Below are 72089 nucleotides of genomic sequence, written 5' to 3' on the forward strand. Positions count from 1 at the left end.
CCATTTTCAGAATAGTCTCTTGCTGAGCCTGGCTACCACACTATATTAATTAACAATCTACCATTTCCAATGAACCGAGCTAATTTCACTTCACCTACCTCTTTCTCTACGGCATTAGTTAGTCAGATAGGGCCTAACTTACACCCTGTGGTCTCATCAAACACCATCACCGCTTTCCACTCCAACACATCACTACTCTTGTTTCATACCTTGGCCCTCTTTATGCTTTCTTCACTAGACGCCTCGCTGCTTTCTGTATCATGATCTCTCTTCTTCCTACGTGTTTCCACTACCGACCATTCCCGTCATCCTCCCGCTCCATACCGTCAGAACTGACACCCATATTGTTCGCATTCCAGCACAGCTGTTAATTTCAAGCTTTAAACCACTCCGTCGGTTTCATGACTTTTTGACGCGGACCAATGCCGTTTTCACGTCCTAGTCAGAACTAGGAACCTCGGAAATGTCCGACTTTCTAACTTGTTGTTGTCAATCACCTGCCGCGTTCAACTAATTAGCAAGTCGAAATGTCTGAGTTTCCTAGCTCCGACTTGCACCTGAACCCGGCATAAACTATAAACAAGGCGACTGACACATGTCAAGTCATGAAATGGCAACAAAGTCAACTGAAAATGAACTTCAGTCTACAAGTGCTTGACGACAAACAAGAACAATCAACATGCTAGGACTAGCTAATAACAAGACAAACAAGGGAAACATATTGTATCATGATTAACTTTTTGTGGGTCGCTTTTATCAATATTGTTATATATAAAAGAGTGGTTCTAAGTTTGTTTATAAAAAAAACACACCCACCCTCTCTCAGTAGTCACAGCTTGGTCAGCCATTCTTCACACAGACAAATCACATGATCCACAAAACATGACATCACCTGGCGTGTATTCATTAGGCGATTTCCGTTGCAAAACTTTTGCAATGGAAAACTTTTACCATACTTAAGGATCTAAACGGAAGCAAACCAAATAGTGTCTATTGTATTGATAAGATTGTTAGAGCGGTCACTTGACTATCAAAACACATGTCCTCAAATATGGAAGGCAGGCAGGAGGTGAGATCAGGTGGGACCATTTAAAAAAATGTAACCTTTATTTAACTAGGCAAGTCAGTTAAGAACAAATTCTTATTTAAAAGGACGGCCTACCCCGGCCAAACCCTAACCCGGCCGGACGATGCTGGGCCAATTCTGTGCCGCCCTATGGGACTCCCAATCGCGGACGGTTGTGATACAGCCTGGAAACGAACCAGGGTCTGTAGTGACGCCTCTAGCACTGAGATGCAGTGCCTTAGACCACTGTGCCACTCAGGAGCCCATTCTAGCCAATGAGAGGGCAGATACGTGTGTGAACAACAGGCCATAGAGATGGAGGACTCATCTTTGTATCTGTGCCATTATAACGTCTGTGACAGTTTGGGCAGTCCCATTAAAGCTATCTCCATTTTAAAGTAGTAAATGTTTTTCTTCATTGGCTGATTGCTACCAACTCATAGAAATCCCCATCCAGTTGAATACTTATAAATGGTGGAAGCCCTCAATGGCAATGTCCATGCCAAATTGGGTAATATCCATGATGAGTCCTCTATCAATTCAAATCAAATGGCTTTATTGGCATGGGAAACATATGTTTACATTGCCAAAGCAAGTAAAATAGATAAACAAAAGTGAAATAAACAATCAGAAATGAACAGTAAACATTACACTGACAACATATTATGGCTATATACAGTGTTCTAATGATGTGCAAATAGTTAAAGTACAAAAGGGAAAATAAATAAACATAAATATGGGTTGTATTTACAATAGTGTTTGTTCTTCACTGGTTGCCCTTCTTTTATGGCAACAGGTCACATCTTGCTGCTGTGATACCACAGTGTGCCATTTCACCTAATAGATATGGGAGTTTATCAAAATTGGATTTGTTTTTAAATTCTTTGTGGGTCTGTGTAATCTGAGGGAAATATGTTTATCAAACATGATCATACATTTGGCAGGAGGTTAGGAAGTGCAGCTCAATTTCCACCTCATTTAATGGGCAGTGTGCACATAGCCTATCTTCTCTTGAGAGCCAGGTCTGCCTTCGGCAGCCTTTCTCAATAGCAATGCTATGCTCACTGAGTCTGTACATAGTCAAAGCTTTCCTTCATTTTGGGTCAGTCATGGTAGCCAAGTATTCTGCCACTGTGTACTCTCTGTTTAAGGCCAAATAGCATTCCAGTTTACTCTGTTTTTTAGTTAATTCTTTCCAATGTGTCAAGAAATTATATTTTTGTTTTCTCATGATTTGGTTAGATCTTGTGGTTTTGGGAATCACTTCCTTTTAGGGTGTTGTAGAATTTAACGGCTGTTTTCTTGATTTTGATAATTAGCGTGGTATCATCTAATTTGCTCTGCATGCATTATTTGGTGTTTTACGTTGTACACAGAGGATGTTTTTTTCAGAATTCTGCATGCAGAGTCTCAATTTTGTTTTTCCCCATTTTGTGAATTCTAGGTTGGTGAGCGCACCCCAGACCTCAACCATAAAGGCCAATTGGTTCTATAACTGATTCAAAGTATTTTTTAGCCAGATCCTAATTGGGATGTCAAATTGTATGTTTATTTTGATGGCGTAGAAGGCCCTTCTTGCCTCGTCTCTCAGATCGTTCAGAGCTTTTCGTAAGTTACCTTTGGTGCTGATGTTTAGGCCGTGGTAGGTATAGTTGTGTGTGCTCTAGGGCAACGGTGTCTAGAAGGAATTTGTATTCATGGTCCTGAAACAGGACCTTTTATAGAACCATTATTTTTGTCTTACTGAGATTCACTGTCAAGGCCCAGGTCTGACAGAATCTGCGGAGAATATCTAGGTGTTGCTGTATGCCCTCCTTGGCTGGGGACAGAAGCTCTGACAACAGGCACAACTAAGATATAAAGTAATTTTTTTCCGAAATGCCACGTGCGTCCACTTTTATATATTCATAACACCTAAGATTTACGAAACGTCTAAATCAAATAAGCGTCAAGTAGAAAATTAGAAAGTATCATTTTTGTTTACCAAATGCGACACTCATTGACCTCCATACAAAAATGGTTTATTTTGGGACGATTAAAACTTCGTCTCTTCCTCTGAGCGAACGAGACAGGGAGGGACCTACCTACATAACCTCCCAAATTTTGATAAACTTCTCCAATAAAGTCTCGTTTTCGTTGCAAAATGTTTTCCATTTGAAGTAAACGGTTTCAGTAATACACCCCTGAAGAAGAACGCGACTTTTTACTGACGCTGTGGGACGTGATATTGCGGAAGATACACACCTCTCTGCCACAAATTAACTCTGGTATGGTCAAATACAATTATTTACACAAGTCGTATTCGATAGACTCTAATGAGAGACAATGCAATGCTATGGATTCTGTGTTTTTAATATGACAACCGCAATAGTAATAATAACCTAGCCAACCAAACTAACAAGAACCAATACTTGTATCCTTGGAGCAAGACCATAATAACCCTCACCTGATTGTCTGGTGAGGTTTAGTCTAACCACTAGGCAGGTAACCACTAGAGCGTTGGACCAGTAACCGAAAGGTTGCTGGGTCGAATCCCGAGCTGACAAGGTAAAAATCTGTCGTTCTGCCCCTGAACAAGGCAGTTAACCCACTGTTCCCCGATAGGCAGTCATTGTATATAAGAGTTTGTTCTTTACTGACTTTCCTTGTTAAATAAAGGTTAAAATAAAATTGTCAACATTATAACTACTGTATTTTCTCCTCCATAATAAGACGTATGCCTGTCCTACTAGAAAAACGTGTTACAATCCTATTCAAATGAGGAAGCTCCATAGAAAGTGTTCTTGTCGTGATTTACTTGCCTATGTTCCATAGAGATAGATACAGGACTCTAGAGCTTGTCTAAGCATGGGCAGCGCATTTGAAGACTTTCACTATTTTTAAGTAGTCATTGGGGTGGGACTTGTTATGGGTTAAGGAATTAACACATAATCCCATCCAGGTCATCAGGAGGGATCAGCCAATGAATTATACTTGTGAGCAAACATTCCATAACTGCAGGTGGCATTCAATCACCAACCTTGGCTTTGTACCTTTTCAAACAACACACTCCAGGTGGCAGTATGCACACTTTCAGTTTGTTTACTATCTCATAGAAGTAGTAGAAGAACAAAAGTGACAACACTGCCCATGCTCTCAGACGACATAATAAGACAGATACAATGTTGCGTCCTCTAACTATCTCTATGCTATGTAGGCCTACACACACAGCATAGCACGTTGGTGGGTGTGAAAACTGCGGGCTGAAGTCTACAGCGGCGCTTGCCTGTCAGTGCCAGTGACGTGGAAAGGCAGAAGTCAAGCAACTTCTGATTTCTCAAGACAATAGACGATTCGAAATAGGTTTTTATTGTCGACTTGGCTTCGCGGGCAACCTTTAAAAGTGGACCTTATTGCGCCAGCGAACGAAGGACGTGGTGAGTAGCCTTGTTTATAGAGATTTGATGTAAAAGGTCTACCGGTATCTACTGTTCCGATTTGTGTCAAATGTTTCCCAGTTGTACATGACAATGTTACGTCGAAGCTCAACACATTTCTTCAGAGTAACGCAATCGTGAGTATACCTTGTAACAGTGTTTATAACCACCCATCGATACTGCCCCGCCCGCCCTCTCACACCAAAACACTCAGCTGTCACTGTCAGTAGACAGCTTTAGCTGATATTCACAATCAGATTTCGGAGCAAATTAAACTTGAACCTCTTTAATACATGGGAAATCTGTTTTTAAGCCGTTGTGATTCAACGGCTAAAGTAAACAGTCGAATGACATCAATCAGTTGGGCTGAACCCAAGCCATAATAATGACTAAAAGAGAATGCGTTTTAGAATATGAAGGCAACTTCAGAAGTTAACGACTTCAGACTGTAAAACGCTAGCCTGGGAAAGGTATAGGGGGATACCTAGTTAGTTGTGCAACTGAATCCAGTTAACTGAAATGTGTCTTCCGCATTTAACCCAACCCGTCTGAATCAGACCAGTCTCTTTAGCCCAAAAAACCCTACAAAACTTCATTCATTTTCCCATAAGCTTTGTCCAACGAACTATGGCGAACTAAGACGCCATTACTATTTCTCTCTGTTGAACGTTGAGATTGCTGAAAGGCCAGCCTCTTTGGCAATGACAAGGAGTGGAATGTTAGCTAAAGAGACTGGTATTCAGACTAGTAAAACGCCTCAAGGCTGCACCCCTGAACATACCACACCTTGTTAGGTAATATAAGATTGTTTTAGGCCAGGTGAAGGTGCTGCAACTCACATTTGCACGAGGAGCAATAAGCAATTTGGTTACCTAGAGCAACATTTGAATGTGCAATAACTTATCATTGTCATTTTGGTCCTTGTAGGCAGTCATGTGTAATTCATTTGTTTCCTATCTTGTCTCTCTCCAGGCTTCACAGGGAGAGGGGAAAATGCAAAAAAGCTTGCCAGTTTATGACAGTGATGGCTCAACATTTGCCCCTCTGGTGGTCATCGAGTTGGTTTCGGAAACCAAAGAGGAAGCCATCACATGGTTACTAAACAGGGTCAGAGACAAGCAGCAAGATGGAGGTACAGTACATTGAGCTTAGTTTACCTACTGTATATTGGGAACAGAGATTTGAAGCTTCCCAACATTTGAAACAGTCTTCTCTCCATCGCTTTTCAATTTGCCTCTGCTTCCTCTCTTTTATACAAATGTTAAAGATTTGGCTTTCACTCTATCGTGCTCTCTGAAAGTGAGTGAAACTGATCCGATAACATATCTGGGCCCTTTTCCACAAAGCGTCTCAGAGTAGGAGTGCTGATGTAGGATCTGTTTCTAAAATATTATTATGATCTAAATAGCAAAACTGACCCTAGATCAGCACTCCTACTGTGAGATGCTTTATGAATACGGGCCCTGATGCCACCTGCGATAAGCTATGTGAAAACAAAGCAGGGTGACCTTATCGCTTATATCGTGAAATACTCACTGAAAAGAGCACGGTTCGGTACAATAGTGTGAAAGTCCCTTTTAGTTACTGTATCTATTAACCAGTCAGTCTGGCTCTGTTGATACAATATGGTTGTCCTAGGCTACATCCTAAAATGGCACCCTATTCCCTACATGGTGCACTACTTTTGACCAGAGTCCTATGAGCCCTGGTCAAATGTAGTGCACTATAAAGGGAATAGGATGTAATTTGGGACCAACACCTAGTCTATTGACACCTTCATACCTGTCCTGATTCCTCTGCTGTGTTAGGGGCTGAGCTGCTGGTGGAGCAGCTGACTCCAGGGGCCCAGGGCACAGAGAAGGACAACCCCAATGTGTATGTGGTGGGGGCCTCCTGGCAAAGGCTCCTATACGGAGCTGAGGACGTGGGCCTCTTCAAGGAGTTCAAGGACGGCTCCATGAGAGGCTTCACGTATGCCAACAAGCACAACTTCAAAGAGTTCCAAGGTAATCTAGGGTACAGTATGTCACAAATGGCGCCCTATTCCTTATCGCATAGGGTGCCATTAGTGATGCATACACAGTAAACTGTGAATGTACTATAGATGATGAATAGTATTTTAAATGTTCTGTATTATATTATTACAACTATATTACTATACAATGCAATAACTAGATTGATATGTAAATGCAACGTGTTGTTTAAGTAAACAAAGTGACTGTAACTGTGTTAATTGTCTGTCTCTATACTACAGGTGATGGGGACGGTTTTCTGAGCATGGCAGAGTGTCAATACATCATAAAACATGGACTGGACAACCTGAGGGCTAAGGATGAGGTCCACGTGCCTGGATATCCAAAGATGAAACTGTATCCAGGGAAGTCAGTCAGTAAGTACAGCACTGACCCTATGACCTCAGCCACACTGAAACACTGGGTGCACAGTCATCAAACCTGGGTTCAAATGGTATACATTTTCTTTCAAATACTCTGAGCCTGCTGCCTGGATTGGAATGTCAGATGGGCAGGGTTTGCACTTTTGGGACTATTCCATTGGTTCCATTGTGCTAGGGAAGCTCAGAGCCATTAACACTGTTGGCAGTTTATTAGGTACACCACTCCGTTCACCAAAATAGTGCACTCCTACAGACAGTGTGTCATGTGGCTTGCTATATAAAGCAGGCATCAAGGTATTCAGTTACTGATCGATTGAACGTTAGAATGGGCAAAGCGACTGAGCGTGGTATGATCGTCGGTGCCAGGTGTGCCGGTTCCAGTATATTTTCATACATGACAGTGTCAAGGGTTTACTGAGAATAGTACGACAAACAAAAAACATCCAGTCAGCGTCAGTCCTGTGGGCAAAAACGGCTTGTTGACGAGAGGTCGAAGGAGAATAGCAAGAATCATACAAGCTAACAGGCGGGCCACAAACAGGCAAATAACGGCACAGAACTTCATCTCTGAACGCACAACTCGTCGGTCCTTGTCACGGATAGGCTATTGCAGCAGACAACCACACTGGGTTCCACTCCTATCAGCTAAAGACAAGAAGCAGCTCCAGTGGGGATGCAATCACCAATACTGGACAGTTGAGAACTGTAAAAACATCACCTGGCCCAACGAATCCCTGTTGCATCATGCTGATGTCAGGTGTATAGATCTTATGCATGGCTCAGTCAAGTTCAGCACAAATGAAAACCAATACTACTTGAACCCAGGTCTGAAGCCAATACCATATTTGAAACATAACATACATAATCCTCATATTGTCTCCCCATCAGAGTTAGCAATAAGGACAATAAATATGCAAGTGTCAGTGGATTATTCAAATACGAGATAAGGAGTCAATGCTCTTGCTGAGCAGATAGACTGCTATTCAGCTTAACCAATTGTTTAGAAAAATAATGCAACGTTTTGGAAATAATTTTGTCAAGAAATGGCATGAAATTAAAGCTTTTTATTTTGATACAAATATACTAGTACATTATGTGGGTCCCCACCATTGTCTGTATGTTATTGTTTTAGAAAACTAAGCTTTCTCTCATTATGAGGAAAGTTAACAGTTCAAACTCAACTGTTTTCATTGCTCTCAAGTAGCCAATGTTCTCAGTCATTTTTAGCACTTCAGCAACTTAACAAGGGAATTATCGCTCACCAAAAGAGCATAGGCCTGCATAGGCCAGCGTTTCCCAACTCCAGTGCTCCAGTATCCCCAACAGTACACATTTTTACTGTAGCTCTGGACAAGCACATCTGATTCAACTTGTCAACTAATCATCAAGCCCTCAATGAGTTGAATCAGGTGAGTTTGTCCGAGGCTGTAACAACATGTTCTGTTGGAGGTACTGGAGTTGGGGAAACACTAGCATGGGCCACTAGTTCAAGTTTCGTTATGCTTATCTAATAAAGATGGCTAGAATCACATGACAAATAGCGTCAGGAGACTGGGGGGGAAATGTGAATGGTCTGACTCTTCTGTTTTTAATCTAATCTCAGTACGCAGAATGCAATCAAAGGGGGTCCTTGTCCAAGTTTTCCCTCTGCATGAGAAGGAGGAACTCAAGAGGCTTTCCTTTTCCTGGTTCAAAAAGATCAAGTTGTCCTTCCAGCCTCTTGGTAAGTTACAGTTGCCATGGCTTGATCATTATGCCCTTTGAATCCTAAGGCTACACTTGTCAAATGTATTATCTTAGTGTTATCCATCTCTTTCAATATGAACTTCACTGGAGTATATCAAATGATTAGCCTATCACCATGTACAAGACATGGAACATTCTAAGAACCTCCGAATAGCTTGTTTGTGACTAAATCCTCCCCATGATTCCCCATGGTCCATCCAGATGACATCAGGCACTACTTTGGTGAGGGTATGGCACTCTACTTTGGTTTCCTGGAGTACTTCACCTTGGCCCTGATCCCCATGGCCCTCATAGGGATACCATACTACCTCTTCGACTGGGAGGACTACGACAAGTTCACGGTGTTCGCCGGCTTCAACCTGGTGTGGTGCACAGTGATCCTGGAGTTGTGGAAGCGCCTCAGCGCTTCGCTGGCGTACGGCTGGGGCACCCTGAGCAGGAAGAAAGCCTTCGAAGAGCCGAGGCCGGGCTTCCACGGCGTCTTGGGCGTCAACCCCGTCACGGGGCGGGCGGAGCCACTCTACTCAAACGCCAAGCGTCAGCTGAGGATCTACCTGGTGTCTGTTCCCTTTGTGCTGCTGTGCCTCTACCTGTCTCTCTACGTCATGATGATCTACTTTGACATGGAGGGCTGGGCCTTGATGATCCATGATGAGGAGCCTACCTTCTGGACGGGACTGCTACTTTTTATCCCCAGTATTATCTACGCTGTAGTTATAGAGATCATGAACCTCATATACCGCTATGCTGCAGAGTTCCTCACTGGCTGGGGTGAGTGGGATTGGATGGGTGGGTGGGTGGATGAATGCATTTTAGCTCATATTTTATAATACATACAATGTTGTTTTCACAATGCAGAAAACAACAGAACACACACATCATTGAGGCTAAAAATACATTGTCTTAACGCTACAGTGGTGATTCCTGTGTTCTTGTTCTTTTGCTGACTGTAGAGAGTTGTTGACTTGATAGAAGACAAACTGTTTCTGAAGTCAATGCTATTTTTGCTTTAGAAAACCACAGGCTTGAGTCAACATTTCAAAATCACCTGGTCCTTAAAGTATTGGTGGTGAGTCTTACAGGAAATTGGTTTGTTTCCATGATCATTTCAACTTACCATTGATTTTGAAAATCCTTTTGTTAACAGTTTACTTGTCATCTTCTCTCCCCAGTTCAACTTCTTCAACTGTTTTGCCTCCCTATTCTACATTGCCTTTGTGATGCAGGATATGGTGCTTCTCAGACAGGTGGGTCACTACCAATGATGTGTATATATACCCTGGATGACTAACAGGGGGCGCTGTATTGAAGCCACCGCGCAGCCATCTTGGTAATCCTCCTTCATTGTAAACAAGATTTTGGAAGCTATAGAAATGCATGTGTTAATGTCTACATTTTGTTTTTGACATGTGTATTCTATTACAGACACCTTAATGCATACTTTTATATTATATGTTAGCAAAACATAAAACAAAAGAAATATATAAATACAAAATGTATTTCTTTTGTTTTATGTTTTGCTAACATATAATATAAAAGTATGCATTAAGGTGTCTGTAATAGAATACACATATATATATATATTAGTTCTATTGTTACTGTTTCCACTACTACTACAACAAAACATCTTAAATACATCTAATTTTGTCCTAATTTTAATTGAAATACTGTAGAATTCCATTCATTCCTATGGAGGACTGCTCCCACTGGGGAGAGCCAATATGGCCGACCGGTGGCTTCAAAGCCTCTCAAATGGACAATATATAGCATCAGCAATCCAGAGTTTATACACATCATTGGTCACTACTAGCTTTTGGCCTTAGACGTTCCGATTCAAGTGATCCATCATTCCAGACATGGACGCTAGAGGCACTAGCAACAGAGACAGAGATACATATATAAGGCTCTCACTACTAGCAATATCCCCAATGCTGTTATTGTGTTTCATTTTCTGTCTAAATGGCACCCTATTCCCTATATAGTGCACTACCTTTGACCACAGCCCTTGGGGCCCTGGTGAAAGTAGTGCATTATAAAGGGAAAAGTGTACCATTTGGGATGCAACCAGTGTCGTTTGCTGTTGCTGCTACTTCTGTTGCTTCTGCTGCTACTGCAATCAATCAAATGTATTTATAAAGCCCTTCTTACATCAGCTGATGTCACAAAGTGCTGTACAGAAACCCAGCCTTAAACCCCAAACAGCAAGCACTGCAGATGTAGAAGCACGGTGGCTAGGAAACACTCCCTAGAAAGGCCAGAACCTAGGAAGAAACCCAGAGAGGAACCAGGCTCTGAAGGGTGGCCAGTCCACTTCTGGCTGTGCCGGGTGGAGATTATAACAGTACATGGCCAAGATTTTCAAACGTTCATAGATGACCAGCAGGGTCAAATAATAATAATAATAATAATAATAATAATAATTATTATTATTATTATTATCATCACAGTGGTTGTCGAGGGTGCAACAGGTCAGCACCTCAGGAGTAAATGTCAGTTGGCTTTTCATAGCCGATCATTGAGTATCTCTACCGCTCCTGCTGTCTCTAGAGAGTTGAAAAAAAAAAAGCGGGTCTGGGAGAGGTAGCACGTCCGGTGAACAGGTCAGGGTTCCGCAGCAGCACGGCCAGGTGGACTGGGGACAGCAATGAATCATCAGGCCAGGTTGACGAGGGAGGGAGGGAGGGAGGGAGGGGGAGAGACTGCTGCTTCTACTCATACTACTTCTGCAGCTACTGCTGCTACTACAGCTACTGCTGCTACTCATACTACTGCTGCTACTAATGCTACTGCTACTACTCATACTACTGCTACTACTCATACTACTACTCATACTACTGCTGCTACTACTATCTACTATCATATCCTATTTTATTTCCTTTCAGAGTCTGGCCACGCTGCTGATAACGTCTCAGATCCTGAACCAGATCATGGAGGCCTTCCTGCCCTACTGGCTCCAGAGGAGGAGGAACAAGAAGGCCCATAAGAGGATGATAAAAACCATGGAAGACAAGGAGCTGCCCCTCTCTGAGCAGGTCAAGCTGGAGGCAGACATGAGCACCTACCTGGTGAGTTGGAGGACTCAAGTTATGGGAGAATGAATGTGTAACTAGGAAGGTTGTGATGAATGATACCTTCATGTGCGTTGCAGTATCTTTACATTACATTTGAGACATTTAGCAGACGCTCTCATCCAGAGCGACTTACAGGAGCAATTAGGGTTCATTCCTTGCTCAAGGGCACATCGACAGATTTTTCACCTAGTCAGATCGGGGATTTGAACCAGCCGACCTTTCGGTTTCTGGCCCAACGCTCTTAACCACTGTCTTGATTGGTTATGCTGTTATGCTTGCCTTATGCACAGAATACCCCCATCAAGTGAAATGTTACTGCAGTGTTTAGACAGACATAGATGAAGAGTCCAGTGGCTGAAGTGGGTATTGTAATGCTCTAGTGTAGTCTAACCTCCATGAATCTGTATAAACTCTGTTGTATTCTATTAAGGGAACATTTGATGACTACCTGGAGCTGTTCCTGCTGTTTGGCTATGTCAGTCTGTTCTCCTGTGTCTACCCTCTGGCCGCGGTGCTGGTGGTGCTCAACAACGTCACAGAGGTCTACTCGGATGCCTTCAAGATGTGCAAGGTGTTCAAAAGACCCTTTTCTGAGCCTGCAGCCAATATAGGGGTGTGGCAGGTAAGGCTGACCTAAGAGCTCTTTCTACTCTGTTTAGTTCTCTATAGTACATTTAGTGTGGTTGGTTGGTTTGATTGACTTTATTTGATAATTAAAGGAGATAAGATTTTCAAGGATAAAAAGGTTACTGTCTAACTGTGATGATTGTTTTGAACGGTGGTGGATAGGAAGGAAAGGTTTAAGGATAAAAAGGTTACTGTCTAACTGTGATGATTGTTTTGAACGGTGGTGGATAGGAAGGAAAGGTTTAAGGATAAAAAGGTTACTGTCTAACTGTGATGATTGTTTTGAACGGTGGTGGATAGGAAGGAAAGGTTTAAGGATAAAAAGGTTACTGTCTAACTGTGATGATTGTTTTGAACGGTGGTGGATAGGAAGGAAAGGGAGACCAGTCAGGGGGGAAAGTTCCTGTGTTTTCTTTTCTTCCAGCTTGCCTTTGAGGCCATGAGTGTGATCGCCGTGGTGACCAACTGTGCCTTGATTGGCATGTCCCCCCAAGTCAAGTCCTATTTCCCGGAGTCAGAGACACAGCTCATACTGTGGGTGGTGGGCTTCGAGGTACTGTACCCTTTTCACACCTCACTCTTCACACACACACAATCTGACTAGACATGTATGCAATCATTTCCTACTCATTTTAAAATCTAATTCAACTTCTTGTTTCCAAGATTGTGTCTGTTTTGGTGCTTCTTGCGCCTAAATAGAGTTGAAGCAGGCTGGCCAGCAGAATAGAGTTGAAGCAGGCTGGCCAGCAGAATAGAGTTGAAGCAGGCTGGCCAGCAGAATAGAGTTGAAGCAGGCTGGCCAGCAGATGGTGCCAGAGTCATAGAATGAATGATCCATCATTGCTGCTTTGGTTTAGCATGTGTGAAGATGATGATGACAGGGTGTTTATGTCCTGGCTGTACTGTAGGTCTTGTCTCCACTGTGTCTTTGAGTGCAGCTGTAAGCAGGTAAGAGTACAGAGGCTAGGCCAATAGATAGGACCTGTGTTAGTGGGGGAGATATGTGTGGATAATGCACTGTTAGAGCTTCCAGACCCAGAATAACTCCAGTCAGTCCACGTCTGTTAGGATCACAATTGGGGGAGCTCGTTGTGCAACATCCTCCGCATGCACCTCCAGCCCTCGAGAGAAAATGCTTAAAATAACTAAGACAAAAAGAGCAGAGGGGGGGCCTGAAGCAGAGGAGAGGTAGTTCATTAGAATAGAATACACATTTATTGTATTAGTCCTTAAGAGGCCATTCTAGTGTGTTTTATCTATATGCTAAACCACACTGTATTTTTACGGATTTGAAACGAGGTCATGGGTGCATGTTTGGTTGAAAATAGTTTTTGTATTTGTCTACAGAACTGCCGCAGAGCAAGTAAACCAGTTCCCTTAATACTGTGTATGACAACCCCTTTGCTGCGGTTCAAACATTTCAGATTTGTGCATTTATTGATTTCCTGTCTTTGCACCAGCTAATACAGACCAGCACCAATACAGACAGAATCATGGACATCCAGATAGGCAGCAGTAAATACAACACACTTGCTCCTGCACATACTGTATGTCTCCAGCGCCCACGGAGTTGCCCTGACCACCCTGTGAGAATGAAGAGCATGTGTGGCCTGTATACTCTGTGCCTGGGCTCTGTGCTCGGCTGCTCAGGCCTTGATGCTGTGTGGTAATATAATGCCGTGACCTCTAACCTTGGTGGCTCAGAGGCTGAAGTTCTCACAAAGGTGAGCAGGGTGGATCAGGGCTTATTTTCTCTCTCTCGCGCTGTCTGTCTGCAATCCACCTCACTCTGTAGAACATGTGATGTCACACAAATCTACAGCACAGGGTTATCACACTGGATTACTGTCTGGTTGTCTGTGCACATGAGAAAGAGAGATCGTGAGGGAGGGATAAAGAAAAGGAGAGAAATAGGAGAGAGCACAAGGTTGCGAGAGAGGGAAAGTGAGAGGAGAAGTGAGGGTAGGAGCTGGGAGAGATGAACCTACCTCACTAGCTTATTGTACATCCAGGCACGTTTCGCACTGCTGCCAAGCAGCACATTTCCTGTAGATCTGTGGGTTGGCGTCTCCCTGCCAGATCATTCAGTCCATTACAGACTGGAGCAGCAGAACCAGCTCTGCTATTCAGCACGCAGGGACAGGGTACACACACACTGATCCTTTTCTGGATGCATTGTTTGTTTATGTATTCATTGAACGTTGTCAATACATAATCACCGCAAAATATCTGCCAGAAACGATTTGAGAAATATTCATGAATCACTGATCCACATGATACGCTGTGGCAGAGGCTATGAATATCTAGATTCTATTCTATGAATATCTAGATTCTATTCTATGAATATCTAGATTCTATTCTATGAATATCTAGATTCTATTCTATGAATATCTAGATTCTATTCTATGAATATCTAGATTCGATTCTATGAATATCTAGATTATATTCTATGAATATCTAGATTCTATTCTATGAGTAGTGCTACAGAGGCAGTCAATGTTGCAGACATATAGCCTACATCCCAAATGGCACCCTATTCCATATACTCTCCTATGGGCCATGGTAAAATGTAGTGCACTATAGGGAAATAGGGTACCATTTAGAATGCTGACATAATAACCAAGCCAGTTACAGGAAGCAGAGCAGGATATGTCTATTAGGGCCTCTAGTGCCTTCTGTCAGGGATGTCAGTCCAGCTCTACGATACAGAGAACAGGTCTTTCTGAGTCAATCCAGCTCTACGATAGAGTGATATGTTGCTGCTGTACAATACCTCATTTCACCTTTGAGGTGCAGACAGTACTATAGTGCAGTGACTTATGTTGTTCCATCAATATGAACCTGTTAGTCTGATGTGGTGGGGAGGGAGGGCCCTGGCAGAATGGGGTCTGGGACCAGACCAGACGCCTGTGTCTCAACCCCACAGTGGGACCAGACCACCGGATCATATAGGAGGAGAGTGGGAAAAATACTGACCCCCCCCAAAAAAAATAAAAATAACATCTGTAGCATCAAATGGCATTTTGAAAAAAATTCGTGTGGAATTTGATTTCTTTACTACCATATAATGCTGCATTGATATCACATTTATGGAAGTTAGCCTATGTTGCGCAAGTTTGTTTTTTAAAGGCCATGGACTCAGTCTAGTCAATGTGAAATGTTACGAGGGCCCTTCGGCTCTGTCTCTCTCGCTCTCCTGGCTAGCTGTTATTCCTCTCTCCTGTCTGTGATTGGCTGGGACAGGGCTCATTGTTGAGCAGGTGATACCTGGGTAATTACTGTACGGCATGGCATACTTCACAGAGCAGTAACCAGGCAACAGGGTAGCCAAGCCACAGAGACGGTCGGAAGGGAGGGAGAGAGAAGAGAAGGCTAAGGATCAGGAGTAATTGAAACACTTGATGATGCATTGGCCTTGGCAGTCAGGGCAGCCAGGCCAGGCATTCTCTCCAAACTTGGCCTCTTTGATGCACTGATCCCAGTCTAAGCAGTCACCAGACATTGGATTGATGGAACATTCCTAGATGTAATGATTAGCCTACATGTAAAGATTATTATTACACCAAGTTTGCACACACTAAAATGCTGTTGTCATTGTCAAGTTGAATGTGTTTGTACATTTGCACAGATTATGTAATAGAAGAGTTATAGTTCATGCATTTTGAGATGTTAACCTACCCTTTCATGCATTATCCGTTGACAAAAGCACAGACTATCTATACCTTTTTAAAATGAGATGGAATAAACATTCCACGGAACAAGGAGAAATCGGGAGGAAATATTTCTATTTTACCTTCCATCCTATTCCCAGATATAGCCTATACTATTTATGCTAGTAAAAACACATCAGTAGTCTTTGTTGTGACACTTTCTCCATGAGGGTTATTTTAGGCAGGGAATCGGAGAGCCAATCCCATTTTAAGGTGGTTTTCAGATAATCAGATTAGAATCCAGCAGCAGGTTTGCCATGCCCCAGGCCCTGGGCACTGACAGTTGGCATTCCCTGTACCAACCAATCTAATCCCTATATAGCTAGTGCACTAGGTTTGGCAAGGGCCCATAGTGCTCTGGTCAAAAAGTAATGCACTATGTAGGGAATAGGGTGACATTTGGGATGTGTCCTGTGTACCAACTTAATCCCTGAACACTGCATCTAGTGTGGCTTTTACTTTGCTGTTTGATTTAAATATGTAAATGTATTTTTCTCTATCAAACAATGACACATTTTTTGAAAATGTTACCTAAGCTCGCTGTGTGTGTGTGTCAGGATTTCCGTTATGAAAAATGTTACCTAAGCTCTCTCTCTGTCTCTCTCTCTCTGTCTCTCTCTGTCTCTCTCTCTCTGTGTCAGGGTTTCCTATGAAAATGTTACCTAAGCTCTGTCTCTGTCTCTCGGTCTCTGTCTCTCTCTCTGTGTCAGGGTTTCTGTTATGAAAATGTGGTGCCAGACATTTGACCTACAGCATTTTCATTTAATTAACGGACATTTGAGAAGTGTACTGGACCAATATGATTGGGGTGTCTGCCCACGGTGCTCAGAATGACAGCAATCACATGTTAGATTATGGTAATTCATTTTAACAGAACATGCAGGTCGAAGATCCAATGATCCTTACCGTACACTTTGAATACGTTAGAATAACTGTCCACATTTAACTTTTTCTCAGCCAACAAGACGGCTGACCAACAGCAACATCCCAGGTATATGTATAGGCGGGCGTGAGTTTCATGTTCTTAAATAACAAGCTGAGCTCCTCAGTCATGTTTTCTTCACCTCACATTGTCAACGAAGTCTGTTTTTTTTAACATCCATTGCGAAAGAGTTCCTCAGAATTTGAAAAATCTTTCCAACACTCCCGGCCTCGATAATCACCAAGCGTTGGTGTGAAAAAGCAAAATATCATGATCTGATGATCCCATATAGCTAGTGGAAACATTAAAAAAACATCTCTGTCTCGAGTTCACTGGCACAGAAACTCCAAGGGGCTGGAATAGGCTAGTTGATACAGTGTTGTAAGTTCGCTTGCAACAGCTTTTGGCCAGACCCAGTTGATGATTTGGTACAATGTTGCATTTGGTACAACTAGCAATAGCCTAAATCAAGACAGACAGAAAGGGAGGCAGACAGGCGGAGTAGAGATTAATGTGATTGAAAGAACCAGAATTTTAATCAGGATATTTATTAATGTTTTTATTTGTCAGCTTCAGGCATATGTATTGTACTTAGTTGATGATGGAAGATATAGGTCTACTGCTGCATTGCCTATAGGCTATCTCTGAGTTCAATGCGCTCTTCTTTAGCCGCCAATGGATCAGTGTGTCCATGTGGCGGAGGCTGGCACTCTCGCCTTTTTTACATTTTTATCATTTTACTTCAGATTTCTATGATTAACCACGTGACAATTATTTTGAGAAACTACAATTGTATTATTGAAATGAAAATGTGCATATAAAAATAACTATAACTGTCACGCAGGTCGGTAGAAATGGTAGGATAGATTGTTTGCTTCTCCAAACTTAACTCAGGAGCTGCCTGTGTGCTTTACTATAACACACATTAAACACATTTGTGAACGCGCAAGCGTGTGCAGACATAGGGGGGTCCCGTGCCCGCCTATGGCTGTCAAACGCCTTCCAACTGATTCGTTTTGGCGCCGGTGTTGTGCCGAAAATCTCCCCCCTGCCAGAACACCCCCTTCTCTTGAACGCGCACACACTCAATTCTTCATTGCTGCGACTTGCTTGCTAGTTGAGATCTCTGATCACGTTCGGCTGCGTTTCATTTTATTTTTCATGTCGGTTTGATCCCGGGGGAGGCTTTAGTAATGTCTGCAGTTTTCGGTTTGGCTATTTGTTTCAAGTGTATTAGTCTATAAATAAATCTCTTTGCCAAAATTCGTCATCTCTCCCATGTCTTATTCGACTAGTAGTTGTTCTGAAATGTTTATGGCTTGACTACATTTTACTCCCTCTTCTATGTTTAATATAACACACATACATTAATTATGCATTTTGGTTGCCTATCCTGAGGTGAAGTTTGTTCTATAGAAAGTATTTGACTCGGAAGTGTGCCACAGAAAGCTTTTGACTCTAGCCACAACATTAAGGAAATGATATGTGTGTTATATTAAACATAGAAGAGGGAGTAAAATGTAGTCAAGCAATAAACATTTCAGAACAACTACTAGTCGAATAAGACATGGGAGAGATGATGAATTTTGGCAAAGAGATTTATTTATAGACTAATACACTTGAAACAAATAGCCAAACCGAAAACTGCAGACATTACTAAAGCCTCCCCCGGGATCAAACCGACATGAAAAATAAAATGAAACGCAGCCGAACGTGATCAGAGATCTCAAGTCACAGCAATGAGGAATTGAGTGTGTGCGTGTTCACGCGAAGAGGTGTTGGGGGGGATTCTGTCAGGGGGGAGATTTTAGGCACAACACCGGCCCTGCTGGAGACCTAAGCAAAATCTTTTTTAATCAGACAAACTCTGCCGACACTGAGGAACAATCAGTTAAAACGACGCTGTCCATATAATAGGTCTACTAGCAGGGGAGACACAAATATAATATGACGTCCATCTAAACTGGAGCAGGAAACTGTTGTCCAATAACTGAATTTAAAGTAGCACTGACCCGATAATGATCGCGTGAATATGCGCAGTGCGCACTCACCAGGTATATAGTGGTGCCAATAAGATGGGCTATAGGCCTACTGAAAATTGTCATTGTCTTCTCTTTACAGCAATAGCCATTTGCTTTCCAAACTATGTTTTCCTGCAATTTAATGTATAAATATTGCGATATGGCTAGCTGGTCTTCTACTTTGCCTTGACAGTTGCAACTCAACAATCATTTATTTGATATTTGCAACACGCACAGCCTAAATTGCATGAGCTGCCTTTCCTTCCGACTTGTAGGCAATGAGATTTAAAACTAGACAAGGGGAAATGGTCCTCTGTGGCTAAATCATGATTTAGTTGCCTATTTTGAATGATTTTATTTCTTTATAGACAGGAGTAGGCTAATTAGGTGATATCATTTTGGCAATTTATTTCAATTTACTTCCCCTAGCCTTATGGGCTCACTGCCTATGTCAATCTACTATCCCCCATAGTAAAAAGAAATTGACCTATTCTATTGGTCAGCTTGTCGAGAACCAAAATATCCCAAACAGACCCTGGGACAGTTGTTGGACTATAGAAAAGAAAATGTTAAAAAGCAATGAATCTTCAGACCAGAACATTTAGCAGAAAAATGTAAAATTGGCCTTTCCAATTAAAAGCCGGCAATGACCTGCTAACAGAAACCTGTGTGTGGACAGAAACAGAGCATCCAGTGACAACTCTGAGGTTTGTCCTGCAATTCACAACCCAGGATGAAATACTAATGACCTGTCTGGGGGATGCATGGAGGATGTCTGGGAGAGGAGAGGACGGTCAGTCAGTCACTCGGTTTGCTCTGTCTGTCCTGGTGATTTATCTCAAATAAAGATTGACACAGAGGAGAGAGGAAGGGGAGTTGTGATGTATGGTGGAGTAGTAAGTACCTCTGGACACAGAAGCTGGGCTGACACACCGCTACTGCGGAGGTGAAGTGAAAGATAGCCGTTTAGCCTGCTGACGATCAAGGACGCAGGTGTAGACGACTTCTTAAGATGGGACATAATGTGAATGTATGCAGCCCAACTCTACTGCAGACTATGTATGGTCTTATTAGCCACTCTTACTGTGTCATTGGTGTAACAGCCAGAATAGCAGGATGGTGTCACAGATCCATAACACCAGTGTGCTGACGATATCCTGTCTGAATTGTGCCTCTGAAATCGTGCTGCAAAACCCCAGGTGGTTGGTATTTCACAACATGAGGGATAATGAACGGGGGAATGTATCTACTGTAGGTATGGGAAGTGGGAGAGGGGCTATTATTTTCATGGTGATGAACTGAAATTGAACTCGCACTGTAGATAAAGTGGGCTTGATATTCACTGCAGTGTTAAGGGCCGTCCACACCTAGAACATTAACTAGAATGATAACTGTTATTTTATATTTGTATCTTGATAGTTTTTGTTATAGTCATCGTCCTAGGTGTGGACAGCCCTTAAAGATGGTTATCAGGAAGTGTTTAGTACTATGGCAGAGTCAAGAGATGTCAGAATATATAGGGAGGACAGAGGTAAGCTAGTGGTTAAGAGTGTTGGACCAGTAACCGAAAGGTTGCTGGTTCGAATCCCCGAGCCAACTTGGTGAAAAATCTGTCGGTGCCCTTGAGCAAGGCACTTATCCAGAGCGACTTACAGGAGCAATTAGGGTTAAGAGCATCTGCTAAATGACAACAACAAAAAAGACCGTTCCTTAGCCGTCCCTTCTTGCCTTGGTCCTTGCCTTGGTCCTTTATAATGCTGAAATATAACACTGCCTGGTATAATGCAGCTGGCTTTATTTGTTTGGCTCCTAACAACGCTGTCTATCTTTCTCCCTCACGGTTTGTTTTGCCAAAGGGAAATCAGCCATTGTCCTCTGAAGCCACTGTGATGTGGTGTGTGTTGTTGAAGTCCAGAACCCTTTGTACCCAGTAACTGAATGTGTCTGATTCTGTCACCATGGTTGTGGTCTCCCTTTCTATTCTGTAGAGCACGATCAGCCTAGTGCTAGCTCTAGTCATATCTGTGCATTGTGCCATACTCTGCCCTGAATGGCACCATATTCCCTATTTAGTGCACTACTTTTGACCAGGGCCCATAGGTCACGGGTCAAAAGTAGTGCACTATATATGGAATAGGGTGCCATTTGGGACTCAACCTGTGTATTAATGTAGTGTGCATCAGCTCTGTGTGAAGCTGTGCCCCCCTGCTGACTGGCAACTCTATTTACAGCCCTTTGTAGTCCTGTTCAATGCTATTCTTCTACCATATATGGCTCCAGTCTAGTCTTATTGAAGCTACCTGCCTGCTGTACTGAATAATCTCTGCAGGCCTGGAGACCTCTCCACAACCCTTCCTGTCTCCTTTGCCCATCAACACCATGGGTGTGTCCCAAATAGCACCATGTTCCCTATATAGAGCATTACTTTTGACCAGGGCCCAGAGGAACAGGTCTCACACCGACCTCGCGGTGCATCGAGGAACAGTAGAGGAAATAATACAGTACCTGCCTCGAGAGATCAATACACGGAAATTGGATCGAGCTGAAGTAACTTGGTATGAATCATCTTGATGTAATCATTCATTCTCATGTGGGAGACGTGCCACCTCTTTCTGCATTAGTCTCGTATCCTTCTAGAACACAGTCTGCTGCCAGACTCTGGCCCGTCACATTGTGTGACTGCACGGTGCTCCATGAGGCTCATTCTCACTCTGCAGTTGGCTGTCCCAAGGGTTACTGCAGAACCATGCATGTCTCAGCACCATGTCCAAGTGTTTATGGCAAGCCACCGATGGCCGCCTTTCAGACAAGATCTATTCACAAAACCCCGACGTGAAAAGTTAGATTAAGAAATTCTGTTCGTGCCGCTTCACAGAATAAATGATATAAAATGACTCCCGATCAAGGTGGATTGAAATGCTAATTAGCTAAATGAACAAGGCAGTGCAGTTCTGGCCCCAGCTACATGGGGTGAATACTGAGCAGAGGGGATTATGGTACAAAAGGCCACAGATTGCTATGCTAGCACTTACAGGTACTGTCTCAAGTCACACTTATGCACTGTTTAGAGCATCATAGAGAAGTAGTTTGATATTGAGTCGGGGCCTCAAGATGAAATGTACCCCCTTTCAACTAACATTTGCATTTATGTTAGTGTTCTTTGGTTTTCCAACATGTGCCAAGCCAACCCTATCTCTCTAAATGCCCATAAACTCCTATTGTCAAGTACCAATCAGCTAAAAGGCTGTGGTGTTTTTAATGTTGCATTTCAATCAGTGCAACAACCTCAGTCAGCGCTGAGGCCAGACAGACTGGACACCCTTCACCCTTTTACATTCTAATACTGTAAAGTCTACTACTTAGCTCACATTTTCTGCATCCCAAATAGCCCCCTTTGCACTACCCCTGAGAGGCCCTGGTCAAAAGTAGTGTACTAGAAAGGTATTATGTTGCCAATTGGGATACACAATTGTCTGTACTAAAGTACTCTATGGCTGAAGGACAGAGAGAGGGAGCACCACAAACCTCCCCATCCTTCTAGTCCAAACCACCCATCTGAACAACACTTTCCACAGGACGAAATAGCCTGTAATAACAGTATTTGGAAGTTTTCAGTCGACAACATTTGTCAGGCCTAACATGTATGAAGCCTTTTACTGCGATGAAAGCAGTGGCTGAATCCGATGGAATTGTGGCTGTCACATACTGATGAGGTACAGTGTGTTGTGGCAGCTGTCAATTCTCCAGCCATGACAGACCTGCTTTGCATAGCAGTGTGTTGGCATCGATTCAGAGTGATAAAGCTGGTTTCTGGTCATGCAGTTCGAAGTACACTTCTCTCGGCCGTAAAAAATGTATTGAGAAAAAAATGATGTATGTGTTATATTGGTCAGGTTGCTACCTCTCTCTCTCTCACACCTTATCTTACCTCACCTCAGAGGGGCTGTGAAGATAACAGGTGTGCTCTTTGCCACGAGTTGTCCTCCTCACCCCACTTCCCCTTTGTCTGCTGTTCATCTGTCTCCTCCAATCACCTCAACAGAGGGAGGAGGGTGGGCCAGTGTTGTACTGGGGGGCCTCTTTCTGTATTCACAGCACTCTCTTCTCTTTGCTTACAGTATTTCAAGACATATTCTTTGATTTATCTGGTCCTTAGTTAAGAGGCGTGATCTCTTAAATGGTAACCCTTTCAGCATTATTATTCTATGGTTTGGCGTGTTTATGGTTGTACGGGTTCGTTCGTACTTTTACCTGACGCAGGTTTCATGTGAAAACACGAGTCAATGGATTGGCTCATACATTGACCTGATCTGCAGGTTTCATGTGATAACAGGACTGTTTTCAGACTGTGTGGGTCAGGTCAGCTGCTTGTTGTTAGCCACGCTCAGAGAAGGAATGAAGGTAGTTCTGAAAGAACAGGGAATGTTCTGGTTAACTTGACTGACGTTATTGTTCCATTGGGGAAACGTTGCAGTATCATGTACATGTTTAAATACAGTAGACTATAAATGGCAATACAAAATTCAGAAGTTACATACAGCATATACAGATGAAAGAAGACCAGCCTGGTAGATAGGAACATGAACCAGCTGTTTAGAGGGGTATCACACCTGACACCAATGATTGTGTAGTTTTGTAAGGTCATGGATTGGACACCGGTCGGTGATGGTGTGTTTGTCTCCAGAGCAGTTTAGATTGTGTTGTGACGTTTCACTTCAGCAGCGTATCACGTCTGTTCAATCAGTTTAAACTATTCATTATATCAACTATACATGTTTCTGAATTCTAGGATAATAGTAGAGAAATGTACACTGCTCAAAAAAATAAAGGGAACACTTAAACAACACAATGTAACTCCAAGTCAATCACACTTCTGTGAAATCAAACTGTCCACTTAGGAAGCAACACTGATTGACAATAAATTTCACATGCTGTTGTGCAAATGGAATAGACAACGGGTGGAAATTATAGGCAATTAGCAAGACACCCCCAATAAAGGAGTGGTTCTGCAGGTGGTGACCACAAACCACTTCTCAGTTCCTATGCTTCCTGGCTGATGTTTTGGTCACTTTTGAATGCTGGCGGTGCTTTCACTCTAGTGGTAGCATGAGACGGAGTCTACAACCCACACAAGTGGCTCAGGTAGTGCAGCTCATCCAGGATGGCACATCAATGCGAGCTGTGGCAAGAAGGTTTGCTGTGTCTGTCAGCGTAGTGTCCAGAGCATGGAGGCGCTACCAGGAGACAGGCCAGTACATCAGGAGACGTGGAGGAGGCCGTAGGAGGGCGACAACCCAGCAGCAGGACCGCTACCTCCGCCTTTGTGCAAGGAGGAGCACTGCCAGAGCCCTGCAAAATGACCTCCAGCAGGCCACAAATGTGCATGTGTCTGCTCAAACGGTCAGAAACAGACTCCATGAGGGTGGTATGAGGGCCCGACGTCCACAGGTGGGGGTTGTGCTTACAGCCCAACACCGTGCAGGACGTTTGGCATTTGCCAGAGAACACCAAGATTGGCAAATTTGCCACTGGCGCCCTGTGCTCTTCACAGATGAAAGCAGGTTCACACTGAGCACGTGACAGACGTGACAGAGTCTGGAGACGCCTTGGAGAACGTTCTGCTGCCTGCAACATCCTCCAGCATGACCAGTTTGCCGGTGGGTCAGTCATGGTGTGGGGTGGCATTTCTTTGGGGGGCCGCACAGCCCTCCATGTGCTCGCCAGACGTAGCCTGACTGCCATTAGGTACCGAGATGAGATCCTCAGACCCCTTGTGAGACCATATGCTGGTGCGGTTGGCCCTGGGTTCCTCCAAATACAAGACAATGCTAGACCTCATGTGGCTGGAGTGTGTCAGCAGTTCCTGCAAGAGGAAGGCATTGATGCTATGGACTGGCCCGCCCGTTCCCCAGACCTGAATCCAATTGAGCACATCTGGGACATCATGTCTCGCTCCATCCACCAACGCCACGTTGCACCACAGACTGTCCAGGAGTTGGCGGATGCTTTAGTCCAGGTCTGGGAGGAGATCCCTCAGGAGACCATCCGCCACCTCATTTTGACTTGTTTTAAGGACATTACATCAAAGTTGGATCAGCCTGTAGTGTGGTTTTCCACTTTAATTTTGAGTGTGACTCCAAATCCAGACCTCCATGGGTTGATAAATTGGATTTCCATTGATTATTTTTGTGTGATTTTGTTGTCAGCACATTCAACTATGTAAAGAAAAAAGTATTTAATAAGATTATTTCATTCATTCAGATCTAGGATGTGTTATTTTAGTGTTCCCTTTATTTTTTTGAGCAGTGTAGTTTATCCTATCTCAGTACAATATAACATCATAATACATGTCTACTTTTCCTGTTACATGTCCTAAAGTCTCCCCATACTTCCCTGTTGTTCCTCTGTCTGCTGTTGTTGTTGCAGCACTTCCTCTTGGCCTCCAAGTTCATCCTGACCTTTGTGATCCCAGACGTCCCCAAACACATCCAGATCAAACTGTCACGTCTGGAGTTTGAGTCCCTGGAGGCTCTGAAGAAAAGGGTAAGTTTGACTGACTGAACCCCTCAACTGTATGGTGTGTTGAATAACGCTAGCATGACATACAGAGTGGTTTGACCTAACTTGAGTCTATCAAGTTGAAAAAAAAGCAGGTACCATCACTCAACCTTAAACTCAACTTTTTTGTGGTGTGTTAAACGATGAAGTTCCCAAAAATAACATGAAGGGACTTAATGTGAATAAAATGTGTAAAGAAACCCTAGATGAAGGAAAGCCACAGACTTCTGTGTGGATAAGCTGGGTATATGAGGTGTACGGCTGACGTGACTGTCTCTCTGAGAGACCCATCAGGTTTATCATCTAGGTTTGATGGTTTAATGATCCATGTAGAACGTTGTTCACGCTGCAGCGAACTAACAAACTGTGTGTGCATGTGCAATATTGTAATGTGTTAATGAGGCTCTGCTGTTTTGGCAGATGTTTATCACCTTGCACGTAGCGCAGAAGTAGGTCACACACACACACACACAGACAGAGGACACAATCATCTGCTTTCCCAGCACCAGAAAGAACCTGTCTATAAACGGCTTACATACCGTGTATAATTAAGGACAAAACAACAGATTATTTAGCATAATGCAGACCCATATTTCTCTCCATAACAGAATAATGCAGACCCATATCTCTCTCCATAACACATGAATGCAGACCCATATCTCTCTCCATAACACATGAATGCAGACCCATATTTCTCCCCATAACAGAATAATGCAGACCCATAACACATGAATGCAGACCCATATCTCTCTCCATAACAGAATAATGCAGACCCATATTTCTCTCCATAACAGAATAATGCAGACCCAAATCTCTCTCCATAACACATGAATGCAGACCCATATCTCTCTCCATAACACATGAATGCAGACCCATATCTCTCTCCATAACACATGAATGCAGACCCATATCTCTCTCCATAACACATGAATGCAGACCCATCTCTCTCTCCATAACACATGAATGCAGACCCATCTCTCTCTCTCCCCATAACACATGAATGCAGACCCATCTCTCTCTCTCCCCATAACACATGAATGCAGACCCATCTCTCTCTCTCCCCATAACACATGAATGCTGACCCATCTCTCTCCCCATAACACATGAATGCAGACCCATATCTCTCTCCATAACACATGAATGCAGACCCATATCTCTCTCCATAACACATGAATGCAGACCCATATCTCTCTCCATAACAGAATAATGCAGACCCATACCTCTCTCCATAACAGAATAATGCAGACCCATATCTCTCGCCATAACACATGAATGCTGACCCATATCTCTCGCCATAACACATGAATGCAGACCCATATTTCTCTCCATAACAGAATAATGCAGACCCATATCTCTCGCCATAACACATGAATGCTGACCCATCTCTCTCCCATAACACATGAATGCAGACCCATCTCTCTCCCCATAACACATGAATGCTGACCCATCTCTCTCCCCATAACACATGAATGCAGACCCATATCTCTCTCCATAACACATGAATGCAGACCCATCTCTCTCCCATAACACATGAATGCAGACCCATCTCTCTCCCCATAACACATGAATGCTGACCCATCTCTCTCCCCATAACACATGAATGCAGACCCATATCTCTCTCCATAACACATGAATGCAGACCCATCTCTCTCCCCATAACACATGAATGCAGACCCATCTCTCTCCCCATAACACATGAATGTAGACCCATATCTCTCTCCATAACACATGAATGCAGACCCATATCTCTCTCCATAACAGAATAATGCAGACCCATATCTCTCTCCATAACAGAATAATGCAGACCCATATCTCTCTCCATAACACATGAATGCAGACCCATAACACCATAATGCAGACCCATATCTCTCTCCATAACACCATAATGCAGACCCATATGGCTCTCCATAATACATTAACCTCTCTGGGATCATTCGGGACGTGAGTGTCCCACCTCGCCAACAGCCAGTGAAATTGCAGGGCGCCAAATTCAAACAACAGAAATCTCATAATTAAAATTCCTCAAACATACAAGTATTATACACCATTTTAAAGATAAACGTCTTGTTAATCCAACCACAGTGTCCGATTTCAAAAAGGCTTTACGGCGAAAGCACACCATGCGATTATGTTAGGTCAGCGCCTAGCCACAGAAAACCATACAGCCATTTTCCAAAGAAGGAGAGGTGTCACAAAAGTCAGAAATAGCGTTAAAATGAATCACTAACCTTTGATGATCTTCACCGGATGGCACTCCCAGGACTCCATGTTAGACAATAAATGTGTGTTTTGTTCGATAAAGTTCATTTTTATGTCCAAAAACCTCATTTGAAATTGGTGCGTTATGTTCAGAAATGCATTGTCTCAAACAAACATCCGGTGAAATTGCAGAGAGCCACATCAAATTACAGAAATACTCATCATAAACATTGATGAAAGATAAACTTCTTGTTAATCCAGCCGCTGTGTCCGATTTCAAAAAGGCTTTATGGCAAAAGCAAACCATGCTATTATCTGAGGACAGCACCCCATCAAACAAACACAGACAATCATATTTCATCCTGCCAGGCGCGACACAAAACTCAGAAATAACTATGTAATTCATGCCTTACCTTTGAAGATCTTCTTTTGTTGCCACTCCAATATGTCCCATAAACATCAAAGGGTACTTTTGTTCGATTAATTCCGTTGTTATATCTCCAAAATGTCAATTTTTTATTTGGCGTGTTTGATCCAGAAAAACACCGGTTCCAACTCGTGCAACATGACTACAAAATATCTCATAAGTTACCTGTAATCTTTGTCCAAACATTTCAAACAACTTTCCTAATACAACTTTAGGTATTTTTTTACATAAATAATTGATAAAATTTAAGACGGGATAATCTGCGTTCAATACCGGACGAAAACAAAGTGGAGCGTGCTTTCAGTTCACGCACCTCTAACAAACAGTACACTTCACTCGACCCTCGTTCTGAACAGCAATACTTATTCATTACACAAAGGAAAAACATCAACCAATTTCTAAAGACTGTTGACATCCAGTGGAAGCGATAGGAACTAGAGGTCGACCGATTAATTGGGGCCGATTTCAAGTTTTCATAACAATCGTAAATCGGTATTTTTGGACGCCGATTTGTCCTATTTAAAAAAAAAAAAAAAATTGACCTTTTTATTTAACTAGGCAAGTCAGTTAAGAACACATTCTTATTTTCAATGACGGCCTAGGAACGGTGGGTTAATTGCCTTGTTCAGGGGCAGAACGACAGATTTTTACCTTGTCAGCTCGGGGATTCAATCTTGCAACCTTACGGTTAACTAGTCCAACGCTCTAACCACCTGCTTTACATTGCACTCCACGAGGAGCCTGCCTGTTACGCGAATGCAGTAAGAAGCCAAGGTAAGTTGCTAGCTAGCATTAAACTTATCTTATAAAAAATCTATCAATCAATCATAATCACTAGTTAACTACACATCGTTGATGATATTGCTAGTTTATCTAGCCTGTCCTGCGTTGCATATAATTGCTTAGGTACACGTTGCTCCAACCATAAACATCAATGCCTTTCTTAAAATCAATACACAAGTAAATATTTTTAAACCTGCATATTTAGTTAATATTGCCTGCTAACATGAATTTATTTTAACTAGGGAAAATGTGTCACCTCCGCAACAGAGTCAGGGTATATGCAGCAGTTTGGGCCGCCTGGCTCGTTGCGAACTGTGAAGACTATTTCTTCCTAACAAAGACAGCCGACTTCGCCAAACGGGGGATGATTTAACAAAAGCGCATTTGCGAAAAAAGCACAATCGTTGCATGACTGTACCTAACCATAAACATCAATGCCTTTCTTAAAATCAATACACAGAAGTATATATTTTTAAACCTGCATATTTAGCTAAAAGAAATCCAGGTTAGCAGGCAATATTAACCAGGTGAAATTGTCACTTCTCTTGCGTTCATTGCACGCAGAGTCAGGGTATATGCAACAGTTTGGGCCGCCTGGCTCGTTGCGAACTAATTTTCCGGAATTTTACGTAATTATGACATAACATTGAAGGTTGTGCAATGTAACAGGAATATTTAGACTTAGGGATGCCACCCGTTAGATAAAATACGGAACGGTTCCGTATTTCACTGACAGGAAAAAAGTTTTGTTTTCGAGATGATAGTTTCTGGATTTGACCATATTAATGACCTAAGGCTCGTATTTCTGTGTGTTATTATGTTATAATTAAGTCTATGATTTGATAGAGCAGTCTGACTGAGCAATGGTAGGCAGCAGCAGGCTCGTAAGCGTTCATTCAAACAGCACTTTCGTGCGTTTGCCAGCAGCCCTTCGCAATGCATTGCGCTGTTTATGACTTCAAGCCTGTCAACTCCCAAGATTAGGCTGGTGTAACCGATGTCAAATGGCTAGCTAGTTAGCCGGGTGCGCGCTAATAGCGTTTCAAACGTCACTTGGAGTAGTTTTTCCCCTTGCTCTGCATGGGTAACGCTGCTTCGAGGGTGGCTGTTGTCGATGTGTTCCAGCCCAGGTAGGAGCGAGGAAAGGGACGGAAGCTATACTGTTACACTGGCAATACTAAAGTGCCTATAAGAACATCCAATAGTCAAAGGTATATGAAATACAAATCATATATTGAGAAATAGTTCTATAATTCCTATAATAACTACAACCTAAAACTTCTTACCTGGGAATATTGAAGACTCATGTTAAAAGGAACCACCAGCTTTCATATGTTCTGAGCAAGGAACTTAAACGTTAGCTTTGTTACATGGCACTTATTGCACTTTTACTTTCTTCTCCAACACTTTGTTTTTGCATTATTTAAACCAAATTGAACATGTTTCATTATTTATTTGAGGCTAAATTGATTTTATTGATGTATTATATTAAGTTAAAATAAGTGTTCATTCAGTATTGTTGTAATTGTCATTATTACAAATAAATAAAAATAAAAAAATCGGCCGATTTAAATCGGCATCGCCCTTTTTGGTCCTCCAATAATCGGTATCGGCGTTGAAAAATCATAATCGGTCGACCTCTAATAGGAACTGCAAGCAAGTCCCTTAGAAATCTAGATCTCCGTAGAAAACCCATTGAAAAGAGAGTGACCTCAGAAAAGTAAATCCTGGTTGGTTTGTCCTTGGGGTTTTGCCTGCCAAATAAATTCTGTTATACTCACAGACATCATTCAAATAGTTTTAGAAACTTCAGAATGTTTTCTATCCAAATCTACTAATAATATGCATATCCTAGCTTCTGGGCCTGAGTAGCAGGCAGTTTACTTTGGGCACACTTTTCATCCGGACCTGAAAATACCGCCCCCTATCCCAGAGAGGTTTAAGGCATACCCGTATCTCTCTCCATAACACCATAATGCAGACCCATATCTCTCCATAACAGCTTCATGTAATGTATTCAGTCCCTCAATACATCTCCCAGAGCACTTTGGTAAAGATAAATTACAGGACTTAGGTTAATGGTATTGATATGAGTATGCTGCTGAGCAGTAGCTTGCCTCAGCTTGGCACTGCAGTCATTTACTGGATTAAGGCTGAGTGCTTCAGCAATTAGCTAGCATGTCTTAGCTAGCTATCATTTCTCTCAGCACTGCAGAAAGAAGGGCTGTGCCATGAAATACATCACATTGATTGGTGGTATTTCTGATGCTTCTTGTTCTTGTCCAGCTGAATGTTGAATTTAAGCAGATTTTAACAAGATTGGTTGATTTCTTGGTTTGTTTGTGCAGAGCCAGGCCCATGGGCGGTAAGTTGCTTTGGGTCGTCTGACTGAACTCTGCTATGCAGGTTGTGAGTTTGTCTGGTTATGGTTTGAATTGAAAGCTTCACCTATAATACCTAATGCCTGATATTAATCCTGTGAATAGAGATGGATAAGCTACTTAATCATGTCTACGTGTATTGCCCAAGTTGGTCTTGTGGTGAGGTTTGTGTTGTGATGGTACTTGGTTACTGCCTTGTGTTTAACTGAATGTGTTTTCAACCCAGTCCCAGGCACATGAGTAGTGCCCCTGCTACCATGGCTATTGAACGTCTTGCCGTTTGTCTTAATAACTCTTCTTCATAATTAATTCATTTGAATCTCCCTCTAACACTGTCCTTCTCCTCATCCCATCTATCAAAACCCATTTGGCCGGGCGGGCATGCGGCCGGGCGGGCGGGCATTCGGCAGGGCGGCTGGGCAGTCAGGCGGCCAGGGCAGGCATTGAGTCTTTGAGGGACATGAGTTGATGGACCTTTCAGTCAACCCAAAAGTGTTGTATCATGTCAGGCCGGGCGGGCATTTGGGCCGAGCAGGGGCGGGCGGCCGACAGGGTGGGCGGGCAGGCAGTCGGGCGGGCATTGAGTCTTTTGAGGGACAGGAGTTGATGGACCTTTCAGTCAACCCCAAAGTGTTGTATCATGTCAGGTAGTCAGTCAGAGCCACAGCCTTCCACTGGATATGTCATCATGCATCACCTTGTACTGCAGTCTCTACTGATGATGGAAAGAGAGCCTTTATTCCACTGGAGTTTTATTAGGAGTAGAGCTGACGGAAAGAGAGCCTTCATTCCACTGGAGTTTTATTAGGAGTAGAGCTGACGGAAAGAGAGCCTTTATTCCACTGGAGTTTTATTAGGAGTAGAGCTGACGGAAAGAGAGCCTTCATTCCACTGGAGTTTTATTAGGAGTAGAGCTGACGGAAAGAGAGCCTTCATTCCACTGGAGTTTTATTAGGAGTAGAGCTGACGGAAAGAGAGCCTTCATTCCACTGGAGTTCTGTCCGGGGTCAGTTGTGAGAGGAGGACGGAGGGACGGCCATCTTCCTGTGTTGCCACTTAAACTGCTGTGTCTGTCTCCATCTGGCCTAGTCAATCCAACGTTTTCCACCACTTCAGCAGGCAGAGGCGAATAAGCTGTCTTGCCAGCCAATGGGCTATGTGGCCTGGGGAAAACCCTTTCCTTCCTCTGGCACAGGGGGAACTGATCAGAGCAGGTGCATCGGCTAAAATCCAGCATTTTCCACTGCTTCAGCAAGGGAAGCCATAGAGATAGATACACTTAGCTAGTTGTACAGTATGTATCACTGAAGGGAGGAGCCAATGTCCTGGGGAAAATCCCTTCCTTCCTTTGGCACAGGAGGAATGTAGTAGTGATCAGAGCAGGTGCCTCACTGGTGGAAACCCCCTATCAACACCTTAGTCGCTGGCTGTCCACCAGCACTAGCCACCACTGCTAGAGGTGACAGTGACCCACTGGAGAGAAGGCCACAGAGACAGATGCTGTACTATACAGAGTAGAGGTAAACCGACTATGATTTTTCAATGCCGATTATTGGAGGACCAAAAAAAGCCGATACCGATTAATCGGCCGATTATTTTTTTCTTTTAATTATTTTTATTTTTTTATTAAATAATAATTTATTAAATAATATATATATATAAAGTGAAAGTAGAAAGTAAAAGTTCAATATTTGCCATGTAAAAAATCTAACATTTAAGTTCCTTGCTCAGAACATGAGAACAAAGGTGGTTCCTTTTAACATGAGTCTTCAATATTCCCAGGTAAGAAGTTTTAGGTTGTAGTTATTATAGGAATATTTCTCTAACATTTGTTTTTCATATACCTTTGACTATTGGATGTTCTTATAGGCACTATAGTATTGCCAGCCTAATCTCGGGAGTCGATATGCTTGAAGTCATAAACAGCGCAATGCATTGCGAAGGGCTGCTGGCAAACGCACGAAAGTACTGTTTGAATGAACGCTTACGAGCCTGCTGCTGCCTACCATTGCTCAGTCAGACTGCTCTATCAAATCATAGACTTAATTATAACATAATAACACACAGAAATACGAGCCTTAGGTCATTAATATGGTCAAATCCGGAAACTATCATTTTGAAAACAAAATGTTTATTCTTTCAGTGAAATACGGAATCGTTACGCAAGATAAGTGACACAATTTCCATAGTTGAAAGAAATTCATGTTAGCAGGCAATATTAACTAAATATGCAGGTTTAAAAATATATACTTGTGTATTGATTTTAAAGAAAGGCATTGATGTTTATGGTTAGGTACACATTGGTACAATGACGGTGCTTTTTTCCACAAATGGGCTTGTTAAATCACCCGTTTGGCAAAGTATGCTGTGATTTCATGATAAATTAACAGGCACCACATCGATTATATGCAACGCAGGACAAGCTAGATAACTACACATGGTTGATGATATTACTAGTTTAACTAGTGATTATGTGAAGAATGACTTTTTTTTATAAGATAAGTTTAATGCTAGCTAGCAATTTACCTTGTCTTCTTGCTGCACTCGCGTAACAGGTAGACAGCCTGCCACGCAGTCTCCTCGCAGAGTGCAATGTAATCGGCCATAATCGGTGTCCAAAAATGCTGATTACCGATTGTTATCGGCCATTCCGATTAATCGGTCGACCTCTAATACAGAGGAGAGACGGATGCTGTACTATATAGAGAGTAGATATAAACTCAGCAAAAAAGAAACGTCCTCTCACTGTCAACTGCGTTTATTTTCAGCAAACTTAACATGTGTAAATATTTGTATGAACATATGATTCAACAATTGAGACACAATCTGAACAAGTTCCAGACATGTGACTAACAGAAATGGAATACTGTGTCCCTGAACAAAGGGAGGGTCAGTCAAAAGTAACAGTCACCAGCTGCATTAAGTACTGCAGTGCATTTCCTCCTCATGGACTGCACCAGATTTGCCAGTTCTTGCTGTGAGATGTTACCCCACTCTTCCACCAAGGCACCTGCAAGATCGCAGACATTTCTGGGGGGAAATGGCCCTAGCCCTCACTCTCCGATCCAACAGGTCCCAGACGTGCTCAATGGGATTGAGATCCGGGCTTTTCGCTGGCCATGGCAGAACACTGACATTCCTGTCTTGCAGGAAATCACCCACAGAATGAGCAGTATGGCTGGTGGTATTGTCATGCTGGAGGGTCATGACAGGATGAGCCTGCAGGAAGGGTACCACATGAGGGAGGAGGATGTCTTCCCTGTAGATTGCCTGCAATGACAACAAGCTCAGTCTGATGATGCTGTGACACACCACCCCAGACCATGACGGACCCTCCACCTCCAAATCGATCCCGCTCCAGAGTACAGGCCTCAGTGTAACGCTCATTCCTTCGACGATAAACACGAATCCGACCATCACCCCCAGTGAGACAAAACCGCGACTCGTCAGTGAAGAGCACTTTTTGCCAGTCCTGTCTGGTCCAGCGACGGTGGGTTTGTAGGTCACGTTGTTGCCAGTGATATCTGATGAAGACCTGCCTACAACAGGCCTACAAGTCTTCTGTCCAGCCTCTCTCAGCCTATTGCGGACAGTCTGAGCACTGATGGAGGGATTGTGCGTTCCTGGTGTAACTTGGGCAGTTGTTGCCATCCTGTACCTGTCCCGCAGGTGTGATGTTCGGATGTACCGATCCTGTGCAGGTGTTGTTACACGTGGTCTGCCACTGGGAGGACGATCAGCTGTCCACCCTGTATCCCTGTAGTGCTGTCTTAGGCATCTCACAGTACGGACATTGCAATGTATTGCCCTGGCCACATCTGCAGTCCTCATGCCTCCTTGCAGATGAGCAGAGACCCTGGGCATCTTTCTTTTGGTGTTTTTCAGAGTCAGTAGAAAGGCCTCTTTAGTGTCCTAAGTTTTCATAACTGTGACCTTAATTGCCTACTGTCTGTAAGCTGTTGGTGTCTTAACAACCATTCCACAGGTGCATGTTCATTAATTGGTTATGGTTCATTGAACATTCATGGGTGTTAAAACCCTTTACAATGAAGATCTGTGACGTTATTTGGATTTTTATGAATTATCTTTGAATGACAGGGTCCTGAAAAGGGCCGTTTCTTTTTTTGCTTAGTTTATATACAGTGGCTTGCGAAAGTATTCACCCCCTTGGCATTTTTCCTATTTTGTTGCCCAAAAATCATTTTTTTTCTAGGTTGTATCATTTGATTTACACAACATGCCTACCACTTTGAATATGCAAAATATTTTTTGTGAAACAATCAAGAAATAAGACAGAACTTGAGTGTGCATAACTATTCACCCCCACCCAAAGTTAATACTTTGTAGAGCCACCTTTTGCAGCAATTACAGCTGCAAGTCTCTTGGGGTATGTCTCTATAAGCTTGGCACATCTAGCCACTGGGATTTTTGCCCATTCTTCAAGGCAAAACTGCTCCAGCTCCTTCAAGTTGGATGGGTTCCGCTGGTGTACAGCAATCTTTAAGTCATACCACAGATTCTCAATTGGATTTCAGTTCTGGGCTTTAACTAGGCCATTCCAAGACATTATAAATGTTTCCCCTTAAACAACCCGAGTGTTGCTTTAGCAGTATGCTTAGGGTCATTGTCCTGCTGGAAGGTGAACCTCCGTCCCAGTCTCAAATCTCTGGATGACTGAAACAGGTTTCCCTCAAGAATTGCCCTGTATTTAGTGCCATTCCATCATTCCTTCAATTCCCAGTCCGTGCTGATGGAAAAACATCCCCACAGCATGATGTTGCCACCACCATGCTTCACTGTGGGGATAGAGTTCTCGGGGTGATGAGAGGTGTTGGGTTTGCGCCAGACGTAGCGTTCTCCTTGATGGTCAAAAAGCTCAATTTTAGTCTCATCTGACCAGAGTACCTTCTTCCATATGTTTGGGGAGTCTCTCACATGCCTTTTGGCGAACTCCAAACGTGTTTGCTTATTTCTTTCTTTAAGCAATGGCTTTTTTTTCTGGCCACTCTTCCTTAAAGCCCAGCTCTGTGGAGTGTACGGCTTAAAGTGGTCCTATGGACAGATACTCCAATCTCCACTGTGGAGCTTTGCAGCTCCTTCAGGGTTCTTTGGTCTCTTTGTTGCCTCTCTCTTTATTTATTTCACCTTTTTATTTAACCAGGTAGGCCAGTTGAGAACAAGTTCTCAATTATAACTGCGACCTGGCCAAGATAAAGCAAAGTAGTGCGATACAAACAACAACAGAGTTACACATAAACAAACGTACAGTCAACACAAAATAATAGAAAAATCTATGTACAGTGTGTGCAAATGTAGGGAGGTAGGCAATAAATAAATAAATAAATAGGCCCAATCAATAAATAAATAGGACCTAGAGGTGAAAATAATTACAATTTAGCATTAATACTGGAGTGATAGGTGTGCAGATGATGATGTGCAAGTAGAGATACTGGGGTGCATAAGAGCAAGAGGGTAAGTAATAATATGGGGATGACGTAGTCGAGTAATTTTTTTCATTTCACTTAACAAATTTTGACTATTTTGTGTATGTCCATTACATGAAAATCAAATAAAAATCCATTTAAATTACAGGGTGTAATGCAACAAAATAGGAAAAACGCCAAGAGGGATGAGTACTTTCGCAGGGCACTGTACTATAGAGAGACAGATACTGTACTATAGAAAGAGCGAGAGACAGATGCTGTACAGAAGACCCTTAGTCCAGGCTTAGTCCAGGCCAGATTACCCTTAGTCCAGGGCAGAGCACCTTGTCGGTGAATGTGTATTTTGAGTGTGAGGAGTCCAGTGGTGTGTGTGTGTGTTGTGTTCCTGAGCCTGCTTGCATCTCTGTCTGTCTGGTGTGAGCCTGGCCAGGCATGATGTCACAGACACAGGAGTGGTGATGTGGGATGATGGCTGAGTCATCGAGGACCTCTGTCACCTCAGCGAGACAGGCCAGCTCAGAGAGAAACTGCTAGCTGCTATCCAACTACACTTCTCTCTCTGTGGGATTGACTTGAAATTCATCATCAGGAGAGAGGCTTGTTACTGCAGCCTGATAGTCCAGGGAAGTTCATCATCAGGAGAGAGGCTTGTTACTGCAGCCTGATAGTCCAGGGAAGTTCATCATCAGGAGAGAGGCTTGTTACTGCAGCCTGATAGTCCAGGGAAGTTCATCATCAGGAGAGAGGCTTGTTACTGCAGCCTGATAGTCCAGGGAAGTTCATCATCAGGAGAGAGGCTTGTTACTGCAGCCTGATAGTCCAGGGAAGTTGGGGCCCAGTGCAGAGAGGAATAAAAGATGTGATGAAAATGGGGCGTACGCGCTATGTGAGCAGTAGTGAATATGGATATGTCTCGCATCTGTTTCTACAGTGCAGTGAGTGAACTTGACTGCAGTGGGAGGGAGGTATATCCTAGTAAATAGGCCACAACCTGAGCAGTGCAGTGTGAGAGAGAGGCCCTCCCTGTCAATGTGCTGGGGATGCTTCATAAAGCCCTCTGCTTCAGCCTTCCTCCTACATGATCAATACTAACATGCCTAGGCAATTAGCTCAACATGCTGGAAAACCAGGGAATTAGTTGACTTACTAGTGTATACTACAGGGAGAGGGGCTGGCTGTAGGAGGGAGGGGTCTGTACAGTGCAGTGTGCTGGACCTTTGTTACAACATGACCGTGGACTTCCCATCCCTCCTCTCTCTCTACCTCGCTGCCGGCCCCTCTCCTCCCTCCTCTCTCTCTACCTCGCTGCCGGCCCCCCTCCTCTCTCTACCTCGCTGCCGGCCCCCCTCCTCTCTCTCTACCTCGCTGCCGGCCCCCCTCCTCTCTCTCTACCTCGCTGCCGGCCCCCCTCCTCCCTCCTCTCTCTCTCTACCTCGCTGCCTGCCCCTCTCCTCCCTCCTCTCTCTCTACCTCACTGCCGGCCCCTCTCCCTCCTCCTCTCTCTCTACCTCACTGCCGGCCCCTCTCCTCCCTCCTCTCTCTCTACCTCGCTGCTGGCCCCTCTCCTCCCTCCTCTCTCTCTACCTCGCTGCCTGCCCCTCTCCTCCCTCCTCTCTCTCTACCTCGCTGCCGGCCCCTCTCCCTCCTCCTCTCTCTCTACCTCGCTGCCGGCCCCTCTCCCTCCTCCTCTCTCTCTACCTCACTGCCGGCCCCTCTCCCTCTCCCTCTACCTCACTGCCGGCCCCTCTCCTCCCTCCTCTCTCTCTACCTCGCTTGCCGGCCCCTCTCCTCTCTCCCTCGCTGCCAGCCCCTCTCCCTCCTCCTCTCTCTCTACCTCGCTGCCGGCCCCTCTCCTCCCTCCTCTCTCTCTACCTCGCTGCCGGCCCCTCTCCTCTCTCCTCTCTCTCTCTCTCTACCTCGCTGCCGGCCCCTCTCCTCCCTCCTGTCTTCTCCTCTGATAAGTGGTGTGAACTGTGAAGGCATCATTTATTGCCATGGGCTTCCCTCAGAGAGGACTTTGTATGTCTCCCGGCAGGATCCTGGCAGCCATTGAACAAGTCTCTGAGCAAGAGGAATTTGATTTCTGTTACTGCTGTTGTTACAAATGAGATGAAGGTTCTCTGTGGCGCGAGTGTGTATGTGTCGGTCTGTGTTTTTCGTTGCACTGTAGTTATGGCGACTACAACAACAAGTGCAAACAAGTCTGTCAGAAGGACAACCTCAGAATGTTCCGGCAAGGGCAAACAACAGCATAAATACAGACTGCATTTACAGACCATGACACACTATTAATGTGACTGTCCGTTTGGTTTTCCAGAACAAGTAGCTGCAGTAGATTGGGCTGGGTGTTGAGTACAATCCGCCACATTCTATCCCTGTGGGGAACCGTAGGTCTATATATTTAACCCTGCTCTCCCCTTATGGAATCCACTATGAATAAAAAGACTTCCATCAGCAAAGAAACTCTCCCATTGATCCGTGTGTTGGATTGAAACGTTAATTGCACGTAACACATTTGAACCCAGAATGTAATTTGCTCGGGTGCGCTGGAGGCAGTGGAATGAATTGATTAAATGTAACTCAGCTGAGATTAGAGTCTGGGGAGAAGGCCTGTGTTGTAGAAAAGTATTTTATTTTAAAATAAGAACTCAATCTGGTGAAGATCTCCAGGTCTTGTTAAGGGGTTCCAGAACCACTGTAATTTGGAGATGTAATGCTGTTTTAAAGCTCTGGTTTCCTCCTCTGGAGGCTTAATGTCATTTAGAGAGAGAGGAGAGCTCTGTATATTTGTTAAAGCAAGCTAACAGTGTGCTTATGTTTGTTTTATTTTAAAAAGCTGCTCCAACACTGAAAAGCTTTCATATTTCTATATAATAATTTATGCCATTTAGTAGACGTGTTTATCCAAAGCGACGTAGTCATGCGTGCATCCATTTTAAGTATGGATGGTCCCAGAGATGGAACCCTCAACCTTGACGTTACAGTGACATGCTCTCCCTTATAGAAAAAGATTGCAATCAGAGTGCAGTATAACTGCAGTATGCTGCAAATACTGTGTCCAAAATTCTATATCATTTTCTTTACTGCAGTACTTTTGCATTGTAACTGCAGTTACGCTTCCAACACACCGACAGCCTCATTGCGCAGAATAGTATGCAGCATCATCTGGATATGTATGTAACAAAGTTGAACATTCACCTTCTGCTACCATTTCTGTCAAGCTGTCTACGCATACAGATTGACGCATAAGTTCGATAAATCCAACTGATGCACCACACTGAACTCTGCAATGCTGTAAGGCAAACGCAGCGTTTCCTTGGGAATGAAGGTTATTCTGGTGTACCAAAATGTAATGACGCTGTCGGTGTGATCGAAGCGTTACACTGCAGTATATTCTTGCAAATACTGCATCCAAAATACCACAGCCGACACAAGTTATTGCACTTTTACTGCCGTTTCAAAAGCTACCAACTGAGCTACAGAGGACAATGTATTCCTTCTATGGAGCGTGTATTCTGTTTATGACATCCCCAATAATAGGCCTAACAGCTAGCCTGTATTTCATGTGGCAGTTTGGTAGCACATGAGATATTAATCACATTTTACACTGTTACAGAAAATGCTGGAGGCCTCGGGGATCCCAAAAACTGCTAAGTGATGGAGAGAAGAGGCCGATCGTTCAGATACTGACAAGACGAAGATAGGCTAAACTCCAGATGGAAGATGCCTTCCAAACAAAGAAAGATTCACTTCAGATGGTTCAAATAGACTGTTTTCTTTACAACACCAAGCTCAAAGCTTATTTATGCATAAAATATCAAAAAGTAGTTTTTTATATATATAAACGGTTTTATGGTTTTATGGTTTTATGCTCTTAGCCTCTGCCCTGTTGCCAGGTATTTCTGTTTGGTTTGCGGAGTGTAGTGTATTACCTGCAGATGTCTATAGAACATTACTGTATGTGATTGTTTTAATCATGAAGACTAGCCTCTAAACTAAAGATTCAGATCAGACCAGAGAACAAGACTTTATGTTAATGTCCTCCGTAAACCACTGTTAACATACATTTGGTACGTAGCAATGTATTTATAAGGCAGGGCTTGACATTCAGGTCAATTTGCCAACGGCACACTGGGCCGAATGAAAGAAATACTGGCAAGTTTCAACATCTGTCAGGCAAGCGAATGATGCGCGCATAAATTCAATAGCTAGTGATTTTATCTTTCATTTGGGCTGAGCAAGTAGCCTACAGGATTCATACAGACATTGGGAAGTCAAATTCAAAGATTTTTTTTTTCAAGCAATTAATTGTAGTTTTCAAGGACCTACATTTTTATATTGAATTGTCATAGCCTATAGAAAAAGATCCCCCAAACATGTAAGCAAAAAAAGTATGCATAACAACTTAGAATAATGCATGTTTTATTAAGCCTTCCAAATGGCATTATGCAATGACATAAAAATATTTGACATTCTAAAACATGTCAGAATAAAGCGGACATTGCCTGACTAAATAGACTGTATGTAGATGCTCCCAACACAAACACACTAATGAAGTCTGTGGCAGCTAGTCAGTCTCACCATTTGAAATGTTGAAGAGTTATTGAGGGGTTAATGTATCATGTTTTAAAACAAAGTGAGCAAAAATCGGGTTCCTTTTGTAATGGAACGATTTGTATGGAAGGTGAAGCCAACATTCCCCTGGTTGTCCTGCTCATAATAACTGCACGTGGTTTTACCGCAAAGAGAGCAACAGACTAGCGCGAAAAACAAATGAAAGCGGATAGATCTCGCACAAAAACTGATCAGAAATTATAATGATATAATAATTATATTGCAGTAAAACTTGTAAATCGGCTACCTTCAAGGACTTTTCTAGGACCAAATAGCCCCGAAGAAATGTCCGATTATCAAGTTTTGCTATTCTATGATGACAATTGCGCAAAGCAAATATTCTACAAAGACGGAACTTTTTATTCCTGGTTTGCATACCCATTCTTGCCTTAGCATTTATTGGTATTTATCATAACTTTGAAGATGTTTCCTACAGCAATCGGTCTTCAGTGAGCTGCTCCACACAACAATCTCAAACTCGGCTTAATGTGTAGTTTATGGCGCGCGTGTGTAAAATGATCAATTTAACGAACTCACAGCTTCAGGAATCCTTTATTACATTGCCTAGATTAAATATAGCATTTTTACAATATTTTTTTTCACTGGCCCAAGTGGCCACTGACCGGGATGATCAACTGGCCCGGAGGGTTTCCAAAACCTACCCGGGCCAGCGGCCAGCCCTGAACGTCAGGCCCAGGTTAAGGTGTTGGATAATAGGTCATTGAAGGTGTATGGATGCGGTTGAGGGTATGCTGTGTTACATAGACTTTTCATGTTCATATGGCCATTATGGAATTGGTGGAGGCGGTTCAGTTTGAGATAGATGGCCTATGGTAATTATATCCTGACAGTATTCCACCAACAGATGACATGAATTACTTTTCAAAAATAGGTTTTCACATTAGACAGAGTTTTAGACCAACAGCTTTGCTTAAAAGCCACTATAGTCAGTTAGGGGCAGGGCTACATCCAGTATCAGTAGGTCTGTCAGAGACATTAAGTAGAACTACTTTCAAAATGGAGGACTAAACACGTGAAAGTCTTAGGAATTCTGGCATAATGATGTGCTCTATAGCATTGAGGTCCTTGAAACGTTTACATAGTATTGCCAGAGTATAATATATGCCATTAAGCAGACACTTTTATCCAAATTGACTTAGTCATGCATACATTTTAGTATGTGTGTCCCCAGCAGGAATCATACCCACAATCCTTGGCGTTGCAAGCGCCATGCTCTACCGCCTGAGCCACACAGAGCCACACATCCAGGGTATTATCTGATCCATAGTGATACTACACATGGAGATAGGAAAGATCTAATTATCTATGGTGATGCTTCAGTATGCTACAGAGAAATTGTAAAGACTGGAATGGAATTAATGGAACATATTGAACACATGGAAACCATGTCTGATTCCATCCATTTCAATGAGCCCATCCTCCTATAGCTCCTCCCACCAGCCTCCTCTGTATCATACTGAAGCATGGTAGGCTACGTAATGTTAAATACTCCTCACAGCCTGCAACTATCATGGTCATTGTTACTCAGTCTAATCAATGACTGTCAATCAGAAGTAGTGATACTTAATTGAAATGAATTGATTTCTTTTTAAGTTGTTTATGCTATTAGTCCATACGCTCTTGAAGACCCCCCTCAGAGCGGGCTTGTGCCTTTGACATGCGATGCTGTCAAGATTTGTTTTATATGCTATTTACTGTACATACACTCACTACAGTTTGCAATCACAATATCACCAAGTGTATAAAAATGGTTCAGAACAGCATTATTGAAACCAAACAAACCTAGCATCCCTTTCCCCAAATAAATCTATACAAAAATCTTTCACACGCTTACAAGTGTCTCCATTCTCTAGTTCAGTGTTTCCCCACCCATCTACACACAATACCCCATAATGACAAAGTGAAAACAAGTTTTTACAAATGTATTGAAAATGAAATATAGATACCTAATTTCTATAAGTATTCACACTCCTGAGTCAATACTTTGTACAAGCACCTTCGGCGGCTATTACACCTTGATCGTCTTGAGTATGTCTGTATCAGCTTTGCACATCTGGATTTGGAGATTCAAGTGTTTCCACAGATTTTAAATGGGATTCAAGTCTGGACTTTGGCTGGGCCACTCAAGGATGTTCACATTCTTGTTCTGAAGCCATTCCAGCATTGCTTTGGCTGTATGCTTGGGTCATTGTCCTGTTGGAACATAAATCTTCTCCCCAGTCTGTTATTTGCACTCTGAAGCAGATTCTCATCAAGGATTTGCCTGTATTTGGCTCCATTCATTGTTGCTGCCACCACCATGCTTCACATTAGGGATGGTGTTAGGAAGGTGATGAGCTGTGCCTGGTTTTCTCCAGACATAGTGCTTTGCATTCAGGTCAAAGAGTTACATTTTTGTTTCATCAGACCACAGAATCTTTTGCATTATGCTCCGAGTCTTTCACATGCCTTTTAGCAGACTCCAGGTGTGCTGTTATGTGCCTTTTTCTTAGGAGTGGCTTACATCTAGCCACACTCCCATAATGCCCAGATTGGTGAAGTGCTGTAGATACTGTTGTCCTTCTGGCAGGTTTTCCTATCCCAGCCAAGGAACTCTGTAGTTCTGTCAGTGTTCATTGGGTTCTTGGTCACGTCCCTGACCTTCTTGCCCAGTAGGTCAGTTTGGTCAGGCGGTCAGCTCTAGGCAGTTCCGATAGTTCCATATTTTTTCCATTTCCCAATTATGGAGACCACTGTGCTCTTGGAAACTTTCAACACTTTCTATGAATATTTTCTGAAGGCACTATCTTTTTTGTTGTACACAAGACTGTAAAAACATTAGGAAATCAGCTCCAAGTGATTTACATTTTGGAAATCTGTTCAAGTATTCCCAAGCATAATAGAGACATGATCGTAAACAAGGTTTGAAATGATTGTTTAGTCAAATATATCGGTTCTGGCTTCTAGCGGTAAATTTGCAGTCTGCAAATGATTTGTAATTATGTTCCGGCCCCCTGACCATCCACTCAAGAAAATGTGGCCCTCGGCTGAATCTAGTTGATGATCCCTCTAGTGTGTCCCGTCTACATGCTCTACCTCTGGGAGGACATAGATTTGTACAGTGCCTTCAGAAAGTATTCATACCTCTTGACTTATACCACATTTTGTTGTTAAAACCTGAATTAAAAATATGTAACATCTCACCCATCACGCCATAATGACAAAGTTAAAACATGTTTTTAGAAATGTTTGCACATTTATTGACAATGAAATACAGAAGTCTACAATAATTTGGCTAAGTATTCAAACCCCTATGCTTTGACACTGCAAATTGACTTCCAGCGCATCCAATTTCTTTTGATCTTGAGATGGACTCCAAGTTGTAGTGACACCTGTGACCAATTCAATTGTTTGGCCATGATTTAGAAAGAAACACACGTGTCTACAGTGAGGGAAAAAGTATTTGCTCCCCTGCTGATTTTGTACGTTTGCCCACTTACAAAGAAATGATCAGTCTATAATTTTAATGGTAGGTTTATATGAACAGTGAGAGACAGAATAACAACAAAAAAATCCAGAAAAACACATGTCAAAAATGTTATAAATTGATTTGCATTTTAATGAGGGAAATAAGTATTTGACACCTCTGCAAAACATGACTTAGTATTTGGTGGCCAAACCCTTGTTGGCAATCACAGAGGTCAGACGTTTCTTATAGTTGGCCACCAAGTTTGCACACATCTCAGGAGGGATTTTGTCCCACTCCTCTTTGCAGATCTTCTCCAAGTCATTAAGGTTTCGAGGCTGATGTTTGGCAACTCGAACCTTCAGCTCCCTCCACAGATTTTCTATGGGATTAAGGTCTGGAGACTTGCTAGGCCACTCCAGGACCTTAATGTGCTTCTTCTTGAGCAACTCCTTTGTTGCCTTGGCCGTGTGTTTTGGGTCATTGTCATGCTGGAATACCAATCCACGACCCATTTTCAATGCCCTGGCTGAGGAAAGGAGGTTCTCACCCAAGATTTGACAGTACATGGCCCTGTCAAATGATGCGGTGAAGTTGTCCTGTCCCCTTAGCAGAAAAACACCCCCAAAGCATAATGTTTCCACCTCCATGTTTGACGGTGGAGATGGTGTTCTTGGGGTCATAGGCAGCATTCCTCATCCTCCAAACACGGCGAGTTGAGTTGATGCCAAAGAGCTCCATTTTGGTCTCATCTGACCACAACACTTTCACCCAGTTGTCCTCTGAATCATTAAGATGTTCATTGGCAAACTTCAGACGGGCATGTATATGTATTCTGGAGCAGGGGGACCTTGCGGGCACTGCAGGATTTCAGTCCTTCACGGCGTAGTGTGTTACCAATTGTTTTCTTGGTGACTATGGTCCCAGCTGCCTTGAGATCATTGACAAGATCCTCCCGTGTAGTTCTGGGCTGATTCCTCACCGTTCTCATGCTCATTGCAACTCCACGAGGTGAGATCTTGCATGGAGCCCCAGGCCGAGGGATATTGACAGTTCTTTTGTGTTTCTTCCATTTGCGAATAATCGCACCAAATGTTGTCACCTTCTCACCAAGCTGCTTGGCGATGGTCTTGTAGCCCATTCCAGCCTTGTGTAGGTCTACAATGTTGTCCCTGACATCCTTGGAGAGCTCTTTGGTCTTGGCCATGATGTAGAGTTTGGAATCTGATTGATTGCTTCTGTGGACAGGTGTCTTTTATACAGGTAACAAGCTGCGGTTAGGAGCACTCCCTTTAAGAGTGTGCTCCTAATCTCAGCTCGTTACCTGTATAAAAGACACCTGGGAGCCAGAAATCTTTCTGATTGAGAGGGGGTCAAATACTTATTTCCCTCATTAAAATGCAAATCAATTTACAACATTTTTTACATGCGTTTTTCTGGATATTTTTGTTGTTATTCTGTCTCTCACTGTTCAAATAAACCTACCATTAAAATGATAGACTGATCATTTCTTTGTCAGTGGGCAAACGTACAAAATCAGCAGGGGATCAAATACTTTCCCCCCCCACTGTATATAAGGTCCCACAGTTGACAGTGCAAGAAGGACCTTGGTCAGGGAAGGGACCAAGAACCCAATGACCAATCAGACAGAACTACAGAGTTGTCCTTGGCTGAGATGGCAGAACCTGCCAGAAGGACACGTCTCTACAGCACTTCACCAATCTGGGCTTTATGGGAGAGTGGCCAGAAGGAAGCCACTCCTGAGAAAAAGGCACATGACAGCATGCCAGGAGTTTTCAAAAAGGTACATTTTTTAACTCTTTGGCCTGAATGCAAAGCTCTGTCTGGATAAAACCAGGCACAGCTCATCACCAGTCTAACACCATCCCCATCGTGAAGCATGGTGGTGGCAGCATCATGCTATGGGGATGCTTTTCAGCAGTAGGGGACTGGGAGACTGTTGAGGATGGAGGGAACAATGAATGGCGCCAAATACAGGCAAATCCTTTATCAGAACACAAACAACCTTAGATTGGAGCAAAGATTTACGTCCCAACAGGACAATGACCCCAAGCATAAAGTCAAAGCAACACTGGAATGGCTTCAGAACAATGTGAAAGTCTGAGTGGCCCAGCCAAAGTCCAAACTTGAATACCATTGAAAATCTATGGAAAGACTTGAAGATTGCTGTTCACCGCCGCTCTCCATCTAACTTAACAGAGCTTGAGAAAATTTGCAAGGAAGAATAGGAGAAAATCCCCAAATCGAGTTGTGCAAAGCTGATACAGACCTACCCACGACGACTCAAAGCTGTAATCGTCGCCAAAGGCGGTTCTACAATGTATTGACTCAAGGGTTGTGAATACTTAAATGAGAAAATTCTGCATTTAATTTAATACATTTGCTACCATTTAATAAAATTATGGGGTATTGTATGTAGATGAGTGACAGAAAAAATATTGAATACATTTTGAATTCAGGCTGCAACACAAAATGGGTAGGAATACTATCTGAAGGCACTGTAGGTGAAGGCTCTATATAAGTTGCTCTTCAGGGGTTACTGGTGTCTTCTGGCAGCAGCATAAGGAGTTGTAAATCCTGGCAGAATACCTTTCAGCAGAGGGGCTCTGTGGCCTGCATATTTAACTGGTCTCTACTCTGGAGGGAATAGTCTCTGGAGTCTGAACATGGTGATGCACCAAGATTGTTCTAATTAGAGTTCTAAGTCATGTGCCCCAACTGGTACCCTATTCCCTATATAGTGCATTACTTTTGACCATGCAAACTAGTGCACTATATAGGGAATAGGGTGCCATTTGGGACATTGATCATCACCCTAATGTCTTCATCTTAAAAGCAAGGCCACCAGGAAAACTACCAGCACACCGATCAGTGATCCACCTCTTGGATGAAGCTCTGAGGTAAATAGTTGACAAGATAAAGTTATGGTTAAACAGTTATGGAGCAACATTTGGGATCAACACTGTACAGTGTAATGGATTATTTTCTGTCAATTCCTTTAGCAACAAGTGATCGAAGTTGCATCTGACAGAACACAGACCCACTTGGGCGACAGGCGTGTCATCAATACATCACGAGCACAGAAAAGACAAGACTAATTTATAAGACGTCATTTTCCACAACATTTTATTTTGGATATTACCATAGCTATATGTAACATTTGACAACAGGTATCAACTACAGAATAATACATTTAATAATTCTGCCATTTCATATTTTCATTTTCTTTTAGCCAGCACATGGTTTGGTCCAGTAACATTCAGTGGATGGTTCTTCCTCTCTCGATGTCCTTGGATCGATAATGTTAAACATATAACACATGCACATGTCATTCACCTGTTTACATCTGGGTAAGACAACGGTCAGACTGACTGACATGAATAAAATCATGTTCTTTTCTTGGAGACACCCATTACTAATAAGGCTATACTTACAGCTATGGACCAAAAGGTTCACTCTGCTGTCTAAATATAGAGCACCATATTTACATCTCTATTTACAGATATTTTGTTTAAAAAGAAAAAGAAAAAAAATACTCAAGATATCTTTCTCTGCTAGTTTTTAGTCCGAGGTGCCTTTCAATCTAAGGCTGTACAGGGTTGAAATATAAAACAAAAATATGTTCATTTACAGATAGCTGCAACATGTAGCTTATTGCCAATGCCCTTAAAATATATCCCCACATCTCCCCATACCCCATTTCTTTCCTTCTTTACTAAGCCCAGTCCTTTAAAGCTTACAGACAGGAATCTCTCCTGAAAGGTGCATGTGCTCTACTGAACCACTAATCCTGAATGGAAAACCTTCACCCTGCAGTGTCCAGTAAGGTGTGGGTGTGAGACACACTGCCATGTTAGTCCCCAATGAAAGACTCACGGGCCCACTTCAACACAGAATCATTTTTAAAACAGCAGATTGTTCAAAAATATAACTTTTTAAAACATATATACATACTCAACATATAGCCTTTTAAAACAAACAAACCAGGCTGCCAGAAGACCAGCCTGCCAGACCAGTCAGAAGACCACCCTGCCAGACCAGTCAGAAGACCAGCCTGCCAGACCAGTCAGAAGACCAGCCTGCCAGACAGTATGATCTAAAGGCCAGTCAGAAGACCAGTCAGAAGACCACCCTGCCAGGCCAGTCAGAAGACCAGTCAGAAGACCACCCTGCCAGGCCAGTCAGAAGACCAGTCAGAAGACCACCCTGCCAGGCCAGTCAGAAGACCAGTCAGAAGACCACCCTGCCAGGCCAGTCAGAAGACCAGTCAGAAGACCACCCTGCCAGGCCAGTCAGAAGACCAGTCAGAAGACCACCCTGCCAGGCCAGTCAGAAGACCAGTCAGAAGACCACCCTGCCAGGCCAGTCAGAAGACCAGTCAGAAGACCACCCTGCCAGGCCAGTCAGAAGACCAGTCAGTTACAGTAACAGAAAGTAAAACAGTCTAACAAAGCAAAGACGTGGGCGGGTGCACACGGGTCCACTGGAATACAGAGACCCAATGCAGTTTTCAATTAATTAGTACATTTTTCTTTTCAATTCTCATGCTCTTCTATTGATCTTAAAATGCATTTTCTAAGATGTTACTTCAACATAGCAGGTGGTCAACCAAGGACATGACCAACATGTGAACGGGACCACATCAAATCAGTGTGGGTCTGCTTGCCTGCTACCTTGAGGCCCAGCACAGGAAGAAAATACACTAGTCTACCAGTGTACTTTACATTCAGTTTGACACGTTGTCATGAACTTTGAACCATTTCAGGAGGTTGACCAATTTGCAAATGAACAGCAGTAGTTCTAATTACAGATGAATGACCCTTTCTGTTAGAATAGTGTATAAAAGATTGCAGCTCCTACCTGTATTCACTATACAATAGTAAGTATAGTAGTATTTGACCCACATAGGTTGATTTATTCTGCCTGAAGACGAGTGCATTGAGATTGGAATAAAGACGGAGCTGAAGCCTTATTTCCCAGGTTACTGGCTCTAGGTAACACCAAAGTAAACCAGATGTGTTGAAGTAGCACTTATTCAACAGCGCTTTGGAAACAATAATTCATGTGGCCTTCAAAATCAATTCAGTGAGAGCTGTATAGCCATCTAAAATGCATCTTTAATTCCATACACTTAAAAAACACAAACATAAAACAGATTGTCTGTGTGCAATATCAAAGTGAAATAACGTTTCAGACAGTAGGTCACTGTCGCTGTAAAATGAGGTTAATCAATGAATCAAATTAAAACATCTCTAGAAGTTACCAAGTTTCTGTCTCAGTTGGTCGTTGTGTTTTAAGACTGCATGGCAGGAGCTTATATCAACATGAAGGTTACAGGTTACTTCCCTTCCTCCAGGACCATGTATGGTGACTGGTATCTGTTCTCCTCTACCTCTCCCAGCTGTATGGTGACTGGTATCTCTGTCCTCCTCTACCTCTCCCAGCTGTATGGTGACTGGTATCTGTCCTCCTCTACCTCTCCCAGCTGTATGGTGACTGGTATCTGTTCTCCTCTACCTCTCCCAGCTGTATGGTGACTGGTATCTCTGTTCTCCTCTACCTCTCCCAGCTGTATGGTGACTGGTATCTCTGTCCTCCTCTACCTCTCCCAGCTGTATGGTGACTGGTATCTCTGTCCTCCTCTACCTCTCCCAGCTGTATGGTGACTGGTATCTCTGTTCTCCTCTACCTCTCCCAGCTGTATGGTGACTGGTATCTCTGTTCTCCTCTACCTCTCCCAGCTGTATGGTGACTGGTATCTGTCCTCCTCTACCTCTCCCAGCTGTATGGTGACTGGTATCTCTGTCCTCCTCTACCTCTCCCAGCTGTATGGTGACTGGTATCTGTCCTCCTCTACCTCTCCCAGCTGTATGGTGACTGGTATCTCTGTTCTCCTCTACCTCTCCCAGCTGTATGGTGACTGGCATCTCTGTTCTCCTCTACCTCTCCCAGCTGTATGGTGACTGGTATCTCTGTTCTCCTCTACCTCTCCCAGCTGTATGGTGACTGGTATCTCTGTTCTCCTCTACCTCTCCCAGCTGTATGGTGACTGGTATCTGTTCTCCTCTACCTCTCCCAGCTGTATGGTGACTGGTATCTGTCCTCCTCTACCTCTCCCAGCTGTATGGTGACTGGTATCTGTCCTCCTCTACCTCTCCCAGCTGTATGGTGACTGGTATCTCTTCTCCTCTACCTCTCCCAGCTGTATGGTGACTGGTATCTCTTCTCCTCTACCTCTCCCAGCTGTATGGTGACTGGTATCTGTCCTCCTCTACCTCTCCCAGCTGTATGGTGACTGGTATCTGTTCTCCTCTACCTCTCCCAGCTGTATGGTGACTGGTATCTCTGTTCTCCTCTACCTCTCCCAGCTGTATGGTGACTGGTATCTGTCCTCCTCTACCTCTCCCAGCTGTATGGTGACTGGTATCTCTGTCCTCCTCTACCTCTCCCAGCTGTATGGTGACTGGTATCTCTGTCCTCCTCTACCTCTCCCAGCTGTATGGTGACTGGTATCTCTGTTCTCCTCTACCTCTCCCAGCTGTATGGTGACTGGTATCTCTGTTCTCCTCTACCTCTCCCAGCTGTATGGTGACTGGTATCTCTGTCCTCCTCTACCTCTCCCAGCTGTATGGTGACTGGTATCTGTTCTCCTCTACCTCTCACAGCTGTATGGTGACTGGTATCTCTGTCCTCCTCTACCTCTCCCAGCTGTATGGTGACTGGTATCTCTGTCCTCCTCTACCTCTCCCAGCTGTATGGTGACTGGTATCTCTGTTCTCCTCTACCTCTCCCAGCTGTATGGTGACTGGTATCTCTGTCCTCCTCTACCTCTCCCAGCTGTATGGTGACTGGTATCTCTGTCCTCCTCTACCTCTCCCAGCTGTATGGTGACTGGTATCTCTGTCCTCCTCTACCTCTCCCAGCTGTATGGTGACTGGTATCTGTCCTCCTCTACCTCTCCCAGCTGTATGGTGACTGGTATCTCTGTCCTCCTCTACCTCTCCCAGCTGTATGGTGACTGGTATCTCTGTCCTCCTCTACCTCTCCCAGCTGTATGGTGACTGGTATCTGTTCTCCTCTACCTCTCCCAGCTGTATGGTGACTGGTATCTCTGTCCTCCTCTACCTCTCCCAGCTGTATGGTGACTGGTATCTCTGTTCTCCTCTACCTCTCCCAGCTGTATGGTGACTGGTATCTGTCCTCCTCTACCTCTCCCAGCTGTATGGTGACTGGTATCTCTGTTCTCCTCTACCTCTCCCAGCTGTATGGTGACTGGTATCTCTGTTCTCCTCTACCTCTCCCAGCTGTATGGTGACTGGTATCTGTCCTCCTCTACCTCTCCCAGCTGTATGGTGACTGGTATCTCTGTCCTCCTCTACCTCTCCCAGCTGTATGGTGACTGGTATCTGTTCTCCTCTACCTCTCCCAGCATACCCTTTACATTCCACTGCTAGTGGGCATCAACATCAGGACTTGAATTGAACAATAGACCAATAATCTAATTTAAGTGCTTACCCTTTAACTATCACGTGCTACTACTTACCCACTGTTACAAGTTTGGTATTTTGTACCCCAAAATATAGTTAATCTAAAATCAAACCCACATCCATATTTATGTTTACATCAACACCCCAACTCACCTCAGAACTTAGTTAAGTTCTGTTACCTCGGCTCATTCCAGGGGGAGCTAGTGATAGTAGCAGAAACAAAACAAAAGAATCCCCTGCAGCATGCAGCTCATAGGTCCTAGTGAACAAACTAAAAGTGTCATCTTTTAAGATAACAGCAGAAGGCAGGTTTTGATGGTGAGGTGTTCTGAGGTCAGACGTATGCTACAGCGGTGACTGTGGTTGGACAGATTGGACTGGCAGAGTGGTGTCAGAGGGTGCCAGGGGGTGTGTGTCATATGACCTGGCAGCAGCTGGCCTGAGAGGTGCACAGGAGCCCTTCTCTAGGGCTGCGCTGGATGTTCACAGAGATGGTCTTTTCACACAGAGGTAGCTGGAGAACATTCTTTTTCAGGTTGTTCAGCTTGTTATTCTCCTTGGTGGCCAGGGCCAGTTCGCTAAGTGCTGCTGCCGTTTGGTCTGTGTATGCCCTTGGAGTGTTGACAGCGGTGGTGGGCAGAGCGATGGTGTCTAACTCCAGGTCCAAGCTGCCGTTGGAGCCGATGCACATCTTCCAAGAGGACCTCTCCTGTGTCTTGACGCTGCCAGCTGACAGGCTGCTTGACAGGTTCTGAGGGTGTATGATGAACTGGCCCATCCCCCCTGCCAGGCCGGGGCCTCCACTTCTCCCCCTGTGCTGTAACTGGGAGCTGAGACACAGGCTCAGGAGCTTCAGGCTCTCCACCAGCTCTGCAGCCCCGGGGCTGCGGGAGGCACAGTGTCTCCGCGTGGACCCTGAAGACGAGTGGTTACTGCTGCCGTTAGAACAACTTGAGGGGGAACCCTGTCCATTACCACCTCCTCCCCCACTACTACCACTCCCTCCATTGTCACTACTCCCCCCACCTCCCCCTCCAGGAGGACTGCCCCTGTCTGGACCTGAGCTGCCCCCCTCCCCGGGGGGTTTACTCTGCCCTCCACTGCTCCCGCCACCATTTCCCCCTGAGTTCCCAGGTGGGCCCTCACTGCTGTCCCTGCGGTTCCAGCTGTAGGTGAAACCTGTGTCCTTGTCCAGACGCCGGCGGTGGCTCTCCGAGTCGTCGTCGCTGGTCTCGGAGCTGGAGCAGGACGAGCCGCGGCCTTGGCTCTTGCGGCGGTGATAGCGTTTCTGAGTGGTGCCCGGCGACCCGGCCGCTGCGATGTTCATCTTTAGCCGGCTGAGTTTGGGCGGCAGCCCCTCGTCCATATGGAAGTCGTCGTCCGACTCACCCTCCTCCTCAAAGATCTGGTTGAGGAGCGGGGCGCTCTTCCTGGAAGTCAGCCGGTTGGTGATGGATGGAGCCCTGCGACGCAGGATCACTTGGGTGGACAGAGGGGACGGGTCCTCTTCCTCCTCTTCATCCTCCTCCACCCTGAACAGGCAGCTGCGCTGCTTGGCTGAGGAAGTGGAGGGAGTGGGGGCCGTGGCCCCAGCTCTAGGGGGCCCAGAAACGGGGGCAGGGGCACCGGAGGCCCCTGCGTTGCTCTCGTCCCTGCGGAGCTCCAGCAGGCCTTTGGTGCGGTGTCCGTTGAGAAGGTTCTCAGCGCTGCGGGCGGGGGACTGGGGACCACCAGGGTGGCAGATGGAGGAGGCTGCCAGACTGTCCTCGATGTCCTGATGCATGTCAATCTTCGTCGGCCAGGACTGCCTGGAAGAGCAGAGAGCAGACCAGAGTTATTCCCCTGGTTAGTATACGCTGCAATGACTTTACATAGAGTCAGAGGAGAAAATAAACCAAGATAAAATAAACAGTATGATCTTAGAATGAGGTCAGATGATTCATGTGTAATCCAGTACTGAACTGCTGAACCTGACTAAACAGCTCAGTGAGTCAACATTCTTCTAATGTAGAAGGTCCTTGTTGACATGGCAGAGTGAGAAAACAAACAGAACAGAGCGCTGGGGATCCCTGTCGACGGAGCCCGGGCATGTCCCAGCGGCACGCAATCTAACACAATTAATCCCATGGTAGTCCTGACTGCCGGGTGCATGTGTAACCCTCCACGCTACTGCATGGCGGTGGGCTGGGTCGGGTCGCCAAAGGCCCCTTACTGCTGCTCATCCTAGTTAATTCAGCCAGGCTTTCAAAAGGCGTAAGGACAGTAGAATCTCTCAGACACACACCTCAGATTCCATTCACTCTCACAACCTCAGACGACCCTGACAGACTCTACAATCCCTGAAGCCAACTACCTGATGAAGCTCAGCTTCAGCCCACGATGGCACGGAGAGAGAGAGAGCGCGAGGGCACTATGGTAACACACCTAGCATTCGTCCTCTTGTCCAGGTCACTATTTTGGGCATATATAAACTGGCATGTGCATGACACACAGTAGACTGTTGTTATTCCTAAAAATAATTTAACCACTATCAGAATGGTTTTTTCTTTCTGTTATGTTGCCTGATGCCACACGCTGACAGTGTTTCTGTGTTAAAATACACAACGTGCAGTGAACTGAGGAGCGCAGGCCAGTAGAAACAGTAGATGTGCAGTAGAAACCTGTACTGCTGCACCATACATTACAGTTGATTTGGCACACATTCTGCTCCTGCACCCAGGGGGCCACAACCCAGGAGCTAAAATTGGGCCTTCTCCCCGTTTGGCAATGGGTTTCTGGCCAAATGGGTTATAGCGAGCAGGCCAGGAGGGAGCAGCTTTAGCCTGCATGCGTTTGATCTCTCCTCTCTTCTACCTCTAAAAGGAGTGTCTCGCTCCCTCTCTCTGGCTTTGATATTCCGAGAGAGAAGCAGACTTCCCTTTTCTAGGTCACTCCAAAGCATTTACTGCAGTCAGCCGTAAAAACACATTTGTCACCACGTTGAGGGATCACATGACCGGAGGGGGCAGGATGGGAACCAGACCAAGAGGAAAGGACAGCATGGGTTCTCCTCCTAATGCCACGGTCAACGACGCCCAGCAGAGCAGCACCCACAGCTACTGAAGCATAACAGGTCAATTACCGTCAGAGCCTTGGCTGCTTCCTCCTCCTAGTCACTGAGTCGTCGTCATTATGACAATCTGGATGGCCCCAATAAATGGATGAGTGTGTGTAGTAGGCTATTAAACAGGCATTGGTATTGCAGTTAGAGTGGTTGGATCTGGTGGGTTTCATCTGGAGGGGATAGTTTTGGTGTTGTATGTGTCACACGTGTGTTGCATGTATGTACAGTTGAATTCGGGAGTTTACATACACCTTAGCCAATTACATTTAAACTCAGTTTTTCACAATTCCTGACATTTAATCCTAGTAAAAATCCCTGTCTTAGGTCAGTTAGGATCACCACTTTATTTTAAGAATGTGAAATGTCAGAATAATAGTAGAGAGAATGACTTATTTCAGCTTTTATTTATTTCATCACATTCCCAGTGGTTCAGAAGTTAACATACACTCAATTAGTATTTGGTAGCTTTGCCTTTACATTTGTTTAACTTGGGTCAAACGTTTCAGGTAGCCTTCCACAAGCTTCCCACAATAAGTTGGGTGAATTTTGACCCATTCCTCCTGACAGAGCTGGTGTAACTGAGTCAGGTTTGTAGGCCTCCTTGCTCGCACATGCTTTTTCAGTTCTTCCCACACATTTTCTATAGGATTGAGGTCAGGGCTTTGTGATGGCCACTCCAATACCTTGACTTTGTTGTCCTTAAACTTTGGAAGTATGCTTGGGGTCATTGTCCATTTGGTAGACCCATTTGCGACCAAGATTTAACTTCCTGACTGATGTCTTGAGATGTTGCTTCAATATATCCACATTTTCCTCCCTCATGATGCCATCTATTTTGTTAAGTGCACCAGTCCCTTCTGCTGCAAAGCACCCCCACAACATGATGCTGCCACCAACGTGCTTCATGGTTGGGATGGTGTTCTTCGGCTTGCAAGCATCCCCCTTTTTCCTCCAAACATAACGATGGTCATTATGGCCAAACAGTTCTATTTTTTGTTTCATCAGACCAGAGGACATTTCTCCAAAAAGTACGATCTTTGTCCCCATGTGCAGTTGCAAACTGTAGTCTGGCGGTTTTAGAGCAGTGGCTTCTTCCTTGCTGAGCGGCCTTTCAGGTTATGTCGATATAGGACTCGTTTTACTGTGGATATAGATATTTCTGTACCCAATTCCTCCCGCATCTTCACAAGGTCCTTTGCTGTTGTTCTGGGATTGATTTGCAGTTTTCGCATCAAAGTAAGTTCATCTCTAGGAGACAGAACGCGTCTCCTTCCTGAGCGGTATGATGGCTGCGTGGTCCCATGGTGTTTATACTTGCGTACTATTGTTTGTACAGATGAATGTGGTACCTTCAGGCGTTTGGAAATTGCTCCCAAGGATGAACCAGACTTGTGGAGGTCTACTATTTTTTTCTGGGGTCATGGCTGATTTCCCCATGATGTCAAGCTAAGGGGCACTGAGTTTGAAGGTAGGCCTTGAAATACATCCATAGGTACACCTCCAATTGACACAAATGATGTCAATTAGACTATCAAAAGCTTCTAAAGCCATGACATAATTTTCTGGAATTTTCCAAGCTGTTTAAAGGCACAGTCAACTTAGTGTATGTGAACTTCTGACCCACTGGAATTGCGATAGAGTGAATTATAAGTGAAATAATCTGTAAACAATTGTTGGAAAAATTCCTTGTGTCATGCACAAATTAAATGTCCTAACCGACTTGCCAAAACTATAGCTTGTTAACAAGAAATTTTAGGAGTTGTTGAAAAACGAGTTTTAATGACTCCAACCTAAGTGTATGTAAACTTCCGACTTCAACTGTATGTGTTGCATGTGTGTGTGTCACCTGAACTGGGCCTTGATGTTGCTGGGGCTGGAGGAGCGTGTCTGGACCTCCTTCTCCTGTTTCTCTCTCAGGATCCTCTCAGCCAGCAGGAAGTAGGTGGCAGTGATGTGGTTGTACTTGTTGGTCTCCAGGGCTCTGGAACAAACACCATGGACAGGACATGTTAGGACAGGCTGGGAGAGAAGGCCAAGAGAGGGTTACACACCCACGAGAGACAAGTACGGTATGTCAACAGACAAGTCACCGCAGAGCAAACCCAATCACGTCGGCATTTAAAAGAAGCCATTTGACGCATCTAAATGTAAACAAAGCAACATAACAGGTTCTAAACTTTTGCTGCCCTCTAACCCCTCTGGAGTCAATGACAGTAGATGGCCGGTTCACATCCCTCTAACCCCTCTGGAGTCAATGACAGTAGATGGCCGGTTCACATCCCTCTAACCCCTCTGGAGTCAATGACAGTAGATGGCCGGTTCACATCCCTCTAACCCCTCTGGAGTCAATGACAGTAGATGGCCGGTTCACATCCCTCTAACCCCTCTGGAGTCAATGACAGGAGATGGCCGGTTCACATCCCTCTAACCACTCTGGAGTCAATGACAGTAGATGGCCGGTTCACATCCCTCTAACCCCTCTGGAGTCAATGACAGGAGATGGCCAGTTCACATCCCTCTAACCACTCTGGAGTCAATGACAGTAGATGGCTTGTTCACATCCCTCTAACCCCTCTGGAGTCAATGACAGTAGATGGCCAGTTCACATCCCTCTAACCCCTCTGGTGTCAATGACAGTAGATGGCCGGTTCACATCCCTCTAACCCCTCTGGTGTCAATGACAGTAGATGGCTGGTTCACATCCCTCGACAGCCTCTGGGATTACTCAACGCTGTGTTAATGAACAATCAAGTGAAATCCTCAGCCAAGTGCTGTGGTGTGTGTGTGTGAGAATGTAAATGTCTGTCAGGTGGGAGGTGGGGACTTCAGCGGGACAATAATCTCTTGAATGCCTGGGAAGTGGGGATAAATCCTCTGGCGTATACTCAAAGACTCCCTGTATCCCTCTGCTCTCTCCTCATCGTCAGTAAAACCCTTCCTTCAGACAGGGTCAATGAAAGGAGGCCAGTGTGTGTCTGTGAAACACGGCTGGCAGCGGCCCTGCTGCTTTAAAGTGGAGCCAGTACGTATGTTTCAAATCACATCCATGATTCATGTTCAGGGTAGGAGGCTAAAGGAGGGCTGCTGTTGGGTTCACATGCTACAGTTCAACACTCTGGTCTCTTATCTGCTGACGGAGTCCTCTCAGATGTTCAGGTTCAGTTCTATGCGTTGGTAGTACAGATGTTAGTGGTGAGCGTGACACAGAAACAGGTTTGGTGGGTTGCAGAATCCGCAATATGATAAGGACAAATGAAGAGCAGACTTCAGAACATCATTCATGCCTCCACAGCAAATGACACAGTCAGTCAATGCAAAATGCATTCTGTCAAATACCTCGTCACTTGCAGAAGATTAACGGCCATCTGCAATTGTGTGTGTGTAGGTTAGGTCTGTGGCGGTCATTCAATTTTGTCAGCTGGTGATTATCATGAAAATAACTGTTGGACTCATGGTAACTGACCGTTAACCTGTTATGGATAGGGGGCAGTATTTTCACGGCCGGATAAAAAAAACGTACCCGATTTAATCTGTTTATTACTCCTGCCCAGAAACTAGAATATGCATATAATTGTTTGATTTGGATAGAAAACACCCTAAAGTTTCTAAAACTGTTTGAATGGTGTCTGTGAGTATAACAGAACTCATATGGCAGGCCAAAACCTGAGAAGATTCCAAACAGGAAGAGCCCTCTCTGACCATTTCTTGGCCTTCTTTAGCCTCTTTATTGAAAACAGAGGATCTCTGCTGTAACGTGACACTTTCTAAGGCTCCCATAGGCTCTCAGAAGGCGCCAGAACGTTGAATGATGACTTTGCAGTCCATGGCTGAAAAACAGTAGCGCATTTGGATAGTGGTCGATCTGAGAACAATGAGACGGGGGCGCACGCATGCACGTGAAGAGTCCCGGTCGGAATATTATCGCTATTTTACGAGAAAAATCGCATAAAAATTGATTTTAAACAGCGTTTGACATGCTTCGAAGTACGGTAATGGAATATTTAGAATTTTTTTGTCACGATACGCACGGGCGCGTCACCCTTCGTTACCCTTCGGATAGTGTCTTGAACGCACGAACAAAACGCCGCTATTTGGATATAACTATGGATTATTTGGAACCAAACCAACATTTGTTGTTGAAGTAGAAGTCCTGGGAGTGCATTCTGACGAAGAACAGCAAAGGTAATCCAATTTTTCTTATAGTAAATCTGAGTTTGGTGAGTACCAAACTTGGTGGGTGTCAAAATAGCAAGCCTGCTCAGAATACTGCAAAATGTGCTTTCACCGAAAAGCTATTTTAAAATCGGACCCCGCGATTTCATAAAGGAGTTCTGTATCTATAATTCTTAAAATAATTGTTATGTTTTTTGTGAATGTTTATCGTGAGTAATTTAGTAAATTCACCGGAAGTGTTAGGTGGGAATGCTAGTTCTGAACGTCACATGCTAATGTAAAAAGCTGGTTTTTGATATAAATATGAACTTGATTGAACAAAACATGCATGTATTGTATAACATAATGTCCTAGGAGTGTCATCTGATGAAGATCATCAAAGGTTAGTGCTGCATTTAGCTGTGGTTTTGGTTTTTGTGACATTATATGCTAGCTTGAAAAATGGGTGTCTGATTATTTCTGGCTGGGTACTCTGCTGACATAATCTAATGTTTTGCTTTCGTTGTAAATCCTTTTTGAAATCGGACAGTGTGGTTAGATTAACGAGAGTCTTGTCTTTAAAATGGTGTAAAATAGTCATATGTTTGAAAAATGGAAGTTTTCGGATTTTCGAGGAGTTTGTATTTCGCGCCACGCCCTATCATTGGATATTGCAGCGGGGTTCCGCTAGCGGAACGTCTAGATGTAAGAAGTTAATTAACATAAACATGTTTAGCTGAATAAAATAGAAAGGATATTTTCTCCAAACTTTTCCAAAGGTGTGTGCTCATGCAGCTATTCTGTGTTGAGCGGTTAACAAAGAAAAAGGTCCTGCTATATGCTTCATTTAGAGTTATTTATGCGACTTTAGCTGTCATACAAACATTAGGCTATATGTTTAGATTTTTTTATACATTTTAAGACTGCATGATGCGACTAATGATTTGAAAAAAGTTGCATGAAAGGCATGAGCTCTGTTCTGTTTCTTGCACAGGCTGCACACACTTCATCAGTCTCTCATTCACAATTTTACAAGCACTTGATAAGATTCTCACCCATCAGACTATTCTCAATTTAATCTGGTCTTTACATACAGCCTACTAATATATGTGGAATTATTTTTTATTTAGAATGGCACACAAAAAAACTAAATGTAATCCGTAGCCTGCACTGGAACAGCTGAATGGAGGTTACGTGCGGCGCGTCCATAAGGCTCGGGGAAGCTTTCTCTAAAGTAAATAGAATTGCCAAAACTATATAGCCTAATTAGCCTTACCTCGTCTATACAGAAATAAATAAAATCATTCAAAATAGGCTACTGTCGCACTGCTTTGGTTTATCTTGGCCAGGTCGCAGTTGTAAATTAGAACTTGTTAGCAACTGGCCTACCTGGTTAAATAAAAGGCGAGAAAAAAAATACAAATAAAATCATGATTCGGCCAAAGAGGATCATTAGCTTAAAAAAAAATGGTGGATTGTTCTAAATCGCATTGCCTACAGTTGGAAGGAAAGGCAGCGTGCGCATTTGGGCAGATTATTGTTGAGTTGCGACTGTCTGAAAAGTAGAGAGGCCAAGCCAGGCATATCGCAATATTCAAAATACAATCGCAGGAGAACATAGATTGGAAAACAAATTGTTATTGCTGTAAAGAGAAGACGAGGAAAATACTAATTTGTCCTTTAGTTATCAAAATTCTCAACTTAACTGAGCGAACAACAGTATAGCCTATTTTATTGTCACCAGCAGAGATCAGAGCAATATGTCCGGTGAGCACACATTGTGCAGATTGACTATTTATCATTATCGGGTCAGTGCTACTTTAAATTCAGTTATTGGACAACAGTTTCCTGCTCCAGTTTAGATGGACGTCATATTATATTTGTGTCTCCCCTGCTAGTAGACCTATTATATGGACAGCGTCGTTTTAAGTGATTGTTCCTCAGTGTCAGCAGAATAGGCTACTCTGTAATTTGTCATATTAAAAAAGATTCTGCTAATGTCTCCAGTCATATAAAGTGTAATAAAATTGCATGAAATGTGTTTCTAAAAGACCACATTTTTCCCATACAAAGAAGACACCTATCTGATATAGCCTAGGCCTACTCTACACTATATGCACTCAGCCACGCATTTAACCTTTGTCTTTTTTGCAAACAGTGATTGAGTTATATTATTAGCCTATGACTATCCAATCATCACATTATGAATAACAGGCATCTTACTTAAGTCTGCAAATGCAATGATGCATGGAATTAAATCAAATTTTTATTTGTCACATACACATGGTTAGCAGATGTTAGTGCGAGTGTAGCGAAATGCTTGTGCTTCTAGTTCCGACAATGCAGTAATATCCAACGAATAATCTAACCTAACAATTTCACAACAACTACCTTATACACACAAGTGTAAAGGAATGAAGAATATGTACATAAAAATATATGAATGAGTGATGGTACAGAACGGCATAGGCAAGATGCAGCAGATGGTATCGAGTACAGTACATACATATGAGATGAGTAGTGTATGTAAACATATAAAAGTGGCATTGTTTAAAGTGGCTAGTGATACATTTTTCATACATTTTTACATTACTAAAGTGGCTGGAGTTGAGTCAGTATGTTGGCAGCAGCCACTCAATGTGGCTATTTAACAGTCTGATGGCCTTGAGATAGAAGCTGTTTATCAGTCTCTCGGTCCCAGCTTTGATGCACCTGTACTGACCTCGCCTTCTGGATGATAGCTGGGTGAACAGGCAGTGGCTCGGGTGGTTGTTGTCCTAGATGATCTTTATGGCCTTCCTGTGACATCGGGTGGTGTAGGTGTCCTGGAGGGCAGGTAGTTTGCCCATGGTGATGCATTGTGCAGACCTCACTACCCTCTGGAGAGCCTTACGGTTGTGGGCAGAGCAGTTGCCGTACCAGGCAGTGATACAGCGCGACAGGATGCTCTCGATTGTGAATCTGTAAAAGTTTGTGAGTGCTTTTGGTGACAAGCCAAATTTCTTCAGCCTCCTGAGGTTGAAGAGGCGCTACCGCACCTTCTTCACCACGCTGTGTGTGGGTGGACCAATTCAGTTTGTCCGTGATGTGTACGCCGAGGAACTTAAAACTTACTACCCTCTCCACTACTGTCCCGTCGACGTGGATAGGGGGGTGCTCCCTCTGCTGTTTCCTGAAGTCCATGATTATCTCCTTTGTTTTGTTGACATTGAGTGTGAGGTTATTTTCCTGACACCACACTCCGATGGCCCTCACCTCCTCCCTGTAAGCCGTCTCGTCGTTGTTGGTAATCAAGCCTACCACTGTAGTGTCGTCTGCAAACTTGATGATTGAGTTGGAGGCGTGCATGGCCACGCAGTCGCAGGTGAACAGGGAGTACAGGAGAGGGCTCAGAACGCACCCTTGTGGGGCCCCAGTGTTGCGGATCAGTGGGGTGGAGATGTTGTTACCTACCCTCACCACCTGGGGGCGGCCCGTCAGGAAGTCCAGAACCCAGTTGCACAGGGCGGGGTCGAGATCCAGGGTCTCGAGCTTGATGACGAGTTTGGAGGGTACTATGGTGTTAAATGCTGAGCTGTAGTCGATGAACAGCATTCTCACATAGGTATTCCTCTTGTCCAGATGGGTTAGGGCAGTGTGCAGTGTGGTTGTGATTACGTTGTCTGTGGACCTATTGGGGCGGTAAGCAAATTGGAGTGGGTCTAGGGTGTCAGGTAGGGTGGATGTGATATGGTCCTTGACTAGTCTCTCAAAGCACTTCATGATGACGGAAGTGAGTGCTACGGGGCGGTAGTCGTTTAGTTCAGTTACCTTAGCTTTCTTGGGAACAGGAACAATGGCGGCCCTCTTGAAGCATGTGGGAATAGCCGACTGGGATAAGGATTGATTGAATATGTCCGTAAACACACCAGTCAGCTGGTCTGCGCATGCTCTGAGGACACGGCTGGGGATGCCGTCTGGGCCTGCAGCCGCGCGAGGGTTAACACGTTTAAATGTTTTACTCACGTCGGCTGCAGTGAAGGAGAGTCCGCAGGTTTTGGTAGTGGGCCGTGTCAGTGGCACTGTTTTGTCCTAAAAGCGAGCAAAGAAGTTGTTTAGTCTGTCTGGGAGCAAGACAGACTGGTCCGCAACGGGGCTGGTTTTCTTTTTGTAATCCGTGATTGACTGTAGACCCTGCCACATACCTCGTGTCTGAGCCGTTGAATTGCGACTCTACTTTGTCTCTATACTGACGCGTAGCTTGTTTGATTGCCTTGCGGAGGGAATAGCTACACTGTTTCTATTCGGTCATGTTTCTGGTCACCTTGCCCTGATTAAAAGCAGTGGTTCGCGCTTTCAGTTTTGCGCAAATGCTGCCATCAATCCACGGTTTCTGGTTTGGGAATGTTTTAATAGTTGCTGTGGGTACGACATCGCCAATGCACTTGCTAATAAACTCGCTCACCGAATCAGCGTATTCGTCAATGTTGTTGTTTGACGCAATGCGGAACATATCCCAGTCCACGTGATCGAAGCAATCTTGAAGCATGGAATCAGATTGGTCGGACCAGCGTTGAACAGACCTGAGCGCGGGAGCTTCCCGTTTTAGTTTCTGTCTATAGGCTGGGAGCAACAAAATGGAGTCGTGGTCAGCTTTTCCGAAGGGAGGGCAGGGGAGGGCCTTATATGTGTCGCGGAAGTTTAGAATAACAATGATCCAGGGTTTTACCAGCCCCGGTTGCACAGTCGATATGCTGATAGAATTTAGGGGAGTCTTGTTTTCAGATTAGCCTTGTTAAAATTCCCAGCTACAATGAATGCAGCCTCAGGATATGTGGTTTCCAGTTTACATAGAGTCAAATGAAGTTCGTTCAGGGCCATCGATGTGTCTGCTTAGGGGGGAATATATGCGGCTGTGATTATAATTGAAGAGAATTCTCTAGGTAGATAATGCGGTCGACATTTGATTGTGAGGAATTCTAAGTCAGGTGAACAGAAGGACTTCAGTTCCTGTATGTTGTTATGATCACGCCACGTCTGCTTTAGTATAAAAGGTGCACTTTTATGGTGAAAATGTGCTACTCACACCACGCCTATGTATACCAGGTAGGCTACACCGGTTGGAAAGAGGATTAATGCGCTTCATTGTAAGAACTGAGCAATAAACCTAGCAGCAGGAGAAAGCTGGGATCTTCTTTTAAATAGTGGCCAGTCAAAACTGTTTTCACACACACGATTGCGCAATGACGGAGCTTATAAGAACACGTTTCACTAGGCTCTGTAGGCTATATGCTCACCAACCGTGTTGCAGGGATCCTAGGCCTATAGGCTAGGCTTAGAGCTATTTGGCCACGTTAGTTGTGATAAAAGCCTTATCAAAACATATAGGCCTATGGGCTTGGCTACATGATGCATGAGACTAGGATTTGAAAAAGCTGCATAAAGGCATGTGCTGTTTCTTGCCTTAGACGGCACACACTGGGTATCATTCACAAGTGATAATATTGTCACCCATCAGACTATTCTCAATTGAATCTTGTCTTTACATATACTAAATAATATAAGTAGGAAACTCATGTTGATTTAGAATGGGCCATTATCATGCACCTGTCTGAAGACGGGGGGAGAATACATGTCATCACTTAAATAGCAAATGGAGGACGCTTTTCTCACGGTCCATTTTCATGCCAGCCAGGTAGGCTACTCCTGTTGTAAAGAGAAGCTTAATATCAGGAAAGTTGAGAATTAAATATAGTAAGCCTATAGAAAGCTGATGGGATCCTCTTAAGAGGCCATCAAATCTCAGTTGGAATAGCCTATAGAAATGTTGCGCAACATGAGCTCATGATTTTCCATTGCATTGATGTCAGAGTGTTTAGAGGGACAAGAGCCCTGAGTACCAGACCATTAGGACCTGATGGAGGGACAATAGAGCCCTGAGTACCAGGCCATTAGGACCTGATGGAGGGACAGTAGTGCCCTGAGTACCAGGCCATTAGGACCTGATGGAGGGCCAATAGAGCCCTGAGTACCAGGCCATTAGGACCTGATGGATGGACAGTAGAGCCTTGAGTACCAGGCCGTTAGCAAGTTTGGTAGGCTACTAATGAACAACAGCATCAGAGCACAGTTTTAGAGAAGCCTAGTTACTGAGACTCAACGGTCATGTGGAATTTGACTGCAGTCACAACTTGTGTCCGTCGGTGGGGCGGTAACACGGTCACCGTAACAGCCCTAGTATAGGTACATGTTAGTATACCGATACATAAACTCAGCAACGGACAGCTGATCGTCCTCGCAGTGGCAGACCACGTGTAACAACACCTGCACAGGATCGGTACATCCGAACATCACACCTGCGGGACAGGTACAGGATTGCAACAACAACTGCCTGAGTTACACCAGGAACGCACAATCCCTCCATCAGTGCTCAGACTGTCCGCAATAGGCTGAGAGTGGCTGGACTGAGGGCTTGTAGGCCTGTTGTAAGGCAGGTCCTCACAGTGTAGCCTATGGGCACAAACCCACCGTCGTTGGACCAGACAGGACTGGCAAAAAGTGCTCTTCACTGACGAGTCGCGGTTTTGTCTCACCAGGGGTGATGGTCGGATTCGCGTTTATCATCGAAGGAATGAGCGTTACACTGAGGCCTATACTCTGGAGCGGGATCGATTTGGAGGTGGAGGGTCCGTTATGGTCTGTGGCGGTGTGTCACAGCATCATCGGACTGAGCTTGTTGTCATTGCAGGCAATCTCAACGCTGTGCGTTACAGGGAAGACATCCTCCTCTCTCATGTGGTACCCTTCCTGCAGGCTCATCCTGACACAACCCTCCAGCATGACAATGCCACCAGCCATACTGCTCATTCTGTGCGTGATTTCCTGCAAGACAGGAATGTCAGTGTTCTGCCATGGCCAGCAAAGAGCCCGGATCTCAATCCCATTGAGCACGTCTGGGACCTGTTGGATCGGCGGGTGAGGGCTAGGGCCATTCGCCCCAGAAATGTCCGGGAACTTGCAGGTGCCTTGGTGGAAGAGTGGGGTAACATCTCACCGCAAGAAGTGGAAAATCTGGTGCAGTCCACGAGGAGGAGATGCACTGCAGTACTTAATGCAGCTGGTGGCCACACCAGATACTGACTGTTACTTTTGATTTTGACCCCCCCCCTTTGTTCAGGGACACATTATTCCATTTCTGTTAGTCACATATCTGTGGAACTTGTTCAGATTGTGTCTCAATTGTTGAATCTCGTTATGTTCATACAAATATTTACGCATTTGACAGTGAGAGGACATTTCTTTTTTTGCTGAGTTTATGTCCATGCATGCGTGTTAACTTACTCTACTATGGGCTCTCGGTCTGCGATGTCCCCCAGCACCATGCGCTGTATGATCCCGTTGTGCTCATCCTCAGACAGGCTCTTATGAGACACCAGGGGGGTGTTGAACTTGGTGGCTGGGGACGGGTCCACCCCCTGCAGCCAGGCATGGCTCTCTATCTCCTCCAGAGACGCACGGCCCTTTGGGTCCCGCTGCAGCATCCGGCCTACCAGACTAGAGAGAGGAAAAAGTATTGATTGTTTTTGTCATCATTGATTGAAATTGCTCTTATAGGTTTGCTCTGGTAATGTAAGATGATGTTTTATCATGCCAATAAAGCTCATTGAATTGCATTGAAAGAGAGAGAGAGAAACAGATGCAAAAAGAGAGGGCACCATGTTAGTCACATTGCAAACGTCCACAGCATCCCCTGGGCTGGCACAACTACCATATAACCAACAGTTATGGATGAAGACAGTCATGATATACACCGAGTTCACAAAACATTCAGGACACCTTCCTAATATTGAGTTTGACACAAACCGGTGCGCCTGGCAACTACTACCATAACCTGTTCAACAACAGCAAATATTTTGTCTCGTCCATTCACCCTCTGAATGACACACATACATAATCCATGTCTCAAGGCTGAAAAATCCTTCTTTAACTCCTCTCCTCCCCTTCATCTACACTAATTTGAAGTTGATTTAATAAGTGACATCAATAAGGGATCATAGCTTTTCACCTGGTCAGTCTGTCATGGAAAGAACAGGTGTTCTTAATGTTTTCTACAGTATTCACACCCATTTACTTTTTCCACATTGCAATTGTGTGTCACTGGCCTACACACAATACCCCATAATGTCAAAGTGGAATTATGTTTTTAGAAATGTTCTACAAATTTCTAACAGACTCAACACCAGGGAGGTTTTCCAATGCCTCGCAAAGAAGGGCACCTATTGGTAGACAGGTAAAAATTCAAAAACAAACATTGAATATCCCTTGATCATGGTGAAGTTATTAATTCAACTTTGGATGGCGTATCAATACACCGAGTCACTACGAAGATACAGGTGTCCTTCCTAACTCAGTTGCCGGAGAGGAAGGAAACCGCTCAATGATTTCACCATGAGGCCAATGGTGACTTTAAAAGAGTTTGAGTTTAATGGCTGTGACGGAAAAAATGGAGGATGGATCAACAACATTGTAGTTACTCCACAATACTAACCTAATTGACAGAGTGAAAAGAAGGAAGCCTGTACGGAATAAAAATATTTAAAAAAACATGAATCCTGTTGTTTGCAAAAAGGCACCAAAGTAATACTGTAAAAAATGTGGCAAAGAAATGTACTTTATGTCCTGAATACAAAGCGTTATGTTTGGGGCAAATCCAAAACATAATTGAGTACCACTGCATATTTTCAAGCATGGTGGTGGCTGCGTCATGTTTTGGGTATGCTTGCCATTGGCAAGGACTAGGGAGTTTAAGGATAAAAAAAATACATGGCATAGAGCTAAACACAGGCAAAATCCTGGTTCAGTCTGCTTTCCAACAGACACGAACAGAAATTCACCTTTCAGCAGGACAATAACCTAAAAGCCAAGGTCAAATATACACTGGAGTTGCTTACCAAGATGACATTGAACGTTCCTGAGTGGCCTAGTTACAGTATTGACTTAAAATCACTTAAACATTTATGGAAAGACTTAAATGGCTGTCAAGCAATGATCAACAAACAACTTGACAGAACTTGAAGAATTAAAAAATAGAATGTGCAAATACTGTTCCATCCAGGTGTGCAAAGCTGTTTGAGACTTACTCAGGAAAAACTCACAGCTATAGTCGCTGCCAAAGGTGATTCTAACATGTATTGAGGGGTATGAATACTTAAGTAAATGTGATGTTTGGATTTCATTTTCAATACATTTGCAAAAAGTTCTAAAAACATGTTTTCACTTTGTCACTATTGGGAATTTTATCCATTTTGAATTCAGGCTGTCATATCAAAATGTGGAATACTTTCTGAAGGCATTGTATATTGAACATTTTTTATCAACAGCTGAGACTGAAGATGGCAGCACATGCAGTCAGGAGCAAAGTAGAGGAGAACCGCGGTCATTTGCCTGGCCAATTACCATCATCCAAAATCCCATGACCGTCACAACCCTCCCTACCTACAGGCAGGTAGCCATGTTGTTCATTACAACACTTTACTGTACTATACTGCTGCCATGTGGCTCAGGGATCATCCAGGACACCATTTATTACTTCTAATCTCAGCCAACTAGGCTATTTAGATCTATCCATCTATTTCATCAATAAGGCCTGAGGGGGTGTGGTAGATGACCAATATACCACGGCTAAGGGCTGTTCTTATGCACAATGCAATGCAGCCCTTAGCCGTGGTATATTGGCCATATACCACAAACCCCTGAGGTACCTTATTGCTATTATAAACTGGTTACAAACGTAATTACAGCAGTAAAAATGTTTTGTCATACCTGTGGTATACGGTCTGATTATACCAAGGCTGTCAGCCAATCAGAATTCAGGGTTCAAACCACCCAGTTTTTAACACTCAGCAACGGTCCTCCATTACACCTCTATGCTGGAAAGCATCCACTGCTGTACAGTACATTTACTAACAGTCAAAGTGACTGTTATATTTTCTGTAAAATCACACTTAAAGCAGCAATCCGCAGTTTAAACAATAACAAAGCATTTTCCATGCGCCTGTTTCAGTAAAAAGCCTAAGGATGGGGCTGAAAAAATGTAACCACTCAAATTCATAGAAAGCGCTATGGATGCAAGGACTGACCATGATAACAAATGTATAGTTTTAACCATGGTTTGAGGCTATATAGTGCGTTTACATTTACATTGTTTGCAAACAGAGTAAAACAAGCTTATATTTTGGGTTCTGATGGGGTACGACAGTTGAACTCGAGGCATTTACGAGTTATATTCTTCAAGAATCAATAGTTACATATAATACATTTATAAGTAAAAAAATGTTGCAAATGCATATTTACCCATTAAGCACATATGATGGTGGATAAGGTGAGCCTCACCTTAACGATGTAAAGCTTTGAGGGTCTGGAAAAGCTCTATACTAGTCTATACCATATATATATCTCCAATCAATAATGAAATATTAAAATGGACGTTGCATTATTGCCTGGCTCAGTTCTGCTATACATAGTGCTTGAAGAGAGGCTTCAGTGCCAATAGAAACACAGTGAAAAGGCATCAGTTTCGAGAGAGAAAGCCACACTTGCAAATTGGAGTTGGTAACACACTGCTCAGTTGCTTACATTTGATGTGCAAATAAAGTGTAAAAACAGAGATGGCAATTTAATAGGATTATGAAGGCTATGATAAAACCGGGCAGAGAGGCTAAATTAATAGTATAAAGCCCATCTGCATTAAAGTCCCAGTGATGTGCATCTAGGACTATTTCCTGTTTTCTGGTTACATGAAATTACAGAGACAAGAAAGATGTCAACCAGATATTAGGCTTTTAACCTAATGACCACAACCACCACACGTTTAAACCTAATGACGACGACACCACCACCACCACACGTTTAAACCGAATGACGACGACACCACCCCCACCACACGTTTAAACCTAATGACGACGACACCACCACCACCACACGTTTAAACCTAATGACGACGACACCACCACCACCACACGTTTAAACCTAATGACGACGACACCACCACCACCACACGTTTAAACCTAATGACGACGACACCACCCCCACCACACGTTTAAACCTAATGACGACGACACCACCCCCACCACACGTTTAAACCTAATGACGACGACACCACCCCCACCACACGTTTAAACCTAATGACGACGACACCACCACCCCCACACGTTTAAACCTAATGACGACACCACCCCCCCACACGTTTAAACCTAACGACGACGACACCACCCCCACCACACGTTTAAACCTAATGACGACGACACCACCCCCACCACACGTTTAAACCTAATGACGACACCACCCCCACCACACGTTTAAACCTAATGACGACGACACCACCCCCACCACACGTTTAAACCTAATGACGACACCACCACCATCACCACACGTTTAAACCTAATGACGACGACACCACCACCACCACACGTTTAAACCTAATGACACCACCACCACCACCACCACACGTTTAAACCTAATGACACCACCACCACCACACGTTTAAACCTAATGACGACGACACCACCACCACCACACGTTTAAACCTAATGACGACGACACCACAACCACCACACGTTTAAACCTAATGACGACGACACCACCCCCACCACACGTTTAAACCGAATGACGACGACACCACCACCACCACACGTTTAAACCTAATGACGACACCACCACCACCACACGTTTAAACCTAATGACGACACCACCACACGTTTAAACCTAATGACGACGACACCACCACCACCACACGTTTAAACCGGATTGACGACGACACCACCCCCACCACACGTTTAAACCTAATGACGACGACACCACCACCACCACACGTTTAAACCTAATGACGACGACACCACCACCACCACACGTTTAAACCTAATGACGACGACACCACCCCCACCACACGTTTAAACCTAATGACGACGACACCACCACCACACGTTTAAACCTAATGACGACGACACCACCACACGATTAAACCTAATGACGACGACACCACCCCCACCACACGTTTAAACCTAATGACGACGACACCACCCCCACCACACGTTTAAACCTAATGACGACGACACCAGCACCACCACACGTTTAAACCTAATGACGACACCAGCACCACCACACGTTTAAACCTAATGACGACACCACCACACGTTTAAACCTAATGACGACACCACCCCCACCACACGTTTAAACCTAATGACGACACCAGCACCACCACACGTTTAAACCTAATGACGACACCACCACCACACGTTTAAACCTAATGACGACGACACCACCACCACCACCACACGTTTAAACCTAATGACGACACCACCACCACCAGACGTTTAACCTGTTAGGGCTAGGGGGCAGTATTGACACGGCTGGATAAAAAACGTACCCGATTTAATCTGGTTACTACTCCTGCCCAGTAACTAGATAATGCATATAATTATTGGCTTTGGATAGAAAACACTC

General features: G+C 44.0%; 3 protein-coding genes across 7 annotated transcripts in view; 1 reads left to right on the forward strand and 2 right to left on the reverse strand.

Annotated features, from left to right (window-relative positions):
- The window catches only part of LOC106595731 (1-acylglycerol-3-phosphate O-acyltransferase ABHD5), a 10172-nt gene extending 9217 nt beyond the window's left edge, over positions 1-955 (reverse strand). The window contains exon 1 of one of the 2 annotated variants that reach the window (XM_045698108.1): positions 817-955. Coding sequence is in view for 1 of the 2 variants with exons in the window: in XM_045698101.1 (XP_045554057.1) it covers positions 817-848 (32 nt within the window). In the remaining variant the exon portion in view is untranslated. The remainder of the gene's footprint in view (positions 1-816) is intronic. The other variant, XM_045698101.1, reaches the window with a different exon arrangement.
- Positions 956-4179: 3224 nt separating this feature from the next.
- ano10a (anoctamin 10a) lies at positions 4180-43224 on the forward strand. 3 transcript variants are annotated; one of them, XM_045698120.1, is made up of 14 exons: positions 4180-4482; positions 5455-5614; positions 6291-6488; positions 6737-6871; positions 8481-8600; positions 8825-9394; positions 9637-9692; positions 9796-9870; positions 11506-11688; positions 12125-12316; positions 12746-12874; positions 25401-25517; positions 31290-31306; positions 40383-43224. In XM_045698120.1, exons 2-14 carry the CDS (start codon positions 5476-5478, stop codon positions 40468-40470), a joined length of 2019 nt encoding a protein of 672 aa, XP_045554076.1. In that variant the 5' UTR covers positions 4180-4482; positions 5455-5475; the 3' UTR covers positions 40471-43224. The 3 variants fall into 3 exon arrangements, 2 of the variants coding, with proteins under 2 accessions (XP_045554076.1, XP_045554079.1); XR_006759851.1 differs by lacking the exon at positions 31290-31306 and having other exon boundaries at positions 12125-12439; positions 12509-12874; positions 40383-40505; XM_045698123.1 differs by lacking the exon at positions 31290-31306.
- An 8924-nt stretch (positions 43225-52148) lies between these two features.
- Positions 52149-72089, reverse strand: part of LOC106593069 (SNF-related serine/threonine-protein kinase) — a 72766-nt gene continuing 52825 nt past the window's right edge. Inside the window, exons 5-7 of one of the 2 annotated variants that reach the window (XM_045698134.1) lie at positions 66930-67142; positions 57304-57438; positions 52149-54162 (exon numbers count right to left, since the gene is read on the reverse strand). In XM_045698134.1, the coding sequence (XP_045554090.1) occupies positions 52770-54162; positions 57304-57438; positions 66930-67142 (1741 nt within the window). In that variant the 3' untranslated portion in view covers positions 52149-52769. The remainder of the gene's footprint in view (positions 54163-57303; positions 57439-66929; positions 67143-72089) is intronic. The other variant, XM_045698140.1, reaches the window with a different exon arrangement.

This window comes from Salmo salar, chromosome ssa02 (assembly GCF_905237065.1).
Source record: "Salmo salar chromosome ssa02, Ssal_v3.1, whole genome shotgun sequence".
NCBI lineage: Eukaryota > Metazoa > Chordata > Actinopteri > Salmoniformes > Salmonidae > Salmo > Salmo salar.

Excerpts from the sequence above, each read along its gene's own strand:
- ano10a (XM_045698120.1), top strand. The coding sequence starts at position 5,476 with ATGCAAAAAAGCTTGCCAGTTTATGACAGTGATGGCTCAACATTTGCC. Across the intron at positions 9,871-11,505 it reads ATATGGTGCTTCTCAGACAG|AGTCTGGCCACGCTGCTGAT; the intron begins GTGGGTCACTAC and ends ATTTCCTTTCAG. Across the intron at positions 12,875-25,400 it reads TGTGGGTGGTGGGCTTCGAG|CACTTCCTCTTGGCCTCCAA; the intron begins GTACTGTACCCT and ends TTGTTGTTGCAG.